Here is a 69293-nt window from a genome sequence, read left to right as displayed (position 1 = left end):
CTCTGCTAGGACATGACAGTCCCCTGGGGAGAGGACGCAGGTCCCTGTGGGGAGGGTGGCCTGGGCACCAGCTCCTCACTGTGCTGATAAGAATGCACACAAACACATTCAGATGCTGGTTGCAGAAACCGCAGTCAGGGATCCTTAAAGTCCCAAGAGGAAGCTGCAGTGACTCTTTTAGTAGCAAGTCCTATAGAAAGCAGCTCTGTCACACTGGGATAGAGAGTTGTCATGAAGAAATTCAGGTCAGTCTCCAGTGTCACATTCTCCTACAGCCACCACATGCTCAGAATGTCCCACTCTGAATCCCGAATCCCCAAAACCCAGTTGTGCCCCTCAGTCTGAATAACACCCCCACTTTCTGCCCTCAAGGTCTCACCGTTAGGAGCTGTGAGAGATACATCAACGTCTTGGACACTGCTGCTGTCTGGGTAGAACACACAGCAGAGTTACAGGGTGGGGGAGCCCCCCTCACAGACTCCAGCCCACACTCTCCCAAGGGTCCCAGACGTCACCTCCCCAACACCCAGACTTACATGCAGCCTGAGAGTAGCTCTCCCTGCCTCTGCCTGTGGGAACAAAATGTTCTGTGAGAAGTCAGGGGGAGGCTGGGTCCCGTGACCCTAAAGGAGCCCATACACACCTGAAGAACAGAGAAGTTTCCAGAACTGTGACTGAACCCCCTGGGCAGAATCAGGAAGTATGGGGAAGCCCTAGTGTGGAGACTGCACCAACCACCTGTCTAGACGTCTGTCCTTAGGAAGGACTTTCCCCTCGGACTTATGACAGCTGGGAATCAGTCCCCATCACTAGAACCATCAGGTGATAAATGTGTCCTTTACTTTCCCATGGTCCTCACTAAAGAGTCAGTGTTAGCAAACAGATAAACAAGCACCTATGTGGGGACACGATGCCCATTATCCAGGCAGAGCACACTTCCACCTGGGCCTGACCCCCAGGGGACAGGGAACTCAGCCCCACCCCTGGCCCACCTGAGCACTTCCTCCTCCACATCACAGCTCCAGCAGCCACAGCTCCAAGGAGACCCAGGGCAGCAGCAATGACCACGATGGTCATGGTGGTCTGAGGAGGGGGTTCTGTGAGGGGAAGGTGAGAGACCAACTTCAGGCCTGAGTCCTGACCCTGCTCAGGGACACCCTGAGGAGAGAGAGGCTCTGTGCCCACGCCCCCTCCTCACTCCATCTCAGGGTCAGGGACTTGGGCAGCCCCTGGTGCTGCACATGGCATGTGTATCTCTGCTCCTCTCCCGGGGGCACGACCACAGCTGCCCACTTCTGGAAGGTCCCGTCCCCTGCAGGCCTGGTCTCCACAAGCTCCATGTCCTGGGTCAGGTCCTCCCCTTCATGCTGCCAGGTCAGGGAGATGTCAGCAGGGTAGAAGCCCAGGGCCCAGCACTTCAGGGTGACCTCATGGTCTGAGATGGGGTGGTGGGTCACGTGTGTCTTTGGAGGGTCTGAGGGGAGGGTGAGAAAATTCATGGACTTTGCATGGTCATGGGACACTCCAGCAGTGCTCATGTGACCACCCTGAGAGTGGACAGGACAGTGGGGGTGGGGGAAGGGAGAGCACCACCCAGTCACCAGCCTGGACAGAGACACCTGGGATAATCTCCTTAAAAAAAAAAAATCTTATATTTCCTTGGAAAGTTCCAGAATCAGGGTGAGAACCTAGGGTAGGAGTGTCCAGGTCTCTCAGGGGAGGCACAGACTCAGGTGGAGGCTGGTGACTCAGCAAACCCGGAATCAGGCCTCCAGAGAAGGTCTCAGCCCCAGAACCAGGGGGAGTGTCCTGGTGCCCCAGGTGCTGCAGGGTGTGAGGGACCCGCTGTGGGTGTTTCAGGGAGAGGCTGGGTCTCTTACTGTCCTTCAGAGAAACCTGAGCCCGCAGCGGGTGAGTCACAGAATAAGGAAACCTGGGGGACTCTTCTCTCTCCCGAGCAGGAGGGATATTCTGACACTGCCCCATTTCCCTCCTCTCCTTGTAGGAAAATTTCCCCTGCCGACAGATTCCCTCCTCGGGGAGGCCGTGCCCCGAACCTGCTCGGAGCAGCGTGTCCTTCCCCTTCTCCAGGAGGCGGTGGAGGCGGCGCACGCAGGTGTCCTGCAGGAAGAATCTCCTGACGTCCGCGTCAGGGAGCAGCACCAACTCGCGCCAGGTGATCTGGGGCGCCATGGCCGTGGTGGTCCAGGAGCGCAGGTCCTCGTCCAGGGAGAGGAATTCGGTGCCGTCGTAGGCGAACTGACTGAACCCGTGGAGGAAGCGCCCGTCCGACCCCACGTCGCAGCCGGTCATTTCCTGGAGGGTGTGAGACCCTGACCCGGCTCCGAGGTCAGCCTCGCCCTCTTAGCCCAGCTCAGCCCACACTGGCCGCAGCCTCAGGGTGCCCCAGGCCCCTTTTTGGGGATGGGCGCCGTTCCTAGACCTGGGCGCGGTGGCTCACCATCGTCGCTCTGGTTGTAGTAGACGTGCAGCTTGTTCAGGTTCACTCGGGAAGTCTGTTCATTGTGATTCATTTCCCGCTCCTGCTCCTCCCAAAAATCTGGATCCTCCAGCTTTACCCTCCGCTCCAGCCTCGGCCTCACCGCGCCACTGTCGAATCGCAGAATCTCCGTGTCATCCACGTAGCCCACAACGATGTACCGGTTCTCCCTGTGGCCCGGTCTATGCAGGGCACTGCTGAAATATCTCAGGCTGTGGGCACCTGGGGGCGGGGAGGATGCGTGTCCTGGAGGCGCGGTGCGGCCCCTGGCAAAAGGGTTTCAGGGGACAAAACAGGGGCAGTGGTTGAGAGGAGGAGGAAGGGGGCGTGGCCAGGGGAAGCAGGAATCTAGGGTCTGGGCCTGGGGTGCTGGGATGAGCCTTCTCCAGGTCGTTGGGCCCCCGCGGGATCCCCTTTCTCCTGCCCTGCACTCACCCCGCCGAGGTCTGGGTCAGGGCCAGAGCCAGGGCCCCAGAGAGCAGCAGGAGCAGCATTTGGGGCCCCATGACCAAGACCCTGAGCTTCTGGGGAAGAGGAGTTCTGTTGAGGAAGCTAATGGCTCCTTTAGAGTTCCCAGGTCTGATGGAGTGAGTACTGGGGCAGGGGCAGGGTCCAGGCCTGGGGACCTGGGAGCTTTGTCCTGACCCCTCCTCCTTCTGGAGACTCCCTGCCCCTCCAGCAACAGCTGGCCATCTGGTACACCCAAGCTGTGTAAACAGACAAGAGGGAGTTCAGGTCAAACATTGAACTGTGTATGTTCCTCATTCCCTTAACTCTTTACTGTCCCCTCATCCCACTTAACACGACTCCGACAGTTGTTTGGCTTCTTAGGAAGTGTCATGCTCTCTGCACCTGATGTCACTTTAACTTGGTGTGACCACCTTAACCCTGCAGCTATTACCCCCTTTACAGCATGAGGACAGTTGTGTGGTGCTGACTGACCACCTACTGGTTCCCAGGAATAATTTACAGGAAACTCCTATTGATGCTGCTGCTTTAATTTGGTTACAGAGGAATCTTATCTGAGAGATGACCAGGGACATCACTGAGGGGGACATGCAGTAACTTCCATGGTGGACATACCTGAGAATGCTCATCGACTGGAAATGAAATCTGCCCAGCACGCTGAACTGACTGCTCTAACTCGGGCTTGTCACCTGGACAAAGATCCAGTCCTCAATGTTTACACGGAGAGTCATGTGCAGCTGGTGCAGCCGGGACTGTGGGATGATGGGGAAGTGGGTGAGGCCTCCTCACTTCCTCAGGGCAGTGCACAAAGACATGCAAAAGTGGTTGCAGGATTATTAGATGCCACACAGGACCGCAAACAATGGGCCATTATCAGAATTCCAGGGCATTCTAAAGCTGCCACCATGGAAGGGAAAGGAAGTTCATTTTGCCTATGCTGAATCTAGGCAGGAGGCATTGGACAAATTATCCAGATCCAAAAATGTTCCCTGCTTTTTTTTTCTTTTTTTTATTGATTATGCTGTTACAGTTGTTCTATTCCCCCTTTATTCCCCTCCACCCTACCCCCCATGCCCACCATCACCCCCCCTTTAGTTTATGACCATGTGTCTCAAGTCCTTTAGATTCTATATTTCCCATGCTATTCTTGCCCCCCCATCTATTTTCTATCTACTGTCTATGCTACTTATTTTCTGTACCTTCTCCCCCCTTCTCCTCCTCCCACTCCCCCTGTTGCTAACCCTCCTTGAGATCTTCATTTCTATGTTTCCACTCCTGATCTAGCTGTCCTTTTAGTTTGCTTTCGTTTTAGGTGTGGTTGTTAATAACTGTGAGTTTGTTGTCCTTTCACTGTTCATGTTTCTTTAACTTCTTTTTCTTAGATAAGTCCCTTTAACATTTCATATAATAAGGGCTTGGTAATGATGAACTCCTTGAATTTGATCTTATCTGAGAAGCACCTTATCTGTCCTTCCATTTTAAATGAAAGTTTTGCTGGATAGAGCAATCTTGGTTGTAAGTCTTTAGATTTCATGACTTGGAATACCTCTTTCCAGCCCCTTCTTGCCTGTAAGGTCTCTTTTGAGAAATCCGCTGACAGTCTGATGGGGACTCCTTTGTAGGTGACTGTCCCCTTAGCTCTTTCTGCTTCTAGGATTCTCTCCTTCATTTTAATCTTGGCTAATGTAATTATGATGTGCCTTGGTGTGTTCCTTCTTGGGTCCAACTTCTTTGGGACTCTCTGAGCTTCCTGGATTTCCTGGAAGTCTATTTCCTTTGCCAGATTGGGGAAATTCTCCTTTATTTAATTTGTTCAAATGCGTTTTCCACTGGTGGCTGTGCCTTTCCCCCTTCTGGTACCCCTATAATTCGGATGTTGGAGCGTTTAAAGATGTCCTGGAGGTTCCTAAGACTCTCCTCATTTCTTTGAATTCTTGCTTCTTGACTCTTTTCTGTTTGGCCATTATTTGCTTTCTTCTGGTCCACTCCATTGATTTGAGTCCCAGTTTCCTTTTCATTGCTATTGGTGTCCTGTGCAATTCCATTCATTTCAATTAGTTTCGCCTTCATATATTTGTCTAATTTGTCCGTATAATCAACCAGTTCTGTGAGGATCCTGAGGGCCAGTGTTTTAAACTGTGCGTCTGTGAGTTTTGCTATTTCTTCATCGCTTAGATTTATTGGCTTTGGGGCTCTGAGATCCTCCTGCGCCATTCTTGGTCTGTTCGGGCCCTTTAAGTGTGAGAAGCGGCGCCTTGGATTCCCAGATCACTTGGTTGTGACACTGTATGTGGGGGCGTGGCCAGAGCGGGGAAATGGCGACCCCCTCTGCCGCTTCTCACAGCTGGGTGCGGAGGAGCAGTGCCTTAGGTGGTTCCCCTGGGCCAGGCCACTCAGAGTGGCTGGGTTATGACGCTGTATGTGGAGGTGGGGTCAGAGCTGCTTGCAGTGGGGACCTGCCTGCCCGGTCCAACCGCCCACTCCCTCACCTGTCCACCCTCACACAAATGCGCGACCTCAGTCAACATGCAGCCCCGGGCCCGGCTGTCTCCCCACCGAGGTCGCTCGCCTGGTTGCTCGCTGGGTCGCTCACTAGGTCTGACCCTGCGCCTGGATTCCGCGGGCCTGAGTGTGTCTGGCCGAGTCCTCCTGTGCAACCCTGCTCCGCCAGCCGCTGGTTTCGCTCCTTACCGGTCAGGCTGAAGAATTTGTTGTTAACGGACTTCCGAAAAGTTCAATTTTCCGTGTTCTGACTGTGTTTTCTGTTGCTAATATTTAGTTTTCTCTAATCTTGGTTGTGTGAGAAGGCACGGCACATCCACCTATGCCTCCATCTTGGCGGAAGTCTCCCTGCTTTTTATTAAATCAATAAAAGATTATCTTTTACAGTTTCAACAGACAGGTAAGGAAAAAGAAAAGGGAATATGCAACAAAAAGGGGGAAAGTTTGACCCAGATGGAGAGATGTGGCTGGGACCTAATCAGAACCCATCTTACCTGAAGGGGCCCAACTCCCTGCACTTGAACCTGTACAGGAGCCACCACACTGGGGCCCTGGAAAGGTGATTTCATGGACTGAACACTGTCACTGGAGACCTTCTCCTGCTGTGGCTCATGAGTACAGCAGATGTCCTGTCTGTCTAAAGTGCAGCCCAGGGAACCACTCTGTGGATCCCAAGGGTATTTCCTGCTCCCTGTGGGTCCACGTGAGGTTTGGCTATTCATCCAAATGTCACCGTGTCAGGGACACAAATGTACATGAGTGATGACTTGTGTGTTTCCTCACTGGGTTGAGGTGTTGCCTTGAAGGAGAGTGACAGCCTTAACGTCTGTCAGTTCTCCTTAGAAAGAATAACTCCCCACTGGGGAATCCCTCTGAGTTACATAGTGACTGAGGACTAATTTCATTGCGTAGGTCACAAAATTTGTTGGAACCTTTGGCCCCTTCTGCAGCATTTTCATGTGCTCCTCACCCTCACCCTCTGGACTGGGGGATGCACCAATGGGACATCAAAATTCAACTGGAGAGAACTTCAGAAGCCTTCACTCTGCCCTGGACAGAAGCTCTCTCTAGAGTGCAACTGAACCCGAGGGCCACGCCCTTTGGTAAACATGAAACTTCCCCTTTGGGACTGGTCTCTGGCTTCCTTGTGCGTCTGGATGAAGGGGCACATGGACCAATTTTGCTTAAAGGAGATGCTCTACATCAGTGTCAGGGGCTTATTAACCAGCTCAAAGAAACTGATAAATTAGTGACTGATTCATTTCATACTGTGTTCCTGGGAGACATAGATTTAAAAAATGAAGGCTTACAACCAGGACACTCGGTCTGTTGGAAGAGACATCAAATGAAGGACTCTCTCCCACCTCGTTGGAGGGACCTTACCAGGTGCTACTAACTAACCCACGTGCAGCTGAGCTCAGAGGAGTTAACTCCTGGGTTCCCACGTCTCATTTAGAGAAGACGCCTGACAGTGCACGGAGATCTGCCCCTTCCCTGACACTTGCCTCCATGCACAGCGGAGATCAAGGACTTTTCAAGGACAAGAAGCCACCAACCAGGCAGGCAGACAGCTGTCCCAACACAGCAACGGGGCCTACAGGCTCACAAATTGATGCTGCTGTTGACTGAATGTCCATAAGATGGATTTGTATTGTTATTATCCTCCTCGTGGCTTCCTGATGGAAACAGTACCCGTCCACCCAGACCCCCTTCCTTCTTAGATGTGGAAAACGTATCTTTGGTAACTGCTCATCTTTTCCACCTACTGGACAATGGTATTCTAATTATTCATTATGATAATGAGGTCGATGCTTTGTTGGCCACATATTGGGCTTCTCCTACTATCAGTATAAGCATTGGTACATTTTTTCTCAATAAGTTTATTATAAAGAACCCATCTTGGGGAAATTCCTCCAAGAACACATTCCTGATAATTCCTCTGGTGAAATACTATAGGGAGCCACCCAGATGAGTATTGTGTAGCTACAGCAATGGGTGATGAAAAACTAAGAAAAATACCTGGTTGTGGTGGAAAGGCTTGCAGTGACCTGCCCTATCTGTCACAGTGTGTGTGGCCCTTGGACTCACCAGTCATGCTCCTGACTGGATGTCCATCAACCAAGAAAAAAATCAATGTGTTCCCATTTTTTAAATTATTGTTATTACTTGGTGGGCAGACATGTCTCTAAATACCCTGCTCTCTTGCATCCTGGGTGCTTGCAGGAAGCCCTATGGCACACTCAAACTCTAGCTCATTTGGGGGTAACCTGTACCCATTTACCTATGACATAGGAAGCTCAACATTTCCAGGGTTCATTCCGTGTATCCCTGTGTAAACTTCTGATATGAAAATTGCTAGATGGCAGAAAGACTTGATTCATCCTGGAAATGTATGTTAGGTGGTGAGAAGGACTCTACTCTATACTCTACCTGAGTGTCTTTTTCTTTTTTAATCCTCACCTGAGGACAGGTTTGTATTGGTTTTAGAAGCAGAGAGGAAAGGTGGGGTGGGAGTGAAGAGATGGAGAGAATGAGCCAGACATTGGTGGCCTCCAGAACATGCCCCCACCGGGGCTCAAGCCCTCAACCTTTAGCAGTATGGGATGGTGATCCAACGAACTAAGCCACCTGGCCTGGGCTAGGCTACGTGAGTGTCTCATCCGGCAGCCACTAGTCCCTCCTCCCATCCGGCGACCATCAATTCACGATACTTGATACAATCTTGTCTTTTTTTTCCCTTAGGCTGGTGGAAAAGAAAAAAATCCCTCTGTAATTCTAATTTGTGGCCAAGAAGTTGCTTTGGGGAAGGATAATTGGTCCTTACAGATGAGGAAAAACCAAGTTTCTCTGTTTCAAAAAAGATCGTTTAAGTTTGTATTGCTTCTTTCCATCTTTCAAAATGTGTACTAATGAACCAGTTGACAATGGTCAGGCCAGATCTGTGTCCATCCGTGTCCTTAATTCACTCCTAGTTGGGGAGTTCAGAAGGGGTTCTGTGGGGAAGTTCTGTCAGCTGCAGAAAGAGCAGCAATGCACCAGCTAAAATGAGGAAGGAGAGTCCTGCCTCACTCTCCTCCATGGCTGTGCCTTAGATGTGGCACTTCAGAAGAGAGGAGGAGGGCTAGGTGGGGGTGTGCCGTGTAGCTTCAGAGAATCACGCTGGGAGTTCATGTAGATGTGAAGTTTGAGGTTTGGCTTCTGCTGAATAGTTTCCTGATTATTTGGCCTTTGTTGTCCAAACCTAAAGAGCCTAGACGAGATTTGCTTTGCGAGTGACAACCACCTACACTCCCAACAACATTTGGTAAATGGAGTAATTAATTCTAAAACCTGTTTCTGGTCAGCTCACAGGTGTCCGACAGGTGGCTCCCTCGCCCCATTCAGAGGTGGCCTGGCGCCCTCTGACCTATTTTCTGAACACTCTGCCCGAGGTCCAGGACTTGCCTGACTCCAGGACTGAGCAGTTCAGTAATGTTTCTAAATGTATGTCTTCTTGTGCCCTAGGACCTCCTGACTCAGCCTGGATTTTTGATATTAAACAATAGCCCTGCCAATTGACTCAGCTGATTGGAGTATCCTCCCATCCCCCCAAAGGTTACAGGTTTGATTCCCCATCAGGGCACATGCCTAGGTTGAAGGCAACCGATCCACGCTTCTCCCTCTCCATGACTCTTTCTCTAAAATCAATTAAAGTAAATCATATCATTGGGTAAAGATTAAAAACAAAAATAAATATAATAGAGAACATGGCACATTCCATGGCTTTTAAACTTCTATGTCAGATCATGGGGCAGCTGCCAAAGAACAACAACAGCAAAAAAGGAAATTAAGACATTTCTAGCCCTGGCTGGTTAGCTCAGTTAGTTAGAGTGTTGTCCTGATATACAAGGTTGCAGGCTTGATCCGTGCCTGGTCAGGGCACATATAAGAATCAACCAATAAGTGCTTCAAGAAGTAGAACAACAAAACGATGTTTCTCTCTCTCCCTTCTCTCTCTCTCTCAAATCAATCAATAGAAATTTTTTAAAAGACACATTTCTCTAATATGTGTGCACTGTGGCCCAACTCAGGATGAGTAAGAAAGGCAGAATGAAGATGTCAGGTCTGAATTTTGGTGGAAGGTGTCTGAGTCAACCAATAATCAAGGTCTTGGAGAGCAAAGATCCATTGAGCCTCTCAGCCCATGCTCACCAGGTGAAATGAGGCCACACCTAGCCACTGACCCATCACAGAGCTCTTTAAGCCCCCCTGGGATTAGTGCTGCCTGGGAGTTAACATCTGAGCTGCTCAAGTGGGAATGTTCTCAACCGTAGCCTTCACCCAATGGCCTCTGCCCTGGAGGAGTCTCTTTGTGAAGGAGAGTAGCAGTACTACCAACCCCAGAGGGCTGAGGTGTCCTAGGGCTCCTCCATCATTAGCACCCAATTAATGTCAGAGAAAGTGGAGACAGTTATGACAGTGGGGGTGGTATGGTGATTAGAGTCTCCTGCTAGAGTCCTTGACCAGAGTAATGGGGTGTTCCTAGACACCTTTGAGGGACTCTTCTCCAGCCCTGATAAAAGGGAATCCTGCCACAGGCACCAGCAGGGATGAACCTGGGGGACTTTATGCTGAGTGAAGTAACCAGTCACAGGAAGACAAACACTGCAAGGTTCCACTCCAGTGATGCATGTAGAAAAAAGTCCTAGAAGCAGAGCATGGAATGGTGAAGAGCTGGGGAAGGGAGAAAGCAGGAAGTTATTATTCAACGGGTGTCAAGTTTCAGTTATGCAAGGTGAGCAAATTCTGGAGATTTCCTGAACAATATCCCATGTTTCTAGTGAACGACACCACAATGCACACTTAAAATCTTTTTTTAAATATGTTTTATTGATTATGCCATTACAGTTGTTCTATTTCCCCCCTTCATTCCCTCCACACTTAAAATCTTGATAAGAGAGTTACCCTGGCTGGGTAGCTCAGCCAGTTGGAGTGTTGTCCCAATACACCAGGGCTGTGGGTTTGATCCCCAGCCTGGGTGCATGCAGGGAGCAACCAACGAATACATAAATGAATGGAATGACAAATCAATGTTTCGCTCTCTCCCTCTGTCTAAAAATCAATAAAGCAAAAAAAAATTGTTGGTAAGAGTGTAGATCTCACATTCGGTATTCCTGTCACAATTATGAATAAAAGATAGTTGCAAATTCTAACTTCCGCCCTTTCTGCCCAGAGCTCATTGTCCAAGAAGAGCCACTGATACCCTCATGCACAAAAGGCTCCATTCTAGATGCTTCTATGAAAGTTGAGAAAATGAGCGAGATAGCTCCTCTGGGGAAGCTGAGAGTGTGGGGAAAGCGGACAATCAGATTAGGAGCAGGGTAGTCCTCACGACCAGTCTCCAACTGCCTGCCTTTGGAAGTGGGAGAAGGTTGCTTACAGAAGCCCAGAGGTTATAATACAGAGAGCGTCTATTAGTAGTGTCTTGGGGATATGCGGGAAGGAATATCATTCACACCTGAGGCAGAAGAAACACGCCTTAACACTTTCACATCACCCTCTGAGTTGCATCAATCAAGAGTCAAGCCAGCCAATGGGAGGAGAGCGATTGGCTACAGCCAATTGGAGGGCAAGAAGAGCCTTTTAGTCTCAGCGCCCGTAGACGCTTTTTGATGGGTACCAGTCTGGAGGACCAGCGGCTGGATCAGGTGAGGATGTCTTCTCTTGGATCTTTCTTTCTTCTTTCTTCTCCTCTCAGCACTTACTGTAGGTCTGGGGGACATTGGGAATGAGGAAACATGCCAAGATGTTTTAATGTGAAAAGTGCTTAAATTCTTGGAGAGGTGGTGCACGCAGCACCTCCTCTTGAAACCTCCGTGTTTCCAGCGCTAAACTGGGTGAGAGAATGGGACTGAGGATTCCGAGTTTTCTCAAATTGAATCAGCGCCCTGGCCAGGTGGTTGGAGTGTCATCCTGGTTGCATCCCTGGTCAGCATACACACAACAACCAACCAGTGAGTGCATAAATAAGTGGAACAACAAATTGATGTTCTTCTATTTCTTCTTTTCCCTCTCTCTAAAATCAATAAATAAAAGTAAAATAAGATAAGATAAAATTGAGCCCTGGCTCAGCCATATTAGTGGCTCAGTGGATTGAGAGTGCACTACAAACCAAAGGGTAGCTGGTTTGATTCCCAGTCAGGGCACATGCCTGGATTGTGGGTCAGGTCCCCAGTAGGGGGCCTGTGAGAGGCAACGACGCATTGATGTTTCTCTCCCTCCCTCCCCCTTTGAAAATAAATAAAATCTTTTTTTAAAAAAGAATAAAATAAAATGGAATCGGAAACTGAATTGGAGGACTTTGGGTATTGGAGAACTAATACCCAAAGTCCTCCAAAGTCAAAGCTTTGAACTTGGTTGATTTCTCCTCTCAGTTCTGATTGTGAGATTCCTGTAACCTGGGGAGACCAACAAAAAGCATGTTTTTGGTAAGGGGGAATTACGGGAGGGAGAGGGCAGACAGGAAACAGGGAAAATTGAGTGTGAGGCTTGTTGCTGTGGTAGTTTGGATGGATGATTGGCTTCCAGCCACTAATCCTTCGTCATCCAGAAGTTCTAGTGGGTCCTTATTGTATGCCAAATCATATGCAAATAATTTCGTCACTAATGTTGGTTTGCTACAGCCACTGGGGAGGGTGGGAGTGAATCAGGTGATGTGAGTTGCGAAGTCAGTCAGGTTGTGCCCATACTGTGAGGGCTACAACCAAAAAGGTGGTGGAACCCAATGTGCGCCTGATGAGAATTTGTGAGGTGTTAGGGTGTTGCGCTGAGGTGCCCACTGCCCATCTGGACCCTGGGGTGTGAGGGCGGGGACATTAACCAGCCAGTGTTTGGGCTTCAGGGGGCACAACTAACACGTTCAGGAGAAGGTTTAAACTAGAAAAGGAATGAGAAAGAAATGTTGAGAGAAAAACCTTATGACAAAAGAGTTTTGTGTTGTTGTGTTTTTTCATTGTGGTGAACTATTGGCCCTGTCCAGGCAGCTCAGTTGGTTAGAGATTAGAGCCTCATCCCGAAGGGACGAGCCAAAGTTGCAGGTTTAATCCCTGGTCTGGGCACATACAAGAACCAACCAATGAGTGCACAACAAATTGTTTTCTTTTTCCCTCTTTTCCCTTTTCTCTCTCTCAAATCAAAAAATTTTTAAAAAATGAAAAATGTGGCAATATATCCATACAATAAAGTCTACTATTTTAACCATTTTTTAAGATGAAATGTATTGAGGTAACATTGGTTAATGACATTATATAAGTTTCAGGTGTGTCACTCTATAATACGTCATCTGTATATTTCATTGTGTGCTGAGCATCCAAAATCTATTTCCTGTCTCCATATATTTGGCCCCTCTCCCCCTTATATTAGCCATTTAAGAGCATAGCTTAGTGGAATTAAATACATTCACATTGTTATGCAACCATCACCACCACCATCTCCAGAATTTTTTCATCCTTGTCAGCTGAAACTTTCTGCTAAACCAGTCCCATTCCCCTCTCGCCCAACATCTCTAGTCTACTTTGCCTCTATGAATTAGACTATTCTGGGCATCTCATGTAAGTGAAATCATACAAGATTTATCCCTTTGTATCTGGCTTATTTCACTTTGTCATGTTTTCAAAGCTTCTCTGGGTGGCAGCATGTGTCAGGAGTCCATTTCTTTTTTATGGCTGAGTAATATTCCACCACTCATGTAGACCACATATTGTTCATTCCTTGATGAACAGTTGGGTTGCTTCCACCTTTTGGCTTTTGTGAGTAATACTGTTAAGATCCTTGATGTACAATTTAAAACTCTTTGACACATGGGTTTTATTGACGATGGTGGCTGTTTTTTCTAGTTGTTCTTTTGAAATATTAGCTTACCATCAATCTCTAGGAACAAGAAGGCACATCTCCCAAGTGAGAGGAAAACCTGAGTTTGCTTGGATGTTCTCTCCCCACTCCTTATTTCTATCTCCTAGAATGAAATCACCTGCAATTTTCATGCCAGTTCAGTTTTCCCATTACTGACACTGGGTGAGAATTCAGGGGTGTCCAACCTGCAGCCCAGGATGGCTGTGAATGTGGCCCAAAATGAAATCGTAAATTTCCTTAAAACATTATGAGATTATTTTGTGTGTGTGATTACGTGTCGCAATGTATTTAATGTGTGGCCCAAAACAACTCTTCTTCCAGTGTGGCCCAGAGACACCAAAAGATTGGATACCCCTGTTAGATTACGTCAAGTAGGGGCAGCATGGTAACTCTCCCAGGGTGCAGCTGAAATCAGATCATTCTATTCATGAGGGAAAACTCATCAACCTGACTCATTAGGTTATAGCCTATACTTAGAAACCTAGAGAAATGCCTGCTTTATATGCACCCAAACACATGTGAGAGCTTGTTCACAGATGCATCATTCATGCTGTAAAAAAACAAAAACGAGAAAGATCTCTACATGCCAGTCACCTATAGCGTTAAGAAATTGGAATAGTGCTCTGGCCAGTGTGGTTCAGTTGGTTGGAGTGTCATCCTGTAAACAGAAAGGTTGCAGGTTCAGTCCCTGGTCAGAGCACGTGAAAGGCAGCCAACTGCTGTTTCTCTCCCCCTCTCTCTTCTCCCTTCCCTTCTAAAATCCATGAATATGTCTTTGGGTGAGGACTTAAAAAAAGGGGGGGGGAAGTGGGTTGGGATGGGAGTAAATACAGAAAACAGTACTTGAACAATAACTAAATAAAATAAAAATTTTTAAAAAGGGGGCAAAGAACGTGCGTCCAGCAACAGAGTACTTCATTCCTCCTTCAGAATGAATGGAGACCAGAAATTGTATGACCAAAAGCTGGAGCTTCATCCAGCACTTCCCTGAGATCGTCAGGGTACTGACTGAGGATGACATGGAGCACCCAGAAATAGGAGATGCTATTGCCCGTCTCAAGGAGGTCCTGGAGTACAACCTCATTGGAGGCAAGTACAATCGGGGCATGACCGTGCTGATAACCTTCCAGGATCTGGTGGAACCAAGAAAGCTGGATGCTGACAGTCTGCAGCAGGCCATGACTGTGGGCTGGTGTGTGGAACTGCTCCAGGCTTTCTTCCTGGTGGTAGATGACATTATGGATTCATCCCTCACCCGACAGGGGAAGATCTGCTGGTATCAGAAGCCAGGCATCGGTTTGGACGCCATCAATGATGCAATTCTTCTGAAAGAGTGTGTCTACCGACTGCTGAAGCTCTACTGCCGGGAGCAGCCCTTTTACCTGAACCTTAACGAGCTCTTCCTGCAGAGTTCCTATCATACTGAGATTGGACAGAGCCTGGACCTCATCACCATCCCGCAAGGCAGCGTGGACTTTGGCCAATACACTGAAAAGAGGCTCAAATCTATTGCCAAGTATAAGACTGCTTTCTACTCTTTCTACCTTCCTGTAGCTGCTGCCATGTATATGGCGGGCATTGACGGGGAGAAGGAACATGCCAATGCCAAGAATATCCTGCTGGAGATGGGGGAGTTCTTTCAGGCTCAGGATGATTACCTTGACGTATTTGGGGACTCCAGTGTAACAGGCAAGATTGGCACTGATATCCAGGATGGTAAATGCACCTGGCTCGTGATTCAGTGTCTGCAACGGGCCTCTCCAGAACAACGCCAGATCTTGCAGGAGAATTACGGAGAGAAGGAGGCTGAGAAGGTGGCCCTGGTGAAGGCGCTGTACGAGGAGCTGAATCTGCAGGCCGCGTTTGAGCAATATGAAGAAGACAGTTACAGCCACCTTATGGGTCTCATTGAGCAACACTCGCCACCCCTGCCCCCAGCCATCTTCCTGAGGCTGGTGCACAAGATCTACAAGCGGAAAAAGTGACCCTAGAGACTACCAGGGCAGGGAGGGCAAGTTCTCAATAAATTACAGTAAAACCTCTCAACGCTATCTATAGGTGCTGGATATTGCAACAAAAGTTTGCCATAGGCTAATTTATACGGACAAGAGTTAAGTTTCTGGTTCCTGTGGCCTATTTCTGGTTACAAAAATGTAACCCAACACTTATGATATTAAACACTGAAATAAATGTGAGCCACACACATTTAAGGAATGAAAAAAAAATTTTTTTAAAGGGAATTGGAATAGTAACAGTGGAATAGTATATAGCAATACAAAGGGACCACAGGCAACAATATGGGTGAGCCTTACCAAAAAAAATGCCAACAAAAGCAGGCATTTGCTAAAATTGTATGACACCAAGCTACACTGCTTAGAATGCATATCTCAGTTAAAATATTATACTTAATATCATTTTATTTTTTAAGTAATAATGTACTAGTAAATCAATTTTACTGTATTCTAATTGCCTTTAAATTTTTTTTTATTGATTGACTTTACAGAGAGAAAGAAACATCAATTTGTTGTTTCACTTATTCATGCTTTGATTGGATGATTCTTGCATGTGCTCTGACCAGGGATTGAACCCACAACCTTCACATTTGAGGATGATTCTCTAACCAATGGAGCTATCCAACCAAGGCCTTATTACCTTTTTAATGTGTTTGTAAGAAAATTTTATTTCTGTTAAAGTATAAGTTTTACTTTCTAAATTTTACTTTTTAAAATTTACTTTTTAATTACAGTTGGCACTCAATATTACATTAGTTTCAGATGTACAACATAATGGTTTGACATTTTTTAAGAAGATTTTACTTATGTTTACAGAGGGAAAGGGAGGGATGAGGGAGAGAAATATCAGTATGTGGTTGGCTCTCATGGGCCCCTCCTGGGGACCTGACTGGGAATTGAACTGTGGACCCTTTGGTTCACAGGCTGCTACTCACTCCACTGAGCCACACCAGCCAGGGCTAATAGCCCAACATTTATACAATGTACAAAGTGTTCATTCATTAAGCTTAGTACCCACCTGGCACCATGCATAGTTATAATAATTTTTTGACTATGCTGTACTTCATATCCCTGGGACTATTCTGTAACTACCAATTTCTACTTTTCAATCTGTTCACCTTTTCACCCAGCCCTCAACCCTCCTCCCCTCTGGCAACCATCAGCCTGTTCTCTCCGAGTCTGTTCTCTGTATCTGTGAGTCTGTTTCTATTTTGTTTTATTTTCTTCTTTAAATTCCACACATAAGTGAAGTCATATGGTATTTTGTCTTTTCCTATGTGATTTATTTCACTGAGCATAACACCCTCTAGGTCCATCCATGTTGTTGCAAATGGCAGGATTTCATTTTCTCTGGCTGAGTAATATTCCACTGTGTACATGTATGACATCTTCATCCACTCATCTATCTATCCACAGGCACTGGGCTGGTTCCATATCTTGACTCTTGTAAGCAATGCATTGCTGCCACTTTTGACTGCAGAGATTTAACTCTGTGATCCCATCCCTCTTCCCCAGGAATCACCTATTTCTTGTTTTTGAAGATTTTTTTTTCCTTTACAGAGGTCCGAGCTCACCATCCCTGGGACAAGATGGCTGAATCTTCCTTTTCTGACTCTGGCTTGTTGCGGTACATCAAGGAGCTCAGAGAGGAAGAGTTCTGGAAGTTTAAGGAGCTCCTTGTACAAGAGCCTCTGAAACTCAATCTCAAACCCATCCCATGGCCCACGCTGAAGAAGGCCTTGAGAGAAGATGTAGCAGCATTGCTGGACAAGCATTACCCAGGAAAGCAGGCGTGGGAAGTCATGCTGAGTCTCTTCCTACAGGTCAATCGGAGAGACCTCTGGACCACGGCTCAGAATGAGATCAGAAGTAAGTGTGTGTTTCAGGGGTGCACCCCATAGGGGAGGGTGGGTCGACTAGGAACTTACAATAATGAAGGGGATGTAGTCATTAAAATCATGGTGACCCCTCCATCTGTTATTGAGGGTGTGTTATAGGTCAAGGGGACACTTGAAGGTGGTAGAAAAATTACAAGCCAACTCCACACATAGATGAGCCAGGGATGGATGGGAGGGGGGGAGTAGCTCTGGGGCAGACTGTTGATCTCAGTGGTGTCCCCTTTTCTCTGTCCTGAAGTGAGTCCATGCCACTAGGGTGACCTGGGACTTAGCATCCACTGAGATGGTAGTTGTCTCCTTTTTTTTGCTTTTAATCCTGAGGATATGCTTATTGATTTGAGCAAGAGAAAGAGAGGGAGAGACAAAGAGAGACATACATACACAGAAATACACAAAAGGAGACAGAGATATTGCTAAAATTCTCATGTTTTATGAATTTTTTAGAGAGAGATAGAGATGAATACTGATTGGTTGTTCTACTTATTTACATGTTCATTGGTTGGTTCTTGTATGTGTCCTGACCAGGGATTGAACCCACAGCCTTGGGTTATGGGGACAGTGCTCTAACCAACTGAGCTTTAACCAACAAGTTCTCCTGTTTTTATAAACAAAACTTCTCTGCACCAGAGAAAGACCATCTCTCAGTCCTAGGCTGTTTTCCAGTCACACGTCCTTTAACAAAGCTATCCCTGCTCTTTGCTCGGAAGATACACAGAGGTGCCTGGCCTACAGTGGTGTTCATTTCTGCAGTGCAGAGTGTGGTCCTGGTTCATATTTGCAGCTTTGTTTACCTCCTCTAATGTGTTTCCTTGGTCATGCCAGGGCCAGGGGAAAGAATGATGGTTCCAGGGTATATTTCTGAAATTAGCTCCCCTCAGCACAGTGCAGTAGAAATCGTCTAGACCTTATGGCTTCAGGTCAAGCAAATGTAGCACAGACCCTGAACCGTAATATTTATTCACAATCCAAATCAGCCAAATAGTATAAACTCCCTCAATGATTTTTTGTGAAGTGGGAGTGGAGTGAATGCTAATGGTCTCTTGAGCAATAACATCTTCCTACTGATTCCTGGCAAACCCTCCATACATGGTGGCTCTTACAGATTCTTTACCTGGGGGAGACAACCCCCTCTTCCAGTTTTTAATGTGATTTCCAAGTGTCCACACTTTGTGTAGCCTACTTGGAGGTGAGCTTCCACTTTTGATCGGGTTCTTCTATGGACAGGGTTTCAGATAGGTTCTGGTCCTAACAATGCTGAGTTTATAACCTGGATCATCCATGGACATACATTAGCCTCCACAGGTGTGTTCAGGTAAACTTGTAAGGATTATTCCACATAACAAAGAATGAATGCATTTTTTAAAAATGTAAGCCCTGGCTGGTGTGGCTCAGTGGATCGAGGGCGGGTCTGCTGACCAAAGGGCTGCAGGTTCAATTCCCAGTCAGGGCACATGCCTGGATTGTGGGCCAGGTTCCCAGTAGGGGGCACGTGAGAGGCAACCGGACATTGGTGTTTCTCTTCCTCTCTTTCTCCCTCCCTTTCCTTCTGTCTATAAATAAATAAATAACAACGTTTTTAAAATTTAAATTTATTGCAGTGGCATTTGTTAATAGCATGTTTCATTTGTACATAATAAATGTACAAATAACATGATACATTTCTATGCGGCATCATCTGGCTATTGCATTGTGTTTACCTCCCAAAGTCTAGTCTTCTTCTGTTGCCGTATACTTGACTCCCCCCCACCTTCATCTTACCCTCACCTCATTCCCCTGTGGTCTGGGTTTGTTGCTTTCTGCTTTGTATTCCACGTATGAGTGAAATCATACAGTTCTCATCCTTTTCTGTATGACTTACTTCCTTTAGTATGATACTCCCAAGATTCATCCATGTTGTTGCAAATGGCAATCTTTCATTTTTTTTTTAATTCCTGAAAGTGTAGCACTAGAACTTTCGTTACTATCATCTTTGGGATTACAACTGAGTATTTTTAATTTAAGTATAGTCAGTATATAATCATGTTGGTTATATTAGTTTCAGGTGTACAATATAGTGAGTTAATATTTCTATATTTTATCATGTGATCACCCCACTAATTCCAGTAATCATTTGTCACCATATAAACATATCACAATAGTATTGACTATATTTCCCTTCCTCCTTTCACCCAGTCTACCCCCTTTTTTCTGGTCACTATCCCTTTTGTTTCTCTTTCTAGGACTATATGTTTTTGTTTCATTTGTATGTTTGTTTTATATATGACCCAGAAATTCCATTTCTGGATGTTTATAAAAAAACAAACACTAATTTGAAAAGATACATGCACCCCTATATCCATTGCAGCATTACTTACAATAGCCAAGATACGGAAGCTGCCCAAGTGTCCAGTGAAAGATGAATGGATAAAGAAGTGGTACATATATATAATGGAATATGACTAAGCTGTAAAAATATAGTCTTGCCATTTTCAGTGTTATGGATGGATGTAGTGGGTATTAGGCTAAGTGAAATAAGTAAGACAGAGAAAGACAAATACCATATGGTTTCACTTATATACTCCCTCATTGTTGATGGCTGGGGAGTATTCCCTCTATATACGTGACCCATCTGCTCTATCCTGTCATTCCTTCTCTTGGCTCTTGTGAATGAGTGGATTTTTGAATTGTCTTGTATTCTGTCTTCGTTAACTCAGATAAGCTCAACCCATATAAAAGTCATATGAAGGAAAAATTCCGTCGCGTGTGGGAAAGGGAAACCTGCCTTGAAGTGCCCGATGAGTTCTTCCAAGAATCCATAAAGGAGCAATATGAGCAGCTGAGTGGTGCCTACGGGGACCCCGAGGCCGAGGAGACCCCAGCCACAGTGGTTCTGTGTGGCACGGGAGGGGTCGGAAAAACGGCCTTTCTGAGAAAAGTGATGTTGGAATGGGCGGAGGGAAACTTATGGAAGGAAAGGTTTGCCTTTGTCTTCTTCCTCAATGTTCATGAAATGAACAATATCCTAGAGGCGAGCTTGGTGCAACTCATCTCCAGGGACTGGCCCGAGTCTTCAGAGCCCATCGAAGAGGTGTTATCCCAGCCTCAGAGAATCCTGTTCATAATGAATGGCTTCGAGGAGCTGAAGTTTCACCTGGACCTTGACGACCCATGCAGCGACTGGGGGCAGCAGCAGCCAGTGCCAGTTCTCCTGGGCAGTCTGCTGCACAGAAAGATGCTTCCAGAGTCTTCCCTTCTCCTGGCCTTGGGGTCATTGAGTATGAAAAAATATTTTTACACGTTGCAGTATCCGCAATGCATAAGCCTACCAGGACTCTCTGAAAGTGCAAGGGAACTGTATTTCTGCCACTTCTTCCGGGAGGAACATCAAGCGGCCACAGCCTTCAGTTTTGCGAAGAACCAATCCAGTCTGTTTCGGATATGCAAGTACCCCCTCGGGTGCTGGATGGTGTGTTCGTGTCTGAAGTGGCAGATGGAGAGAGGAGAAGGCATCAGCATCAGCATCAACAGCAGCACTGCGTTGTACGCATCCTATGTGACCAGTGTGCTCAAATCAGGGCTGGAGAACATAACGCTGAGGCAGAGCACAGCCAAGCTCAAAGCCTTGTGCACCTTGGCTGCTGAAGGCATCTGGATGGACACATTTGTGTTTCAACTTGAGGATCTCCAGAGGAATGGGGTCTCGGAAACTGACATCTCGATGTGGGTGGGCATGCAATTTCTGCGAAGGAATGAGGACCGGGTCACCTTCACCCACATATGCCTTCAGGGGTTCTTCGCTGCCCTGTGGTATTTGGTGAGAGGGCCCCACAGCCAGTATCACCCGGCCATCGGAAGTGTGGCCCAGGTTGTGGAAGGGACGGTGACCCCCTCCCCAACCTACCTGATGCAAACGGGGTTCTTCCTGTTTGGGTTATCTGCAAAAAAAATGACCTCCGAGTTGCAGATGTTCTTTGATGTCCCACTGTCCAGGGATATCCAGTGGGAAATAGTCGAGGGTTTTCGGAGTTTGAGTCAGTGCTCGGACAGTCAGTCCTTGGTGAGATCTAAGGAACTGTTCAGCAGTATATTTGAGAACAAGGAAGAAGAATTTATAACACAAGTGATGAGTGTCTTCCAAAACCTTGATATTTATATCAGCCACATAAATGATTTTGTAGTATCTGCCTTCTGCCTCAAACATACCCACAATTTGCAGCAAGTTCACATGACTATAGAACATGTGTTCGCAGATGACCGTGAACACATCTTCAGGTAAGTCCACCTGAGTGTGCCCTCCCCTGCCCCCACCGTGGCTGCAGCCTGCTCCATTCCCCTCTGGGTATTGCATGGATCCTTATATTTGTCTGCTTGTAAAATACGGCTTTGTGCCCTAGGCTGGTGTGGCTCAGTGGATTGAGCACTGACCTGCAAACCAAAGGGTTGCCAGTTCAATTCCCAGTCAGGGCACATGCCTGGCTTGTAGGCTAGGTCCCCAGTTGGGGGCACACAAGAGGCAACCACACATTAACGTTTCTCTCCTCTTTCTCCCTCCCTTCCTCTCTGTCTAAAAATAAATAAATAAAATCTTTAAAAAATAAAATAAAACACAGCTTCGTAATTGAATTTGCTAGATGTGTGACTGAAAAGTGAGTGACTTATGAACGTTTTCCATCTGTATAAACATGGATAAATGTTTCAACTACTATATGGGGCCAAGGTGAAGTTGAAAGGAAGGTAGTTCTTTTGTTTGTTTGATTTTTTTTTCTAGTCTTTACCCAAGGACAAGCTTATTGATTTTTAATCTGGGAGAGAGGAAGGGCAGGAGGAAGAGATGGAAAGAAATATTGATCGGTTGCCTCTTGTACATTCCCTGACCAGGCCCAAACCTGCATCCCAGGCATGTTGCCCTGACCAGGAATTGAACCTGCAACCTATTGATTTATTGGGTGATGCTCCAACCAACTGAGCCACCTGGGCCAGGCAGGAAGGTAGTAGTTTTTACTGTTGCCATGACTATATTTTTTTCCTCCCTCTCACAGCATTTTAGCATATCCTGAGGATCCACTGGGAGGTGACTCTTGGGAGATTGTGCCTGGTTTCCTCTGGATTTCTTCTGTGAGCTTTTTCTCTTCGCTGATTTTGAACTTTGTACCCTTTCATCAGGTTTAGATAACCAGCTCACCCTTCAGCTCTCCAAGAATTCCACCCTGCACGTTCACACTTTAAAAAGTGTTTAAATTTTATTTTATTTTTAAAAGATTTTGTTTGTTTATTTTTAGGCACAGGGGAAAGAAAGGACAAAGAGAGGAAGAGAAATATCAATGTGTGGCTGCCTCTCAGTGTCTCCCTACTGGGGACCTGGCCCACAACCCAGGCATGTGCCCTGACTGGGAATCTAACAGGTGACCCTTTGCTTCACAGGCTCGCGCTCAGTCCACTGAGCCACACCAGCCAGGGCAAAAAAATTTTTTTTTAATTTTAATTGAGGTATAATAGACATATAACATTATGTTGGCTTCACGTCTGCAACATAATGATTCACTATTTCTGTGTGTTGCAAAGTGATCACAAATGTAGCTTACAGCCATCACCACATGGACTGTGTTTTGTCATATGCAATGCGCACTTTTTTGCCCAAATTTTTGAGGGAAAAATAAGGAAGCGCATTACGCTTGGGTATAATGATTATATACCATGGGTGTAATGATGAGTATAATAATTGCACACAAAAACATGGGTGTGTATTATATACAGCAAAGTACAGTAGTTACAGTTTTGTTTGTTGGTTTTGGGTTTTTTTAAATATTGTGATGAGGACATTTAAGATTTACTCTCTTAGCAACTTTAAATATACAATACTATTATTATTATTTTAAATTTTATTTATTGATTTGTGTGAGAGAGATCAACTTTGTTGTTCCACTTATTTCTGCACTGATTGGTTGACTTGTTTTTTGAGATTTTATTTATCTTTAGAGGGGAAGGGAAGGAGAAAGGGAGAGAAATATCAATGTATGGTTGCCTCTTGTGTGTCTCCCACTGGGAACTGCCCTGCAACCCAGTCATGTGGCCTGACTGGGAATCGAACCACAATTCCTTAGTTGGCAGGCCTGCACTCCATCCACTGAGCTACACCAGCCAAGGCAACCTCTTTTATGTGCCCTGGCATGAGACGGGACCTGCAACTTTGACATATCAGGATGATGCTCTAACCCACTGAGTTACCCAGCTGAGTCCACAGTATTATTAACTACAATCATCACGCTGTACATGACATCCCCAGGGCTTATTTATCTTATACCTGTATGTTCATGTTTTGGGATACAATTTCTGTTCACTGATGGACTGCCCAATACCAGCCTTTGTTCATAATCATCAAATATTGTCATGAAGGCAGAATAAGATGTACTAAGCTGGCTCAGGTCACATGGCTAACAAGTGGTTGAAATGAGGTTTGATCCCATTGCTGTGGCTTTGGGAGTCCCTTTCTCAACCATCATGCCATGCTGACTCAGTGTACCTGGCTGCACCACTTCCTGTTCAGGTCTGGGTGTCTGTCAGCTTGGAGGGGCTGTGGGAACAGCACTCTGAGAATGTCTTGAGTTGAATGCAGCCACTGGAGCCTCACAGGGTTTGTCCCCTCACAGTACCACCCAGAAAATCTTCTGCTGGAAGGACTTCTGCTCAGCGTTCAGCACCAGCAAGGACTTTCAGGTGCTGGACATGGACGGCTGTGTTTTCGACGATGCCTCCCATGAGGTCCTCTGGAAATCACTCATTCATTCCACTTGCAAACTTCAAAAGTTGACGTGAGTTGGATGCGTAAAAATATTAAAAATATAGAGATGTACAAACATACAAAAATTATATGTAGATATGTAGAAATGTAACATAACATAACATAACGTTCAAAACAATCAATTCCAATCCGCACTGACCATGTTCCAAGCACTACAATAAATGTTGATTTCTTAACCATCATGACACCATCCATGGCTTTCATGAAGAAATTAATTTGCCAAACCCTGCAGAAGTATCCAGGGGGGAAAAAGCAATAATTTACACATATTATCTCTTTTTTTATTGCATAATTTAAATTTATTTTTAAAAATTATCTCCTTGTAAAAAAAAATCTTAGTTTTTAAAGCAAGATGGACCCATTCCTTGGGAACGCAGTCTTGCCTGGAGTGTCAGTTCAGCAGTGGGCACTTGTCCTGGGAGCGAGGTGCCGTTCTAAGCCTAGGAATGTACACAGAGGCACAGACGCAGTGTCTCTGTCCTCCTGGTGCTGAGGACTCACTGTGGAGCGGTCCCCTCCCTCCTACTGTGGGTGGTGACATGTGGGTGAGGAGGGACTGGGAGGAAACAGGAAACATCTAAGCAGCCGAGCCTCGATGCTTGTCTGCCATCTGAAGATCCCAAGAGAAAAAGTTTATAGGAGAGAGTAACCAGATTTCTCAGGGCAGGGCCATGAAGCATACAGTGGGAAGAATTGGGTAAGCGGTATCTTGCTTGGTGCTGAGACTTCATGCCATTGGTTCTAATACCTTATCTTTTGTAGGTATAATTATGCTTTTGACCTTGGAAATGGTGTCGACTTCTTTAGGGTCATTCTGCACAATGCTCACCTGACATATCTGAGTCTGCATGGCACCAACTTGTCCCGTGAACAAGTCAAGAAGCTGTGTGAGATACTGGCACACCCCTTCTGCAACATAGAACAGCTGATGTGAGTCTGTGTTTTCTGTGGTGAAGGACATATTTCTTTCCATGTGGTCTTGGCAGTTCAAATGTGCCCACTTCCTTTTCTGCATTGGCCTTTGCTTCTCACATGCTTCTTCACTCCCATCTTGGTGTCTGAAGACGTCCTGGCAAGGGGAGGGAGACTCTAGCGAGCAAGCCATCCTCTCAGAAGGGTTGTCTCACCCTTGTCTTCCATTTTACTTGCGTGACTTAATGGCTTATGGACAACTTACGTGACTCTTCTTGCTCCTGTCTTCAACAAACCATGCCAAAGCCAGAACCCCAAACATTTTTCCCTGAAGCTATTGGTAGAAATGTAAAATGAGAAAGAATATAATGGCCACAAAGCATGATCATCTAATTTGGCTGATGGCAATATTGAGTCCAGAGGGAAAGTGACTGATTTGCCTAAAACCATTTCTTCCATTTAAAAATGATCTGGGCCTGGCTGGGTTCCTCAGTTGGCTGGGGTGTTATCCCATACTAAAAGTTTGTGGATTCAATCCCCAGTCAGGGCACATACTTAGGTTGCAGGTTTGATCCCTGTTCAGGCTCTGTACAAGAGGCAAATGATTGATCTTTTTCTCTCATACTGATGTTTCTCTCCCTCTCTAAAATCAGTAAACATATCCTCAGGTGAAGACTAAGAAAATTATATAAAAATGAGCTGGGATAAATCTGCCCTGGTTGGGTGACTTCTAGACAGGCTCAACCCATTTTTTTTTTCAGCAGAAAGAACAAAGAAGTGTAGTAGAGGTAGCAGTAAACAAAACCAGCTAATTAAACCCACCAAGAAAGCATGTTCTCTCCCAGTTCAGCACCCCTTCTTTGCAGTAACAATAGCAAATACAGTGGATTCACACAAAGTCAGTTAATTGTGCTGTCAAGCTTCAACAGGAGAAGAAGGCAGATGATGCGGACCCCAATTCATGGGGCCTGCTACAGAGCCGGTGTCCGCCACACTGTGGATGAGGCATGAGAAATTCACACAGACTACCGAGTCCTGTGGAGGAAAAGAGAGACTGTGGCTTTTCTCTCAAGGGGAACAAAAGCCTTGGCGCTTGCCTAGGTAGGCCTTGGGCACATTACATGATGGTCTTCATTTACTATGCACAGGTTCGCTTTAGGTGGTTACCTTTTACCAAAAACAAAGGAGATGATGCCTCTAATCACATCAGAGAAGGAGGATATTTGCAAATGCAAAGGGAAAAGTGGTTGAACCTGTTACACTCATACTTGGGAGGGTTAGCACAGACTTTAGGAAGTTATAGTAGGCACTTTCTGCCTCAATTCAGGGTGAGGGAGTTTTAGCAAAAGCAAGTCTCAAAGCGGTCTAGGTACATTGCAGGCCTGATTCCCCATGGGAGCACCTATCCATGGGCGTGGATCCTGTGCATCGGACCTTGCTTTCCACTGGGAGCTGGGCCCATGCCACATAGAACCGTCTCTTTACAGGTACGTTCCGTGCAGGAGAGTTGTTTGAACATTTAGGCTTTACTGTAGGTCCTAGTCATCACTTGAGGTGTTTCCATATTATAACAATTTTTTTAACTCTAGCATTCTTTACTCAATGGTGACTTACAGAATTCTTGAGTATTTTGCCCTGTTTTATGTTATGCCATTTACATAGGGTTTAACATGTTTATTTTTACATTGTTGGCACTAATATGCATAGGGTTTTATGTATTACCTGTTAACCTAAGTATTGGGCATAGGATATAGGAAACTAGGGGTGAGTTGTACAGGTATTTTAGCCAGAAACTTTGCCTCTTTGGGGTAGACCAACCGTTGTCTTCACTTCTGTTTGGTAATGGGAATGAGAGGTCCTCAGTATCCAGTTTCTCTAGCCCAGTAGTTCTCAACAGAGGGCAGTTTTGTCCCTGTGAAAATGTCAGTTTCTGGGAACACTTTTTTTTAATCCTCACCCAAGGATATATTTATTGATTTTAGCGAGAGAGGAAGGGAGAAAGAAAGAGAAACATCAGTGTTGGAGAGAAATATTGATCGGTTGCCTCCCATACATGCCCCAACCGGGGATCAAACCCACAACCGAGGTATGTGCCCTGACTGGGGATCAAACTTGTTACCCTTTGGTGTACCAGACAATGGCTCCAAGCAGCTGAACCACCCAGCTAGGGCAGGAGACATTGTTGCTGGTCACAACTGCATGGGAGGGTGCTACTGTCATCTAGTGGCGGGAGGCCAGAGATGCTGTTTAACTTCCTACAATGCTTAGGTCAGTCTCCACAACAAAGCAGGTGGTGAAGTACCTGCTGTCACCATGAGATGCTTTTGCGAAGATGCATTACAGCTCAAACTAGGGGTTACTCAACCTCAGAACTACTGACAAATAATCAGGTAATCAGACTGAGTCCCAGGTAATCCTCTGTTGTGGGGGCTACCCACAACAGTGGATGTCCAGCAGTGTCCCTGACCTCCACCCACTACATGGCAATAATGTCCCTTGCCCCAGAAGCAACAACCACAACCATCTCCAGACACCCAGAAATGTTCCCTGGAAGTCAACAGTCACCCCTGCTGAGCACCACTGGCTCAGACTGTCTTAACTTCAGTGGGAAGCAGTCAAAGGTTAATAAGGAGAGTCGTGGGATTACATTTGTTCTCTCTCTTTTTAAAGATTTTATTTATTTAGTTTTAGAGAGAGGGGAAAGGAGGGAGAGGGAGAGAAACATCAATGTGTGGTTGCCTCTTGCACACCCCCTACTGGGCTCCTGACCTGCAATCCAGGCATGTGCCCTGTCTGGGAATGGAACTGGAGACTCTTTGGTTTGCAGGCTGGCACTCAATCCACTGAGCCACACCACCCCAGGCCAATTTGCTCTTTTTTTTAATATTTTATTATTTATTTATCTTTAGAGGGGAAGGGGGGGGAAGGAGAGGAGAGAGGGAGGGAGGGTCCAATTTGCTTAAAGAGTCTGGAATTGGCAGGTGTGAGACCAGAAGCCAGGGTGTGGTCCATGACCATTTTTTTTCTTTTAATACTCACCCAAGAATGTGCTCATTGATTTTTAGAGACAGGGGCATGGAGGGAGGGAGGGAAGAAGGGAGAGAGAGAGGGGGAAGGAGAGAACCATCTTTGCCAGAGAGAAACATCAATAGGTTGCCTTACATATGCATCCAACCAAGGATGGAACCCACAACCCAGGCACCTGCCCTGATCAGTCTAATCCACACGACCTTTCCATTCACAAGACAATGCTCCAACCAATGGAGCCACACTGGCCAAGGCCATGGCTGATGAAAAAATTATTTTTTCAATTGCACTTGGTGTACAATAATATTACATTAGTTTCAGGTGTGCAGCATAGTGATTAGACATTTATGTAACTTATGAAATGATCCCCCTGATAATTCTAGTGCCCATCTAACACCTTATGTAGTTATTACAACGTTATTGACTATATTCCCTGTGCTGGACTTTACATCCCTGTGAATGTTTTGGAAATATCAATATGTACTTTTTTTTTTCAGTTTCAAGAGGTTTTTTTTTAACTTTATTTTTATTGTTGACATTATCACAGATGTCCCCATTTTCCCCACTTTAGCCACCTCCACTCAACCCCGGGCCCCTCTGGCCATCACCATGCTGTTATCTGTGTCTACAGGTCACGCATGTATGTTCTCTGGCTAATCCCTTCCCCTTTTTTCCATCCAGCCCCCAATCCCCTCCCATCTGGTGACCACTAGTCTGTCCTCCACACTGTGAGTGTATGTCTGTTTGCCAGTAGGCCCTACCGGCCCCTGCTCCCATCCCTGACACGTGTCTCCCACGCAGGTTAGGGAAGTGCGACATCACCGAGGAGAGCTGCACAGATATTGCCTCTGTCCTACAGCGCAACCAGAAGCTGAAGCTGCTCTCCTTGATAGAGAACCCCTTGATGCACGAGGGTGCCCTGAACCTGTGCAATGCCCTGAGGCAACCAGCCTGCTCCCTGGAGAAGCTGCTGTGAGTCCATCTGGGGCAGTGTGCTCTTGAACCCCTCAGTTGGCAAAGCCGCAGAAGGCTGGTAGAGGGATTGAGAAATGGGGCTGTGGGCCCACCTGAGCTGCTGGCACCCCAGAGGCGCCATGAGGCTGAATTTAACAGAGGCGTGGCTCTCAGGGGGCCTGGCGTTGAATTTGCAACCCAGTAAATCCTCCTGGTCACTGCGGAGGATGCTATGTCTGTAGGTGTCCTGGGTCCTGGGGAGGGGAGAGTGTCAATCAGTCTGAAAACGGGATTCACTTGACTTCTTCCAGGTACAGTAGGGTGCATGGCTGATTTACCCGTGAGGCGGCACCAGGAAATCAGTGTTAAATCCCGCAAAATGCTGTGGTGCCTTGAAGTGGGGGGCAGGGGCAGAACAGCCCTGTCTGTGGAAGCCGATGAGTCATTCGGAAGCAAAATTTCTATCTGTGTGTGTGCTCAGGTGTGCATGGGTGTAAAGACACATACATTGCACACCACACACAGAGTCGCATTCAAAATAGAGGTGGGTCAGAATAGTATTACTGAGATGACTTTTTAGGCCGTAAAAGAAACTCAACAGTAAGTTAAATGTCAGGAATGGTAAACATTAAAGCCAAACTGTTTATTATTTTTAAGGACTTTTTTATTGATTGATTTTAGAAAAACAGACATCAATTTTTGTCATTCCACTTATGTAGGCATTCACTGGTTGCTTCTTGCATGTGCCCTGACCTGGGATCAAACCCACAACCTTGGGCATATCAGGACACCACTCCAATCAACTGAGCCACCCAGCCAGGGCAACTGCTAATTTTTTTTTAATGTTAAACAGTATATCAATTAAACCAACTGCACCCATGTTGTCCTATTGAGTTCTGAGCTACCAGGCAGTGACTTCTATCTTACGCATCCTGTTATATTCCACGTTTTGAATGGTGTATAAACAGGAACCCATAATCACAGTATTAAGTTTTAGATAATATTTTTGAAAGAAAAATCATGTTAAATAGTGGGTGATCCAGCACATTCTACTAAGTAAGTCAACACACTACATTACAAACGAGGGGCGACTTTGTTTGAGGTCCTCCCAGCTGGGGGTATGATCTGCCCTGGAGCTGGAATCTGAGATTCCCCAGTTTGGGATGCCATTTTCATATTCTTGCCTCTGTATTTTTGCAGCTGCTACACTTCTTAATCCTCTCATCTTTCTCAAATGACCACCGAGTACGAGGAACAATGAAGTTTTCGCACGTGGCTTCAGGGAAATATTACCACATAGAGCGCAAGCAGGCTGACAAATTGAGTGTGTGTGTCTCTCTGCAGATTGAAGTTCTGTTGCCTCACCTCTGCCACCTGTGCCTACATCTCTCAAGCCCTTTACTGCAGCAAATCCCTGTCCGTTCTTGACCTGGGGTCCAATGCCCTGAAAGACGAGGGAGTGGCATATTTCTGTAACTCACTGCGGTACCCAGGCTGGAGCTTACAGGAGTTGTGGTAGGTGTGGCTATGATTTACTCAGGTCTTTCTCTTCCTTCCTTCCTTCTTTCCCTCCCCTTCCCTTTCCTTCCTTCCTTTTCTTTTTTCTTTTCTTTTCTTTTCTTTTCTTTTCTTTTCTTTTCTTTTCTTTTCTTTTCTTTCTTTTCTTTTCTTTTCTTTTCTTTTCTTTCTTTCTTTCTTTCTTTCTTTCTTTCTTTCTTTCTTTCTTTCTTTCTTTCTTTCTTTCTTTCTTTCTTTCTTTCTTTCTTTCTTTCTCTCTCCCTCCCTCCCTTCCTTTCTCCCTTTCTTTCTTTTTTCCTTCCTTCCTTCCTTCCTTCCTTCCTTCCTTCCTTCCTTCCTTCCTTCCTTCCTTCCTTCCTTCTTTTCTTTCTTTTTTTCTTGATACTGGTACCCTGCAAAGAAACAAGGAGGGGGAAAGCACGGGGTCTACTGAGAACAAGCGAGGCTGCATAACTCCCCACCTGTTACACCTAGGAGTGGCCAGTGCTGCACTGACACACATGTGTCTTAATTAAAGGATGGATCAGGACTTTGGGGCCTTGCTGCTCTGCAGTCAGGTCTCTGGTCTCAGGAAGACCAGAAATGGAGCCCTCCGTGCCCTTGACTGGCTGGGTGGACTTGCGAGGGTGCCTCACCTCACCCCAAGTGCGACACGAGGGTCATCCATTTCTCCTGTATGTGCTGGAGCCTCTCCTGAGCCAATGAGGAAAGTGGCAAATGAAACTCTCTAACATCCCTGTTTCCATAGAAGTTGATTTCATGGAGTTTCATATGCACACACAGCTGCATGCACACACATGTGAGTGTGAGGCTATGAATGTATGTTCAGCCCAGATCAATCCCTGTTGGGAGGTGATGTCCTGCACCTGGTAGGATGTTTAACAGCATCCCTGGCTTCTACCCACTAGGTGTTGGTAGCTCATCCTGTCTCCTAGTGTGGCAACCAAAAATGTCTCCAGGCATTGCCAATGTCCCCTAGGAGGGGGATGGACAAATATCATCTCTGCCTAAGAATCACAGATATGCATACACACAGCGCACACACAGAGAGACACACATGTGTATATGTCTGTATAAATGTGTGCTTATATACATGTGTGCCCCTATACATGCATATACCCACATATATGTGAGACGTGTGTGTGTCTATATTATATGTGTGCATGTGTATACAGATACATAGCAGATAGTGGGTGATACATTCTGTGGGGAACCATGAACTTAAATGCAGCAGAGAGATTGGGGACATGATATTATATAAAATATTCAGGGAAGTCCTCACCAAAATGTGACAATTGTGTAGAGAAATGAAGGCTATGTGGGCAGTAGCCTTCCTGGTATTTGAGTCAAGAGCATTCCAACTGTCAAGAACAATAGGATAGACAGACCACCAGAGCAGGAGAATTATAGGGAGCCTTAAGTGTTGGGCTGAAAAGGACTTGAGAAGTTGTTGGATCTTCACCATTAGTACAGTCATCATCACCATCACCAACATCACCATCATCATCTTCACCATCATCACCTCTGTCATCACAATCATCTTTACCATCATCACCACCATCACCATTATTACTATCATCTTCACCATCATCGTCATCATTGTCGTCACTATGACCATCATCACCATTATCATCACCACCATCTCAGAAGGACTTGAGCATTTCATCCTTCATATCAATAACTGAAAAATAAGCTGAGGCATTAAAGATTGGATCTCATGACTGTATTTGTGTGTGTGTGTGTGTGTGCGTATTTTCCCCCAGGTTGACAAATTGTTACCTCACCCCTTTTTGCTGTAAGGACCTCTCTACTCTTATTGTTAGCAATGCTAAGCTGAAAACACTGAAACTGAGAGACAATAAAATAGAAGATGCTGGTGTCAAAGAGTTATGCACAGCTTTGAAACACCCTAACTGTAAACTGGAGAATCTTGGGTGAGTGTTTCCTGATGGTCTTTATGGGAAGGCTTCCCTATTTCCAGACCGGGACCAGCTGGAGGATTAATGGGACAGAGGGGAAGCAGGGTCCAAAACAAGTGTGTCTAGAATCATCTAAGTAAAATGCTGTCCTATGAACCTGGGGTTTTTCAAGCTTGGCACTCTTGACTTTGGGACAGCATAGCCCTTTGCTGTGCTAGGGAGGTGGAGACTATCCTGTGCATTGTAGGGTGTGTAGCTGTATCCCTGGCCTCATTCTACCCACAAGATGCCAGTAGCATCCCCAGCTGTGTCGGGTATCTCCAGACATTGCCACATGTCCCCCAGGGGACGTAATGACCCTAGCAGAGAACCACTGATTTAGACCGTCAAGTCTGCTCAGAGGCATGGAATTGGCATCTCACGATGGTGTGCCTTCCAGGCCACCCAAAACCATGGCAGTCTCTTTGGGCATGTCCCTGTTACAGGCTGGACTTGTGCGAGCTCACCATGGCCTGTTGTGAGGACCTGGCTTCAGTGCTCACTTTCAGGAAATCACTGAAGAGCCTGAACCTGGACGGAAATAACCTGGGCCACGAGGGGGTGGTGATACTCTGTGAAGCCTTGAACCATCCAGAGTGTGCCTTGGAGCTTCTCGGGTGAGTGGACATTTCCCTTGGTGGTGAGTGATCTCGGGATGATGTGTGGGTACCGGGGCGGGTGTGTTCAGCCTCAGCATGATTGACATTTGGGCTGCAGAGTTCCTCACTGCAGTGCAGTGTGTTGAGCACCATACCTGGTCTCCATCTGCACATTACGTGCCTGTAGCCACCCCCACCCCCAGCCCTAATGATCAAACATGGAATATTCAAAGCAGCTAAGAGACTCGATCTTAATTGTTCTCACCACGAGAAAGAAATTACAATTATGTGATGTGACAAAGGCCATCATACTGCATTTTACAGATGGAGCGAACTAGCATGCATTTCGTACCTCAAATTTTTATATGTTATATGTCAATTCCATGTCAACAAAAATTAATGAATTTTTAAAAGACTGGCTATCCCACTCATTCTCTGAAATTAAAAACAATGTCTCCAGACATCATCAAATGTCCCCTAAGAGGCACAATTGTCCCTGGCAAGAACCACTTCCTTACTATTGTAGAAATACTGTCTTCTACTTACATTGCCCAGAAAGATATAATCCCAGCTCAGACTTGGGAGGAGTTCTAGAAACAGACGAGCTGAGTCTTGAACAGATGTCCATTCCTGAAGCAAGAGTTGTGGTTAGGATTGTTCCAAACATTACATTTGCACGTAGAGCGTGGAGAGTGGACGCTTGAGAGTGAATATTTGAAACTCTTCCAGAGACCAGCTCCCTGGATGAACGAGATGGTTCACCACTCTGACCATCACATTCCTGCTCTACAGGGAGAAGATCTGGGCTTTCCCTCCCCATCTACGCCATCCTCCCCGTCATTTCCAGGGGAGAATGGCATAGGGATGTGGAGCATCCAAATATTTCTGTCTTCCCAGGCTGGACAGATTCATGTTTGAGGAGGAAACTCAGGTTCTGCTGGAAGCCGTGGAGGAGAAAAACCCCCAACTGAGAATTTTACCTCAACCTTGGGAGACCGAGGAGAACAGGATGCGAGGTGTGCTCATCTGACAGGGGACCCCCCTGCAGGAGGCTCCCCACAGGCCCTTCTTGGTCACATCCAGTCCCGGAAACCATCTGTCATAACAGCAGGGGCTGTGAATTCACAGCAGCTCCCCCACAGCATTCTAGCAAACAAGATAACCGGGGTGTGCGGGTCATTGTGTACACACTGCCTGTGCCCGAGATGTTCATTCCCCCATTGCCCCAGACTCCCATCCTACCTTGTGATATTTAGAACAAACACATTAAAGGGATACACACTTTGGAAAGCACACCTTTGCTGTCTCCATCGATGTCTTGGGGTGCAGGAGCCTGGGCCTGAGGTAGCCACTGTCCTGTCACACTTCTGATTTACAAGTGACGCTGGCATGTGTCTGTAGATTTTAGGGTTTATTGTTATCACTACATCTAACATCCACCCAAACGTTCCATTTTTGGTTTGACTATCTAAAGTTAGATTTTTAAAACATCTTCACCCAAGGATGTTTACTGATTTGAGACAGAAAGAAAGAGAGAGAGAGGGAGAGAGAGAGAGAGAGAGATCAATTGGTTGCCTCCCATATGCACATCAAGGATCAAACCCATAACCTAGACATGTGCCCTGACTGGGGATTGATCATGCAACCTTTTGTGTCTGGGACAATGCTCCTACCACCTGAGCCACCCAGCCAGGGCAAGTAAAATTTTTAGAAATTAAATGTATTGAGGCAACATTGGTTAATAACATTAAATACATTTCAGGTGTACAACATTATAATTTGATATCTGTATATTCTACAGTGTACTCAGCACCCAAAGCCTAATTCCCTTCTGTTACCATATATTGGAACCCCTGTACCAAGTTTTCCCTCCCCAACTCCTTTTCTCCTTCATTCTCTGTACCTATGAGTTTGTTTTGTTCTTTTTTTTTATTTTATATCTCACACATGAGTGAATAATCTGGTTTTTTCTTCTTTTCCATCTGACTTATTGGACTTAACATGATATTCTCAAGGTCCACCTGTGCTGTTAAAGACAACACTTTCTTTTCTATGTCCAAATATTACACACACACGCACACACAAATACATATACATATACATATACATACAGAGTGGGGCAAAAGTAGGTTTACACTTGTTCATATAGAAAATATGATAATTAACCATTATAAGAGTAAATTCTGTTTCATGTACTCACAACTGTAAGCCTACTTTTGCCCCACCCTGTACTCACGTACATAACACATCATCTTTATTCTTCCACTGATGGACCCTTACATTGCTTCCACATCTTGGCTATTGTAAATAATTTGGTAATGAGCATAAGGGTACATATCTTTTTTAAAAAAACATATTGAATTTTGGGGCGTGACATTGCTTAACAAAATTAATACAGTTTTCAGGGGGGCAACTCTATAATACATCATTTGTATATTGCATTGTGCCTTCACCAACCCAAGTCAAGTCTCTTCCCATCAGTTTTATACCTGCTTTACTCTCATCTACCTGTCCCCACCACCCCTTTTCCTCTGGTCATCACCACGCTGTTGTCTGCATCTGATTTGTTTTTCCTTTGCTTAATCCCTTCACCTTTTCCACCCAGTCCCCAACCTCCTCCCCTCTGACAGCTGTCAGTCTGTTCTCTGTGCCTATGAGTCTGTTTCTATTTTGTCTGTCAGTGTATTTTGTTCATTAGATTCCACACAAATGAGATTATATGGTATTTGTCTCTCTCTGACTGGCTTATTTCACTCAGCACAATACTCTCCAGGTCCATCCCCGCTGTCACAAAAGGTAAGAGTGCCTTCTCTTCTACAGCTGTGTAGTATTGCACCATGTACGTGTACCATAGCATTTTTATCCACTGGTCTCTTGGCAGGCGAATTTTTGCTTTTTCTTACCTGCTCTGCTTGCTCCTTGGGCTGTGGTGGGGGAGGCTGTCTTTGTGATCATGCAGCTTGATGTCTGGGTGACCAGGCCGGTGGGTATGTCTGGGTCACCTCAGTCTCAGTATACCATCGCCATGGTGAGGGGGGTGACTGAGGGGGAGGAGCCACATTTGCAAGCTTGCAGTATTGCTCCTTCATTCCTGGACTGCCGTGCCATCTAGGGGTGCCCAGGGGTGTCCAACCTATGACCCGTGGGCTGCTTGAGGCTCAGGATGGCTAAAAATATGCCCCCCCAAATTTACAAAAATGTAAATCTACTTAAAACATTATGAGATTTTTTTTTATGATTATGTGTCGCAGTGTATTTAATGTGTGTCCCAAGACAACGCTTCTTTTTGCACTGTGGCCCAGAGATGCCAAAAGGTTGGACACCCCTGCTAGACACATTTCTACTGTTGCTCCAAGTTCTAAAGCGATGGTGGGGAGGGGAGGGAGCCGGGGTCTCGGGCAATGACGTACTCCTGCCCCTCTGGCCCTGCCTGCAACACAGTGAGGGGCCGCACCCTGACTCTTCCACACCTAATGCATTAGCCAGGTTGGCACCAGCCACCACCCGCATCTGTGGGCACTGTCCCTGGCTTTCCCTCATCCCACCTCCACATATTCTGATGTGCGGACCTCTCAGGCATGTTTGTGTGCTGAGAAGAGGAAGCTTTGCTCAATTACACATGTTCAACGTTTAAATTGAAGGGGAGGTGTAAAGAGGCCTTTCATTCTGATGTGAGGCTGATTTAACCCTCCAATATTTAGATTTGATCAGTTTCTCATCTAATAAACATTGCATTTCCAAATCTCCACTCATCCTTTCAGGTATGACACTGTAATAGCATTTTAAAAATCCAGTGTTATTGCCCTGGCCTGGTAGCTCAGTTGGTTAGAGTGCTGTCCTGAGGCGCCAAGGTTGTGGGTTCAATCCCCAGTCAGGGCACATACAAGAATCAACCAATGAATGCAGAAATAAGTGTAACAACAAATCAATTTCTTTCTCTCTCTCATTCAATCAATAAATAATTTTTAAAAATTCAGTATTATTTTTCAAACATATCTACCTAGCTCTAATGTTTTCTTTTTCAATCTCACATAAATACCTCACCGTCATACTTAAACATCATCTCTTTCTCCTTTGCCTCTACAAATAATATTTGTACCTTATTGACCCTATCTGAATTTATTTTTTTATTGCAATTAAAAAGTTTTTAATAAAATTTGTTTTTTTTAAAGATTTTATGTATTTTTAGACATGGGTGAAAGGAGGGAGAGAAAGACGCAAAGAAACATCAATGTGTGGCTGCCTCTTGTGCACCTCCTACTGGGGACCTGGCCCACAACTCAGGCATGTGCCCCAACCCAGATTCAAACTGGTAACCCTTTTGTTTATAGGCCAGAACTCAACCCACTGAGCCACACCAGCCAGGGCAATAAAGTTTATTTTTAAAGCACTTTTAGGTTGATAGTGAAAATTGAGAGGAAGATACAGAGATCTCCCCTATAGTCTCTGCTTGTACTCATGCCCCTCACTGATCTAAACAGTCGACAAATGGTAATAATAATCATCCCATCCTGTTGATATTATCGTTGCCATTGGTGAAACTGGAAAGCTTATTCTAAAAATACGGTGAAAATTTAAAAGAGAGAGAGAAAGACACGGGCCTGCGAACCAGACAATCGCGGTTCGATTCCCAGTCAGGGCACATACCTGGGTTGCAGACCGGTTCCCTGCAGGCCACTTCCCAGCAGGGGACACATGAAAGGCAACCATACATTGATGTGTCTCTCCCTCTCTCCTTCCCTTCCCCTCTAAAGATAAAATATTTAAAAAAAAAAAAAAAAGAGAGAGAGAGAGACTATTTCAACCAATCTTGATAAATAACAGATGGAAAGACTTGCCATACTTAACATCGCTGTGATTCGGGGTCATCTCTTCATTTATTTTTGTGAATTTTCTCTTTATTCTTTTACCCAATTTTCTAACTGTTCTTTCACTGTTTTCTCAGTGTTAGAGTTTTGATGGTATCTGTCTGTTCTGTGCATTTCTTTCCCCTGAATTCCCTTGAATTCTGTCTATATCAAGAATATACCTCCAGGGCAAATTCACGGAAAAAGGAAGGACATCTGGCTCATTGTCTGTGGAGTTTTCTATGGGTGACTTTGTCATGGTCTCCTGTGGAGACAGTAGGAACACCTAGGGATTCTGAAGTGGGTTATAGTAGCTTCAAATGGAAATTCTTGAGGTTTAAAAGACCCAGGGCCATTGTAGTGAGCCGCGTGGCATTTAGGTCAAGGGAGAGACCAGATTCCAGATCAAATGCGGATGCTCACATTATGGGCCAATCTTGGGTGTCAACCAGAGTTTTGAAACATGAGAGCGTTGAGAGAAATGCCCATTTCTGTATAATTGTGTAATACATAGAGTAAAAGGAAGTTTGGGCCCGGCCTTGACTCTCAGTTCCAACCACAGAGTACAACTTTGACTCTGAACTTAGTTTCATCCACAGAGAGCAAAGGAAACTCTTCCTCCCCATGGTTCAGCTGCTCATTAGGGTCATCTTGTTAATTGCCAAAATTACCAGTGATCACCAGTGGTGGCTGGCAGTGATTTGCAATGGGGACAAAACTTGCTCCTCCTTGGAGACACCCAGATGCTCTATGCAGACAGTGTCACTGATACCACAGATGTGTCAATGGCATCTCTGTGGAGGGGGGGAATCAGGTCCAGGAACCCCATCCCTGCAACTATAGCCTCAGGTACCCCACTAATCCTGCCTGGCATGTCCCTGTGCAGAGCTCAGGAGAAAGACCAGCCAGGTGAGGTCTTCCTTATGTCCCATCTCAAGAACAGAAAGGGTGGTTTCAGGAGAGGAAATAGAAATAAGTTTGGGGGACACCATTGGGCAGGACAGGTGCTGACCCACCTGTATCTAAGCAGTTTCAGCCTGCTCTTCCAGGCTGGGGGGCAGTGGGCCTGTGCTGGGAAGAGTCATGCTAATGGTGAGGTCCACTGTGGCTCTGGGTGCCAGAGTCCCTGACAATGTGAGAAAAAACATGAGTGCCCTTGGAGTCTGAGCCAAGCCTTGGAGGACTAGAGCCACTGACAGAGCTGCTCAGCCCTATACCAGAGGGTCATCTTACTGTCTCACACCTACAGATTTTCAGGCTTGGATGTGAATACAATTGGAAAACTCGTGGGCAAAGTTTGAGTGTGTAACTCCAAAATTCAGACATAAAATAATGCCCATTGACACAAGTGCACATGTAGACAGATATTCCCTGAGAATAATCCATGGTATAATGCTGTGATGGTATAAACACCATTTTTTTTTCTGTTCGAAATCATGCCCTGGAATGCAATTGTCTTGTGCCCTCTGAAGATTTTTGTGTCATTTTTCTTTGTGTGTTCTGTGTTGCATGTAAGAGTTGCTTTGTGCATGTAAGGCTGCAAGGGGAGACAGAAAATTTGCTAGTGAGATCATCTCTGTCAAGTCTCAGAAGCAGTTTGACTGGTGGGACATGCCTGGTCTCTTCTTCCCATTCTACAGTTTCATAATATCATGTTCTCACCATCATCACCATAGATCATCAAACAAAGAAATAATATCTACCCTAACCATAGTCTCTACTACTGTACCTACTATTTCCATAAACACTATAATAGAACTAACTTCATTCCAGTCCTTGTGATTGGCAAAGCACATGAAAAGCACATTGTTTTTGCAACAGCCTTTGACCTATGTTCTGTATCAATGTCTAATTAATTTTTTAAACAAACAGAGGCACAGCCTGGTAAGCAAAATTCTCCAGATTGAACTATGCAAATTATGTGGACACAAAGTAGGAGCTGTCTGGTCCAGAGCCTGGAATCTAACAGCTTACCTCAAGGATTCTACCCACAGTCCTATCACCCTCCCATCTTCCAAATGAGGAAACAGGGTTTTGAGAACTCACTGAGGAGGTAGGGTTTGTAATACCCTGCACCAGTGAGTAGAAAGTTAGAAAAAGATCAAGAACTGCTTATTTTCAAGCTGAGGTTACAACAATTCACAGTTCTACTGCCTCTGTTATTTGCAGAATGGTTTTATAAGATGGCCCGATTTTCCTGAACAGAAAGGAATTTTGGTAACTCTGGAATATTTGTTTAAAATCAATATTTCCTCATCTGCATCTTGTGGTCATGTCCTGATGTCACATTGTCCCCATGGTGTTGCCCAGCATCTCCCTGGTGCTTCACCTGCACAGACACCACCAGAGGCTGCAGCACATTCACACCCTGCAGCCGCCACCAATGCCCTCCAGTGACCAGAGCCACCCACACCATCCTGATGCTGGTGGACACCTGTGTTACCTCCTATGTGCTCAATTCCATTTTTGCATTTTACATCATTGTGTGAGAGGGCACCCATCTCTGGTGGGTGCAGACCTCCCCTAGTTGGCTTCCTGTTCTCCTGCTCTTCACCCCTCACTGTGGGTGCTCAGGGATCCTAGAGCTTCTGGGGTCATGGACTGTTGGCAGTGACTCTTGACAATATATGTGTACATGAGTGTTATAGTATTCTTAATTACACTATTTAGTAACCCTTCTCTGAATGCCAGTGTTGTACATAATAAACTTTATTTTTAAATTAAAATAAAATTGACCCAAAACCTTGTGTAAGTGTAAGGTGCCCAGCTTGTTTATTTGATGCACTTACATTCATTCATGTGCCACCTAATGGTGGTGATCCACCCTGAGACATGTGTGGTTGTGTGATGTTGTGGTTGTGCAAACAGCACAGAGTCACTCACACCTGGACAGTCTCCCTACTGCTCACCCAGACTGCAGGGCTCAGCCTGTTGCTTCTGGGCTGCAAGTCTGCACAGCACCTTACTGTACAAAATAACTTGTACAATAAATGAACACAGGAGAAAATGACACCATCAAGAGACCCAGTAAACATGGATATGAGGCTGCTGCAGCCATAACAAAGCATACTGATCTCCTGCAAGCCTTTAAAAAAAGACTGTCACCCAAGGCTATGTTAATTCAGTTGAGAGAAAGAGCATGTGTTAGAGAGAGAGAGAGAGAGTCATTGATCAGTTGCCTCCCATAGAAAACCTGATCAGGGATCAAACCCACATTCTGGTTCTCATGATGACCCTCTAAGCAACTGAACCACCTGGTCAAAGCAGTCATAAATTCTTTGGTGGGGTGTCTGGTTGGAAGTTTGATCCATTTTTATTGAGTTATTGCTATCTTATTGTTGAATCTGAGGCTTCTTATGTATATTCCAAAAGAATTAAATTGCAAATATTTTGTCCCAGCCCATGGCCTGAGCTCTTTTTACAGCCATAAGAGCAACATTAGAGTACAGGTAGATTTTCCTGGGAAGAGAAATCAGAAGTGACTCACTGCGATGGTTTCCTGGTAGAGGATTTAGGTGACTGAGGGAGCAGGGGGACAACGTGACTCATTTATTTTGTGTATTCCTGAGTGTCTTTTTAATTCTCTTACATGTGCATGAATTATGTTTTCAAAGACCAAGTTACATAAAATTTCTTCACTTATCAAACTCATGACAGACCATCCTCACATCACAATTTAAGATTCAAACTCTGATCCTCTTCTCTAGGACCAACCATTTGCCTTAGAAATCTCATTCCTGAAAAACTTGGCTGGACTCTATGGACAAATCCTCCCACTTCAGAAAATAGCTAAAAATGCCACATGTAATACAAAAACCAGCTTCTTAAAAGCAACAGAGTTAATGAGATATGAGTGACCACGCCCCAGAAGAAGGGGGAAGACCCTGCTTGGCCTCCACAGAGGGCAGCGCCCTGAGTGAGCAGTGGGGGAAGGTGTGCAAGTTCATTGCCTAGAGCCCAGACATGGAGCCCAGCACTGTCAGCCCTGGGCTGAGCTCTTGACTTTCCTCCACATCTGCCTCCCTTTTATACATGTCAACAAAGCTTTTTAAATCAATTATGTGTAGATAGATAATATGTGATTTCTATGATGAATGTATATTCACTATAAAAATTATAAAATGTTAAGAGCTATAAATGACAGATATTACTAAACTAAACAGGTTCAACCCGGCTGGTGTAGCTCAGTGGATTGAGTGCAGGCCTGTGAACCAGAGGATCGAGGTTCAATTCCCAGTTGGGGCACATGCCTGGGTTGCAAACGAGTTCCCTGCAGTCCAGTTCCCAGCAGGGGATGCACTAGAGGCAACTATACATTGTTGTTTCTCTCCCTCTCTCCTTCCCCTCCAAAGATAAATAAATAAATTAATTAATTAAAAAAATAAACTAAACAGGTTCATTCGCCTGTGCACATTCAAGCCCAATCAAATGCAAACAGCAGTTTTCAGCAAAGAAAGTAAAGGTTTAGCCCTGGCAGGTGTGACTCTGTTGGTTAGGGCATCATCCCATAAGTGAAAGGTTGCATGTTGCATTCCCAGCCAGGGCACATACCTCAGTTGTGCGTAACATCCTTGGTCCAGTTGCCTGTGGAAGGAAATCAGCCAATGTTTCTCTCTCACATCAGGTTTTTTCTCTCTCCCTGCCTCTCTCTCTGTAAGCAATGAAAAAATAATGTCCTCAGGCAAGTATTAAAAAAATAAAAAGAGGACTTCCGGCGAAGATGGAGGTGTAGGTGGAAATACTGTACCTCCTCATGCAACCAAATTTAAGGACAACAAAGATTTAGAAACAAAGACACAACCAGAACAGCCAGAAAATTGTACCGAAGTCCTACAACAACAAACCATTCATCCAGACCAATAAGAAGGGAGGAGTCGGCGGCCATTGGAGAGGGGTCCAGGCAAGAAAAGGAGGCAGCTGGCAGACCCAGGCATGGGGAGGAAACGAGCAAACCCAGTGAGACAAGTAAGGCGACTGGCTGACCAAGGTCACACATTCACACAAAGATAAACCAGGCAAAAAATGGGCAGTGAGACAAACCACACAACCCAGGGCCCCAGCCATAGGAAATAAAGTCTAAAAGCATCGATTGAAAATACTTGCAAGACTTGCGCCAAGATGGAGGCATAGGTGGAAACGCTGTGCCTTCTCTCACAACCAAGTTTAAAGACAACTAAATACTAGCAACAGAAAACACAGCCAGAACACAGAAAATTGAACTTCCAGAAGTCTGATAACAACAAATTTTTCAGCCTGACTGGTAAGAGGGGCAAAACCAGCAGCTGTCGGAGCGGGCTCGCACAGAAAAACTCGGTCAGACGGACTCTGGCGGTCAGACGGACTCGGGCGTGCGGAAGCCAGGCGCATGGTTGGACCTAGTAAGCAACTCATCGAGCGACTATGGGGGAACAGCGAGGGAGCAGGGCTGCCGGTTGACTGTGGTCGCGCTTTCCTGCACAGATAGACAAGCAAGGGAGTGGGCGATGAGACTACAAGACTGAGCAGGCCCCACGGCTAGTGACGCACAGGGTGCCGCTATTTCCCCGCTCTGACCCCGCCTCCACATACAGCATCATAGCCCAGCCATCTGAGTGGCCCCACCCTGGTGAACCACCTAGGGTTCTGCTCCTCACCCAGCGGCGTTAAACAGCAGAGGAGGTCGCCATTTCCCCGCTCTGACCACACCCCCACATACTGCGTCACAACCCAGCGACCTGAGAGTCCAAGGCTCCGCTACTCATACTTAACGGGTGAGAACAGACCAAAAATGGCTCAAGAAGATCTCAAAGCCCCAGAGCCTATAAATCTAAGTGATGAAGAAATAGCAAAACTCAGACACACAGTTTAAAACACTGGTGATCAGGATCCTCACAGAACTGGTTGATTATAGCCACAAATTAGACAAACATATGAAGGCGAAACTAATTGAAATGAATGGAATTGCACAGGAAACCAATAGTGATGAAAAGGAAACTGGGACTCAAATCAATGGAGTGGACCAGAAGAAAGCAAATAATGGCCAAACAGGAAAACATGAAGAAACAAGAATTCAAAAAAATGAGGAGAGGCTTAGGAACCTCCAGGACATCTTTAAACGCTCCAACATCCAAATTATAGGGGTACCAGAAGGGGGAAAGGAACAGCCACCAGTTGAAAACTTATTTGAACAAATAATAAAGGAGAATTTCCACAATCTGGCAAAGGAAATAGACTTCCAGGAAATCCAGGAAGCTCAGAGAATCCCAAAGAAGTTGGACCCAAGAAGGAACACACCAAGGCACATCATCATTACATTAGCCAAGATTAAAATGAAGGAGAGAATCCTAGAAGCAGCGAGAGCTAAGGGGACAGTCACCTACAAAGGAGTGCCCATCAGACTGTCAGCAGATTTCTCAAAAGAGACCTTATAGGCAAGAAGGGGCTGGAAAGAGGTATTCCAAGTCATGAAATCCAAAGACCTACAACCAAGATTGCTCTATCCAGCAAAACTTTCATTTAGAATGGAAGGACAGATAAGGTGCTCTCAGATAAGGTCAAATTCAAGGAGTTCATCATCACCAAGCCCTTATCATATGAAATGTTAAAGGGACTTATCTAAGAAAAAGAAGTTAAAAAAACATGAACAGTGAAAGGACAGCAAACTCACAGTTATTAACAACCACACCTAAAACAAAAACAAACTAAAAGGACAGCTAGATCAGGAGTGGAAAGATAGAAATGAAGATCTCAAGGAGGGTTAGCAACAGAGGAGTGGGAGGAGGAGAAGGGGGGAGAAGGTACAAAAAATAGGTGGCATAGACAGTAGAAAATTGATGGGGGGGGCAAGAATAGTATGGGAAATATAGACTCTAAAGAACTTGAGACACATGGTCATAAACTAAAGGGGAGGTAATGGTGTGGCCGGGGGGGTAGGGTGGAGGGGAATGAAGGGGGGAATAGAACAACTGTAACAGCATAATCAATAAAAAATAAATTTAAAAAAAGGTCAGCACATTTAAATTGCTGAGACCTTTTACAAAAGCATCCTTCAGAACTGTTGTCCCAGTTTTCAATCCCTTCAACCTTTAAAACAGAATGTGGTCCCCACCCTCAGGTTGATATGCTCATCATGTTCCTTCATCTTTGCCAAACAGATGGTTAGAATTTCTGCTCTCACAGATCATCAGCATCAGGCAAGGACATCTGACACCATAGCGACGTGAGACAGACCAACACCACACTGCGTGTTGTCTCAGCACAGACAGAAACAAGACCCAGTGCAGCTCACAAGCTACCAAGCAGCTCCCAGGCCTGCAAACAAAAGGGAAGGTTGCGTCTTTCCTATCACCCCTCACCCTCGCTCCCTTATGCCATGTCCTGAGGTGTTTCCTGAGGTGTCCAGTCACAGACTTGCACCCATGTCTCAAGAACACAGTCTAGAGGGGCCCCTGCGCCCACAAACAGATCCTCCTGAGACTGCCGTCCAAAGGCCCTGTTCTGGTCATGTCTTGTCTCACTCCATCCCTCCAAGTTCCCCACGCCCTGGGGTGTGCCCCCCCCGCAGCAGTGATGCACACAGCCCCAGGCGCTCCTTGGGGTCTTTGGTGGAAGAACAGGGACACACGTTACCTTCCTCTGTCAACATTTTTATGTGTCTTTGAGTTTGGTTGTGGGCTTGAATTTGTATCTATGAAGTGTGTGGTTCATGTAGGAAAGTTTTATGTTCTGCTTTACAGCTTTTCATCTTTTGGTCTTAGAGAATTTTTCATTCCACAATTGTAAAAACTTCATACATATTTTGATCTAGGGAAAAGGCATCCAAGCGTTAAGGGAACAGAATTGCTTGAATTCTGGGGAAAAGAGGGAGGAGACAAATTGGAAAGAAATCTACCTTGGAACTCCAAAGTTCACATCTCCCTCTTTACATCTTTTTAATCACATACGGGGCCTGCGGGAATGTGGTGTGTGTTGTGCTCACACATATTTATTTCTTGAGTTAATACATACGTGTGTGTCTGCTGATGTCTCCAGGTTCACAGAAATAACACCAAGGGTCCCAATGTGATGTGCACAAGGACCAACTCCAGTGAGGAGCATTTTTTATCATTTACAACCTTAAGGCCTTACATCACATTGTTCAGTTGATATTAACTAATCTTTTGTGGGTCTGCTGTGTTTTGAGAATGTATGCAAGACCCTCACAGACAAATGAAGGCAGAAGAGTTGTATAGAAACTAATATTGATCATCAATTGTAATTGAAAAATAAAAGACATTTAAAAAGAAGATAAGTATGTCTTGAATTCATGATACAAATGGATTAATTTCTTAACTGCCCTTAATGAAAACGGGGAACAAAAAGCAAAATATCTCACAAGATGACCAGGAAAGTGCACAAATACACTCCTGCTACATTCCCAAGTAGCATCAGCCCAGGAAAGTGACCTGTGAGGACTGAGTCAGCCTCTTCTTTAAGGAACAGCAAGTTCACTTCAGAGAATGAGAGACACAGAACCTGTGATGACTGAGGTGTGGTGAACTGGCGAACACTCTCAAATGAACATGAGCTTCTCCCTCAAGGAAAGTCAACAATCAGTGGACACCTGACAGCACTTGTTGTCTGGATGGAGTGGAAGCTCTCAGAGGAAACCCAGGATTTTGGCAAACGTGTGTCTCCCCAGGGCAGCCAGACAGCTTCCCAGAGCTGATGACTGTTGCCAGTGGGGTCTGCGGTAACATTAACAAGTGAGATTTTTGATGATGTCTCAGTAAATGCACAAACACTGGGAGATCTCTATTATTAGTGAAGCAATGCATCACTTTCCAATAATCCTGCATCAGTACAAGAGCCACTGAAGTCATGTAACAGAATAGGAAACACTCAATGGTGTAGTTTCAGGTTCCTCTTTGCAAAGAGCTTTTCAGGAACTACCACTTGTGTGGCTTTAGTGAACGGTCAAAGCTGAATACCCACACTTCTCTGAAAAGGTTATTAAAAATGCTCCCCCAGAATATTTGTGTGAGGCTGTATACTTCTTCATATACTGCAACCAAAATAACAGATTAAACACAGAAGCAAATATGAAATTCCAGCCAACTTCTAATTATACAGACAAGAACTGAGACTTGCAAAAATCAAATGTAAGGCGATCCACACTTTGTACTACCTCATTCATTTCTGGAATAGTTATTTTTCATAAAAATATTGTTTCTCTTAACATATCATTGGTTATTAATATTTTCCAAATAAAGAAATGTTTGCAAACTGTTTTATTTCTTCCATGGTAAATATTGATAGTTATAACCCACACAAAGTTATTTGGGGGAATTCAGTGTAGTTTGTAAGACTGTATGAAGTTCTGACACCAAAATGTTTGAGGGTCGCTGACTAGAACAGCCCATAGGCGGGGACTCAGGGAGACAGCTGGACAGAGTTCTCAGTGCAGGAGGAGGAGGGGTCGGGGCCGAGTCCTGGGTCCCCAAGCCTGGTTCCCAGGGTCTCAGCCCGAGGACCGAGTCTGGGGCGGGAACTCTCAGGGTTGGGGTGCGCCCTTCTCTCTCGGGTTTCCCTTCTCCTTCTCAGAGGGTCCTTCTGCCTGGATACTTCTGACTTTCTGCTGCGATTCTGGTTTGTGTGTCCCAACTCGACACGAGCCAATCAGCGTCACCGTGGTTGGGAGTATACAGTCCTTCCTTACTACGCGAGTTCTTTCTCCTTAGACTCAGGGTCTGGGCAATGGGGCCCGGACCCCTACTCCTCCTGCTCTCCGGGGCCCTGGCCCTGACGGAGACATGGGCAGGTGAGTGTGGGGTCGGGAGGGAAGGGCCTCTGTGGGGCAGGAGGGAGGGGACCCGGCGGGGGCGCAGAACCCTGGGATAAACATGCTCTTCCCCGGACGCCGGACCCCGGACCCCAGCCTGTATCCTCCCCTCCTCCCGCCCTCACCCCTCTTCTCAACCACCGAATCCTTAGCTGTGTCCCGGGCGGTCAGGTGCTGCCCCGCCACCTCATGCTCAAGATACGCTACCACCCCCACCTCACACTCAAGACGCGCGTCCTCCGTGTCCCCAGGCCCACACACCCTGAGATATTTCGGCACCTTAATGTCCAGACTTGGGAAGTCCCAGTACATCAAGGTCGCCTACTTGGACGACACGGAGGTCATGCGGTTCGACAGCGACCTCCCGCACCCAAGGGCGAAGCCGGGGTTGCTGTGGAAGGAGCAGCCGTGGGTGCAGCAGGAGGATCCGGAGTTTTGGGAGGAGCAGACGCGGCTCTGCCACTACTGCGGACAGCTTTCCGGAGCAAAAATGAACAACCTGCGCTCCTACTACAACCAGAGCGAGGACGGTGAGCCCCGTGCGCCCGGATCCGGGCACAGACCCCATCCCCACTGAGAGGCAGGAGTCTTCCGGAGTCTCTGGGTCTGAACGTCCCCCCAGGGCTGCGGGATCCGCCCTGCGCCCAACCCGGGAGGAGCCCGCGGTCATCCTAACCCAGTCTTACTTTCACTCAGTTTGCATTTAATCCCCGCGGGACGGGTCGGGTCTCCACTGGCCTGTTGCAGGGCACGTCTGTCCTTCAGCAGGACTAAATTAGCAGGGCTGACTTTAGGGCACGGTCAGGGTCTCACACCTTCCAGGTTCTTTCTGCCTGCGTGGTGGGGTCTGGCGGGCGCTTCCTACGTGGGTACGGTCACTACGCCTACGATGGCACTGAAACCTTCACCCTGAACTTGGAACTGAGTCCCAGAACCAAAGCCAACAAGACCGCCCAGATCACCATACTGCGCAATTTGTTGCACCAAGAGGATGTGGAGGGTTGGAGGGACTATCTGGAGCACAGGTGCGCAAGGCGGCTCCGCCTGTTCCTGGAGAAGGGGAAAGAGACTCTGCTCCGAGCAGGTACCAGGGCGCGGGCCTCCCCAGGAGGGGATCTGTGGGCTGGGGCGGCTTCCTACAAGGAGAGGAGGGAAATGGGGCAGTGTCAGAATGTCCCTCCTGCTCGGGAGGGGGTGGAGGCTTCCCCCTTTCCTCATTCTGTGACTCACTCCAGGGCCCAGCTTCCTCTAAAGGACAGTAAGGGGCCCAGCCTCTCCCTGAAACACCCACAGCTGTTCCCTCACACCCCCCAGCAGCTGGGGCACCAGGATGCTCTTTCTGGTTATGGGGCTGAGACCTTCTCTGGAGACCTGACTCCAGGTTTGCTGAGTCATCAGCCTCCACCTGAGTCTGTGTCTCCCCTTAGAGACCTGGACACTCCTACCCTAGGTTCTCACTCTGAGTTTAGAACTTTCCAAGGAAATAGAACATTATCCCAGATGCCTTTGTCCAGGCTGGTGTCTGGGTGGTACACTTCCTTCCCCCACCGAGGATGTCTTGTCCACTCTCAGGGTGGTCACATGAGCACTGCTGGAGTGTCCCATGACCATGCAAAGCCCCTGAATTTTCTCACCTTCCCCTCAGACCCTCCAAAGACACACGTGACCCACCACCCCATCTCTCACCATGAGGTCACCCTGAGGTGCTGGGCCCTGGGCTTCTACCCTGCTGACATCACCCTGACCTGGCAGCATGAAGGGGAGGACCTAACCCAGGACATGGAGCTGGTGGAGACCAGGCCTTCGGGGGATGGAACCTTCCAGAAGTGGGCAGCTGTGGTCGTGCCCCCTGGAGAGGAGCAGAGATACACATGCCATGTGCAGCACCAGGGGCTGCCTGAGCCCCTGACCCTGAGATGGGGTGAGGAGGGGGCGTGGGCACAGAGCCTCTCTCTCCTCAAGGTGTCCCTGAGCAGGGTCAGGACTCAGGCCTCAGGTTGACCTCTCACCTTCCCCTTGCAGACCCCCCTCCTCAGACCACCATGACCATAGTGGGCATCACTGCTGCCCTAGGTCTCATTGGAGCTGTGGCTGCTGGAGCTGTGATGTGGAGGAGGAAGTGCTCAGGTGGGCAAGGGGTGGGGCTGAGTTCCCTGTCCCCTGGGGGTCAAGCCCAGGTGGAAGTGTGCTCTGCCTGGTTAATGGTCATGGTGTCCCCACACAGGTGCTTGTCCATCTGGGGCCTGTTTCCTAACACTGACTCTTTAGTGAGGCCCATGGGAAAGTGAGAGACAGATTTATCACCTGATGGTTCTAACAATGGGCACTGATGCCTAGCTGTCACAGGACAAAGGGAAAGGTCCCTGCTGAGGACAGATGTGCAGAGTGGTGGCAGGTCAGGTCCGCACACATGTACTTCCCTCATGTTTCCAGATCCTAATGTGAGTGTTGAGTAGCACTTCTGGAACCTTCCGTGTACTTCAGAATATGGGGCTCCTTTAGGGTCTCAAGACACAGCCTCCCCCCTGACTTCTCACAGAACAATTTCTTCCCACAGGCAGAGGCAGGAAGAGCTACTCTCAGGCTGCCTGTAAGTCTGGGTGTTGGGGAGGTGACGTCTGGGACCCTTGGGAGAGTGTGGGCTGGAGTCTGTGAGCGGGGCTCCCCCACCCTGTAACTGCTGTTGTGTCTTCCCCAGGCAGCGACAGTGCCCAGGGCTCTGATGTGTCTCTCACAGCTCCTAAGGGTGAGACCCTGAGGGCCAGGAGTGGGGGACATTGGGACTGAGGGACACAGCTGTGTTTTGGGGATGCTCACATTGGGACATTCTGAGCATGTCATGGGCTGTGGGAGAATGTGACACTTCTGAGACTGACCTGAATTTGTTCACAATAACTTTCTTCCAGCGTGACAGAGCTGCTTTCTACAGGAGTTGGTGCTAAAATAGTCACTGCAGCCTCCCCTTCAGACTTTAAGGATCTCTGCTGTTTCTATACTTAGCACTGGAACATCATATGTATATAAATAAATAAAAAATGATGTAGAGTAAAAGCTCCAAGGTGTATTGTTTCTGGTAGGTGTCATTCTGTGTACACCTTCACCCTGTTTCTTAAGCTGCTCTAAGTCACTTTACATTCACAAACTTACCAGGAGGCGTGGAGACAACCCGGGAGGGACAGACTGTGTGCCATGGGACAGGAAGACCGCACGGCTCCCCAGTGATGTCCCTTGTGACCACCTGTGCTCCATGAGCAGTTAAGGGTTTCTTCCCATGTAATCGAATGTGAATTTTGGAACCTCTGCCTATGGCTGGTTGAATTCCTTCATTCTAACCAAGTGCTGCTTTGTTGCCTAGGAGTCACCCCAAGCTTCCAGGTCCCCCTCATGTAGACCTCAGGGGTGTCTGTGTGGGGTGCAGAGAGCTGACCAATCAGAAGGTGAGAACACCTGCTTAAAGCAGAAACTGTTCCAGCGTCCACTGTCTTTAATCTACTTCAGACACTGTCCTCATTCTACAGATGCTGAGTCTTGGAAGGTCATGGTCAAGGAGCCCATGTCCTAAGTGGCTTCCTCTGAGAGTTACTCCTCAAGAGAGAGCCCTCGGGCCACAGGGTCAGTCTTGCTGCTGGACTAAGAACAGATCAGGAGACCAGGGACCAGGGAGGCAGGAGGGAAAGGTGTGGGGAAGCTCCCAGGGTTCCGGGCTGCAGGTGCTGGGTGTTCTGACGGGGCTGTGAGTGGTGGAAAGAGTGGGAAGGGACTGGACACTGAATGCATTTGCAAGATGGATTTCACAGCATTTCCTAGTGATTCAATCTGGGTGTGGGAAAGGAGTCAAGGAGGGCACCCCACATTTGTAATGTGTTAGCAGAAAGATGGGGTTATATCAGCAGAGACGGGGAAGACTCTGTCAGGAGTATGTGTGGGGGAGGGATGGACATTTCAAGCATTCAGCTGAAGAGAAGGTCAAGGTGAGACGTGTGTTAGAAATGCCAGTGAGGAGTCAGGTTGGACAGATGAGTGTGGGGACCTTGAGGAGAAATGTCTGAGTTGGAGAATACATGGAGGTGATACTACAAAAATGACCTTTAAATCCATGAGTGTGGATGAGGCCACCAAGGGACCCAGGACTGTGGAAGAGGAAGGATCAAGTCCTGGACACTGCACCCACCTGTCTGAATAGTGGGGACGTTCATCCTGGTGACTCACCCAGGTTGGTGTTGGCCATGTTTCCCCATCATACATTCACCATTTAGTGATTGTCATTAATGAGTAATTTATGGAGAGATGTTCTGAGATTGCCCTGCTATGCCCATCACCACTTCTACACTCACCCTCCTTAGTCCCTCTCATAACTTCAGCCTAAGTCACCGAAAATATGATGGTTGTCCTGTGTCAGCCCCGGACATTTCTTAGTTGATGTAGAGTACTGCACAGGGACAGGAGGCTGATATTGTGTGACTACAAATGGTGTCAGATGGGTACTATATTTATCAGGGAGATTATGTAATAAGACATATATACATATATGTTTAATCCCTCCGTTTTACAGCTGAAACCCATGATGGAGGACAATCCATAATGAAGGAGAACTTTTTCAGTCTGGCAAAGAAAATACACTTCCAGGAAGTCCAGGATGCACAGAAAGTCCCCAAAGAGTTGGACCCAAGAAAGCACACACAGAGGCACATCATAATTACATTACCCAAGATTAAAGGGAAGGAGAGAATCTTAAAAGCATCAAGAAGAAAAGGAGACAGTAGCCTACAAAGGAGTTCCCATAAGACTATCAGCTGATTTCTCAAAAGAAATCTTGCAATCAAGAAGGGGCTGGAAAGATGTATTTCAGGTCATGAAAGGCAAGAACCCACACCCAAGAATACTCTATGCAGGAAAGCTTTCATTTAGAATGGAAGGACGAATACAGTGCTTCCCAGATAAGGTCAAGTTAAAGGAGTTCATCGTTACTAAGTCCTTATTATATGAAATGTCAAAGGGACTAATCTTAGAAAAAGAAAATGTTAAAATTATGAATAGTAAAATGACAACAAACTCACAACTATTAACAACGAAACTTAAAAACAAAAACAAACTAAACAAACAACTAGAACAGGAACAGAATCACAGAAAGGGAGATCCCATGGAAAGTTATCAGTGGGAAGTAGAGGGAAGAGAACAGGGGAAAAGGTACAGGAAATAAGAAACATAAACGGTAGGTACAAAATAAACGGGGGGGAGGTTAAGAATAGTATGGGAAATGGAGAAGCCAAAAACTTACATGTATGATCCATGAACAGGAACTAAGAATGGGATGGGCAGGTGCAGGGCAGAGGGGAATAAAGGGGGGCAAATGGGATGACTGTAAGAGTATAATCAATAAAAATATTTTTATAAAAAGAACATTAAAGTTGGCCAAAGTGTCTGAACAACTTAAACACTGTCCAGTGAGTTGGAAGACCTTCTCTCTCCTGACCAAGGACAGTTGAGAACAAATGGTTTCACCTGTCTTCCTCTCTAGAGACTGAATAGATTAAATCACCCTGATGGGGGTGAAACTAAACAACAGAGACCAAATTAGTGGCATTTGTGCCAGAATAACACAAGAACAGATGAAGTCAGGGGAAAAAATAACAATACAAAACACAAAAGACAAAAAGCCTTGCAGCTGGACAGATCAAAGACAAAAGTAAAACACTAATTGACTAGAGAATGATCCCAAACCCCCCATGCACTGATTTTGATGCAGCAACATATTAAAAACATCCCTGAAAGCTGATGAATATTCTGCTGACACCCTCCCCTAAATTCCTCACCCTGAGAAGAGAGATAAAAACCCTCCAGACAGAGACCTGGGGCAGCTCGCTCTAGAGCCCACCCACATACCCATGTCAGACATGAACTTCCTTCTGTCCTTCTGAGCTCTAAGGCACTCTTGGTATTTTCAGCCAGGGGATCAGAGGGCAGAGGCAGCTGACCTCAGGCTTATCCCCCATCCTGACTTTAAGGCCCCTTTTTCCCTGACTCTCCAGTGAGCTGACAGCAGCCCCACCTTGGCTCAGTCCTTTCCTGTAACGTTCCCAGGACCCAGAGCAGACCCACCTAGGCTCTCCCCAGTTACTTCTTCTACCCCAAGTCCTTCTTTAGAGTCACTGTCCCAACTTTAATGAGTGTACTTTCAAAATCCCCTGGACTTGGGTTCTGGAATATTTTCCAGAGGACGTGAAGCACCCACACACCACACACCACATACCACAGACTGTCCTGAGGCAGAACTGCTCAGGCCCAGGCCTGTCTGGTGACAACAGCTGGGAAGGAACCCAGTGAAAGTGGATCATCAAGGATCTGAGGGAAAACCCCCTGTGTTCATGGAAGCTCCACCACCCGGAACCTCTGTGAGTCTCCTCTCCCCTGTCCCCCACAAGGATCCTATACCAAGTGTCCCTGGGTTTGCTCTGAAGATTACACTTGACCCTCTATGTAGATCCCATGGTATCACTGCCTGAGACATGCTAAGCGATCCTCTGTCCATAGTTACCATCATTCTACGACTGGAACATTTAGAGACATTCCATCCTTTTGCTTTTACAAAACCGCAATACAAGAAACATCCTTGAATAAATATTTCTGAAGACATGCACCATTATCTTCTTAGGATAAATTCCTAAAGGAGAAATTTTTGTGTCAATATGTAAATTGCTGAGACCTTTTACAAAAGCATCCTTCAGGAGTTTTGTCCTGGTTTTCAGTTCCTTCAACCTCCACAACAGAATGTGGTCCCCACCCTTGGACTGAAATGCTCATCACATTCTTTCATCTTTGCCAAACTGATAGATTTTAATTTTTATTCCTATTTTTCTTAATCCACATTCTCATTTTTGTTTACATGTACTTATTACAAATATAGTTGTTTGATATTTGCATTTCTTCTTTTCCAAATTGTTTCTTAATATTCCTTATGTTTTGATTGAGTAGTAAATATTTTTAAATATTGAATTTCAGAAGGAATGAAAAGCAGCCGGAACATCAGGAGGGGTCTGGAGCTTACAGCGAAGCCCCCTGTTGCCCAAAGCAGACTGGCTGCTCACTCCTAGGCCGGGTTATTCTCTGGTTGGACACACGTGCTCTCACAGAACATCAGCATCAGACAAGGACATCCCTGAGACCACAGCCGCGTGAGACAGACCAACACCACACTGCGTGTAGTCTCAGCACAGACAGAAAAGAGACCCGGTACAGCTCACACACTTCCAAGCAGCTCCTGGGCCGGGAACAGAAGAGAAGGCAGCATCTTTCCTATCACCCCTCACCCTTGCTCCCTTCTGCTGCATCCCGTGGTATTTCCTGAGATGTCCAGTCAGAGACTTGTCCCCACGTCTTCAGGACACCAATCTAGAGAGGCCTCTGCACCCACTGATCCTCCTGAAATCGCCATCCAGAGCCCAGGTCCTGGGCACACCGTGTCTCACCATGGCCCTCAAAGGTGCCTATGACCTGCGGGTGCGCTCCCCCTGCAGCAGCCACCCACACAGCCCGCTGTCTGCCCCAGGCGCTGCTCAGGGTCTTTGGTGGAAGAACACGGACACATGTTTCCTTCCTCTGTCAACATTTTTATGTCTCTTTGTGTTTGGCTGTGGGCATGAGTTTCTATTTATGGAGGCTGTGGTTGACACAGAGGAGTTCTGGGTTTTCCCTCATAATTTTTCATCTTTTGATCTTAAAGAATTTTTCATTCCGCAATTGTAAAATTCTCATATATATTTTCATCTAGTGCACAGGCATCCAAGGATGAAGGGAAACAGAACTGCTTGAATTCTGGGGGAAAATAGAAGGAAGACAAATTGGTAAGGAATCTAAGTTGGAACTCCAAAGTTTACACCTTCTTCTTTACGACTTTTTAATTATGTACGAGGCCTACAGATATTTGGTATATGTTGTGCTTAATACATATTTATTTCTTGAATTAATAAAGATTTACGTGCCTGCTGATGCCTCCAGGTTAACAAAAACGACACCAAGGGTTCCAATGTGATGTGCAGAAGGACCGACTCCAGTGAGGAGCATTTTTGATCATTCACAACCTTAAGGCCTTACATCACATTGTTGTTGATGTCTACACCCTCTAGTTGTTCAGTGGATGTTAACTAATCTTTCTTGGGTATGCTGTATTTTAAGGATGTATCTAAGACCCTCATAGACACATGAAGGCAGCACAGTTGTATAGAAACTAATATAATATGAGTCATCAACTGTAACTGAAAAATAAAAAATTTAACAAAATAAGTATGTCTTGAATTCATGATGCAAATGGATTAATTTCTTAACTGTCCTTAATGAAAATGGAGAGTTAAAAAATAAAATATCTGCTGTGATGACCAGGAAAGTGAACAAACACTTCTGCTACATTCCCAAGTGTCATGAGCCCAGGAAAGTGACCTGTGAGGGCTGAGTTGGCCTCTTCTTTAAGGAACAGCAAGTTCACTTAAGAGAATGAGAGACACAGAATCTGTGATGACTGAGGTGTGGTGAACTGGTGAACACTCTCTCAAATGAACATGAGCTTCCCCCTCAAGGAAAGTCAATGGGCAGTGGACACCTGACAGCACTTGCTGTCTGGATGGAATGGAAGCTTTCAGAGGAAACCCAGGGTTTTGCAAACGGGTGTCTCCCCACAGCAGCCAGACAGCTTCCCAGAGCTGATGACCATTTCCAGTGTGGTCTGCGGTGACATTAACAAGTGTGCTTTTTAATGATGTGTCATTAAATGCACCAACACTGGGAGATCTCTATCATTAGTGAAACAAGGCATCACTTTCAAACAGCCCTGTATCAGTACAAGAGTCACTGAAGTAACGTAACAGAGTAGGAAACACTCAATGGTGTAGTTTCAGGTTCCCCTTTGCAAAGAGCTTTTTGGAATCTACCACTTGTGTAGCTTTAGTCAACAATCAACGATGAATACCCACACTTATCTGAAAAGGTTTTTAAAATGTTCTTCCTCCATATTTCTGTGAGGCTGTATGTTTATTCATATACTGAAACCAGTATACCAGATTAAACACAGAAGCAAATATGAAATTTCAGCCAACTTCTACTTACACAGACAGGCACTGAGACTTGTAAAAAAGTAAAACTTAAGCAGTTCTGCTCCTCTCACTACCTCACTTATTTTCGGAATACTTACTTTTCATAAAAACATTATTTGCCTTAACATACCATTGGTTATTAATATTATTCCAAATAAATTAATCATTTCAAACTGTTTTATTTCTTCCATGGTAAATATTGATAGCTATAACTCACATAAGCAAAATTATTTTTGGGACCTGCCATTTTTGTAAAACTGTATAGATGTTCTGACACCAAATTGTTTGAGAGTCGCTGAATAGAACAGCCAGAGGGATGCAGGGAGACGGGGGTGGGGCAGAGCTCTCCGTGCAGGAGGAGGGGTCTGAGCACAGTCCTGGGTCCCCAGGCCTGGCTCCCAGGGTCTCAGCCAGAGGACCGAGTCTGGGGCGGGGACTCTCAGGGATGGGGTGCGCCCTTCTCTCCCGGGTTTCCCTTCTCGTCACGGGTCCTTCTGCCTGGATACTCCTGACGTTCTGCTGCGATTTTGGTTTGTGTGCCCCAACTCGACACGAGCCAATCAGCGTCACCGTGGTTTGAAGTATAAAGTCCTTCCGTAGTACGCGGGTCCTTCACCCCAAACGATCAGGGTTTGGGTCATGGGGCTCCGACTTCTGCTCCTGCTGCTCTCAGGGGCCCTGGCCCTGACCGAGACCTGGGCCGGTGAGTGCGGGGTCGGGAGGGAACTGCCTGTGCGGGGCGGGAGGGAGGGAACCCGGCGGGGGTGCAGAACCCGGGGACGTGGATGCTCGTCCCCAAACCCCAGACCCCGGACCCCGGACCCAGGACCCCCACCTGTACCCTCCCCTCCTCCAGCCCCCACCCACATTCTCAACCACCGAATTCTTAGCTGTTTCCCGGTAGCTCAGCCGCTACCGCCCCCACCTCAAACTCAAGACGTCGGTCCTCCCTGTCCCCAGGCCCACACACGCTGAGACATTTCGGCACCTTAATGTCCAGACCTGGGAAGTCCCAGTACATCAAGGTCGGCTACGTTGACGACACGGAGGTCATGTGGTTCGATAGCGAAGACCCGAACCCGACGAACCCGACGAACCCGACGGCGCAGCCGCGGGTGCCTTGGATGGAGCAGCCGTGGGTGCAGCAGGAGGATCCAGAGTTTTGGGAGGAGCAGACGCGGACCTGCAAGCAGTGCGCACAGCTTTCCCGAGCAAAACTGAACAACCTGCGAGCCTACTACAACCAGAGCGAGGACGGTGAGCCACGCGCGCCGGGATCCGGGCACAACCCCCATCCCCACTGAGGGGCAGGAGTCTCCCGGAATCTGTGGGTCAGAACGTCCCCCCAGGGCTGCGGGATCCGCCCTGCGCCCAACCCGGGGGGATCCTAACCCAGTCTTATTTTCACTCAGTTTGCGTTTAATCCCCGCAGGACAGGTCGGGTCTCCACTGGCCGGGTGCAGGGCTGACTTTAGGGCTCCGTCAGGGTCTCACACCTTTCAGGTTACTTACGGCTGTGTTGTGGGGTTGGACCTGGGCTTCTTCAGCGCATACAGTCACACCGCATACGATGGCACCGAAACCTTCGCCATGAACTTGGAGCTGAGTTCCACCAACGAAGCCAACAAGACCTCCCAGATCACCATTCCGCGTGATTTGTTGCATCAAGATAATGTGGAGCACTGGAGGGCCCACCTGGAGCTCAAGTGTGTGCGCTGGCTCCGCCTGTACCTGGAGATGGGGAAGGACAAGCTGCAAACAGCAGGTACCAGGGCCACGGTGTCCCCGAGGAGGGGATCTGTGGGTTGAGGCAGATTCCTACAAGAGGAGGAAGATGGGGCAGTGATAGAATCCTGCTCCTGGTCAGGAGAGGGGAGGGTCCCCCAGGTTTCCTTATTTTGTGACTCACCCGCGGGCCCACCTTTCTCTAAAGGACAGTAAGGGACTCAGCCTCTCCCTGAAACACCCACAGCGGGTCCCTCACACCCTGCAGCACCTGGGGCACCAGGACTCTCTCCCTGGGTCTGGGGCTGAGACCTTCTCTGGAGACCTGACTCCAGGTTTGCTGAGTCATCAGCCTCCTCCTGAGTCTGTGTCTCCCCTTAGAGACCTGGACACTCCTACCCTAGGTTCTCAATCTGATTCTGGAACTTTCCAATAAATAGGAAATTATCCCAGGTGTCTCTTTCCAGGCTGGTGACTGGATATTGCTCTCCCCCACCCTGCTATCCTGTCTACTCTCAGGGTGGTCACATGGGCACTACTGGAGTGTCCCATGAACATGCAAAGTTCCCGAATTTTCTCACCCTACCCTCAGACCCTCCAAAGACACACGTGACCCACCACCCCATCTCTGACCATGAGGCCACCCTGAAGTGCTGGGCCCTGGGCTTCTACCCTGCTGACATCACCCTGACCTGGCAGCGTGAAGGGGAGGACCTGACCCAGGACATGGAGCTTGTGGAGACCAGGCCTGCAGGGGACGGGACCTTCCAGAAGTGGGCAGCTGTGGCCGTGCCCCCTGGAGAGGAGCAGAGATACACATGCCATGTGCAGCACCAGGGGCTGCCTGAGCCCCTGACCCTGAGATGGGGTGAGGAGGGGGCGTGGGCGCAGAGCCTCTCTCTCCTGAGGGTGTCCCTGAGCAGGGTCAGGACTCAGGCCTCAGGATGACCTCTCACCTTCCCTTTGCAGACCCCCCTTCTCAGACCACCATCACCATTGTGGGCATTGCTGCTGCCCTGGGTCTCCTTGGAGCTGTGGCTGCTGGAGCTGTGATGTGGAGGAGGAAGTGCTCAGGTGGGCAAGGGGTGGGGCTGAGTTCCCTGTCCCCCTGGGGGTCAAGCCCAGGTGGAACTGTGTTCTGCCTGGTTAATGGTCATGGTGTTCCCACACGGGTGCTTGTCCATCTGGGGCCTATTTCCTAACACTGAGTCTTTAGTGAGGCTCATGGGAAAGACAGTTTTATCACCCAATGACTCTAGTGATTGAGACTGATTCCCAGCTGTCACAGGTCAGAGGCGAAGGTCCCTGCTAAGGACAGACATCACAGGGGTGTACATCCAGTCCCAGTAACATGCACTGTCTCTGAATTTCCTGATCCTACCCTAGTGTTCAGTCACAGTTCTGGAACCCTCCCTGTGCTTCAGGAGTGTGAGGCTCCTTTAGGGTCACAGGACCCAGCCTCCCCCTGACTTCTCACAGAACATTTTCTTCCCACAGGTAGAGGCAGGAAGAGCTACTCTCAGGCTGCCTGTAAGTCTGGGTGTTGGGAAGGTGACATCTGGGACCCTTGGGAGAGTGTTGCCTGGAGTCTGTGAGGGGGGCTCCCCCACCCCTTAACTCTGTTGTGTGTCTTCCCCAGACAGTGACAGTGCCCAGGGCTCTGGGGTGGCTCTCACAGCTCCTAACTATGAAACCCTGAGGGGAGGAAGTGGGGGACATTGGAACCAAGGTTGTAGCTGGGTTTTGGGGATTCTCAGAGTGGAACATTCTGAGCATGTGGTGGCTGTGGGAGAATGTGACACTTCTGAGACTAACCTGAATTTGTTCACATTAACTTTCTTTCCCAGTGTGACAAAGCTGCCATGTAGGAGACTTGGCACTAAAATAATCACTGCAGCCTCCCCTTGGGACTTTAAGAATTCCATGACTGCTGTTTCTGCAACCTGCACAGAATGTGTCTGCATCCTTATCAGCTTTATTGGAGGAGCTGGCCACAAGGTCCCCTCCCCTCCTAAAGGGACATGTGTCCTCTCCCCTGGGGACTGACCTGTTGTAGCATTGCTGTGGTTTTGCCAACCCATCCTGGTCTTTTCTCAGTGGGGTCTCCTTGTTGCTCCTTTGTTGTTTTTTGCTTCAGGGGAACCTTGTCCCACCAGGACCTGGTTTCACAGGGACGTGAGTGTCACCCGGGCCTTGTCGTGGCTCCAGGACTGTGCTCAGTGAGGGCTTCCTGTGGACACATGAGCCTGGGCCCAACCTGGGTCTGGCCCACAGCCCCTGTGTTTTGGGTATTTGTTGTTTCTTTGTTTTTGTAGATATTGTACCTACTTTTCTTTTCTTAATTAACTTATTAGAGGTTTTTTTTTACTAAGTGTATTAGGCTGGCATTGGTTACTGGGATCATGTAGGTTTCCCTTGTATATTTCTATGATATTGTACAATGAGGAGTCACTCAACCAGTGGTGTTTGAGTCCTGGGTAAATGACGCTCCATTTTTACATCTGGGATCCAGACATTCCTTGGAGGTATTTTGGTTTTGCGTCCAGATGAACTCAGTAAAGCAACTATCGCAATAAAGCAAGTCACACAGATGTTTTGGTTTCCCTGAGCTAATCGTGTTAGGCTTATGATACATGTAGTCTACTAAATCTTAAATAGTATTATGTCTAAAAATTAATGTACATGCCTTTATTAAAATATACTTTGTTAATCAAAATGCAATCATCTGACCCTTTAGTGAGGTGTAATGCTTTTGCTGGTGGGAAATCTTACCTTCAGTTGTAAAACAAACACAGCCTGGGTGGGGGGTTCGGTTGGAGAGTCACCCCACACACCACAAGGTTACGGGTTGGATCTCCATTAAGGGCACATACCCAGCTGGGGTTGAATTTCCGCTCAGGCCTGATACAGGAGACAACCAGTGAATGTTTGTCTCTCTCACTCTCTGCTTTCTCCTCTGTAAAATCAGTAGCAACAATCCTGGGTGAGAACTAAAATTAAAAGTGCAGTCTCTGTGACGGCAGTAGCAGCTGCTTACCTGTACGTCAGTGAACCGAGCACAGGCCAAGCACAGGCCAGCCTTATGGAGCACCTGTTGTGTGGCAAAGGGACACACCATGCCCTGTGACCACAGTCAGTGAGGAAAGAGTTCCTGTGAGAATGTGGGAGGTGCTGTGGAGAAGGGGACGCACTGGGTGTGTTAGGAGAGGCAGGAGGCCTGTTAGAATTCGGGGGGCCAGCGTGGGCCTCAGGAGAAGGTGGCCTTGGAGGAGAGAGGAGAAGGACTTGAGCCATTACCCAAGAACATGTCTGGGCCAGACTCCTTCCAGTCAGCGAGCCTCCCACGCAGACACCCTGGGGAGGGAGCCTCTGTGTGGTTTGGGAACATCCAGGAGGCCAGTGTGGCTGCAGCAGAGTCATTGGGAGGGGTCAGGTTCTGGCCCCAACGTGCAGACCTGGGGGAGGTTGGAAGAGACAGTTCCAAGGAAAGACAGATGACAGATGGAGTAGGACTGCCCTTTCATTTAATTTTATTTGTTACAGAAATGTTTATTTTAAAATTACACACACAATATATATATATATATATATATATATATATATATATATATATCAGAAGTGATTTAGATTAAAAGCTCCAAGGAAAGCAGTTACCAGTAAGTGTTACTCTATCTACACCTTCACTATATATTAAGCCATTTCAAGTCATTTTAACTTAATAAACTTACCTTGAAAAATGGAGACAACCAAGGTGGGACAGATTCTGTGTCACATGACAAGGGGACCTCACAGCTCCCCGGTGATGTTCCCTGTGACCACCTGTGCTCCATGCACTATTCAGGGTCTTCCTGCACATCTGATGTGACCTTTTAGAGCCTCTGGCTGTGGCTGGTGGAGTCCCCTGATTCTAACACTGTGTTGCTTTGTTGCCTAGGACTCACCCCAAACTTCCAGGCCTCCCTCATGTAGACCTCAGGGGTGTCCATGTGGGGATTCAGAGAGCTGACCAATCAGAAGCTGAGAACACCTACTTAAAGCAGGAGCTATTCTAGCGTCCACTGTCCTTAATCCACTGCATACCCAGCTCTCAATCTGTGGATGCTGAGTCCTGGAAGGTCATGGCCAAGGAGCCCATGTCCTTAGTGTCATCTCTGAGAGTTTGTCCTCCAGAGAGAGAGCTCTCAGGCCACAGGGTCAGTCTGGCTGCTGGACTGAGAACAGAATCAGGAGTCCAGGGACCAGTGAGGCAGGAGGGAAAGGTGTGGGAAGCTCCCAGGGTTCCAGGCTGCAGGTGCTGGGTGTTCTGATGGGGCTGTGAGTGGTGGAAACAGTGGGAAGGGACTGGACACTGAATGCATTTGGAAGATGGATTTCCCAGCATTTCCTAGTGATTCAATCTGGGGTGTGGGAAAGAAGTCAAGGAGGACACCCCACATTTGTACTGTGCCAGCAGAAAGATGGGGTTATATCAGCAGAGATGGGGAAGACTCTGGCAGGAGTATGTGTTGGGGAGGGGTGGGCATTTCAAGGGTTCAGCTGAAGAGAAGGTCAAGGTTAGATGTGTGTTAGAAACACCAGTGAGGAGTCAGGTTGGACAGATGAGTGTGGGGACCTCGAGGAGAAATGTTGGGGCAGGAGACATAGACTTGGAGGTGATGCTACGAGAATGACATTTAAATCTGTGAGTGTGGATGAGGCCACCAAGAAAACAATGACTGTGTAAGAAGAAGGAACAAAGACTGGATACTATATCTCCCTGTTCCACAGTGGGGACATTCATCTTGGCGACTCACCCAGGTTGGTGACAGTCAGATCTCCCCATCATACATTCACCATTTAGTGACTGTCATTCATTAGTAATTTACAGAGAGATGTTCTGAGATTGTCCTGCTGTGCCCTTCACCACTTCTACAGTCACCCTCCTTAGTCCCTCTCATAACTTCTACCCAAGTCAGCAAAAATATGGTGCTTGTCCCATGTCAGCCCTGGACACTTATGAGTAGGGTGTAGAGTACAGCAGGGGGACAGTAATATTGTCGTGACTATGTATGGTGTGAAATGGGTACTAAATATAATGGGGAGATTATTTAATAAGATATATATGTTTAATCTTTCTGTTTTACAGCTGAAAGCAATACAATATTGTATGTTAAGTGTAGTTGAAAAAACTTTTAAAATTAACTCATGGACACAGACAACAGTGTGGAAATTGCATGAGGCATGGGGTAAGATGTGGGATGTGGGGAGAAGATAAATGGTGATGGAAAGAAATAAAGCAAAAATGAAATAATTGTTTTAAGTAAAAAAAAGTGCTAAGTTAACCAATGTGAGGAACCTGGGGACAGAGTTTGGACAAGAGAAGGAGCTGAAGGAACAGGCCCAGCGAGAAACACTGTGAAGAGAGCTCCTGCCACAGATGTCCCTGCATTCCAGTGACATGTGACTCTAAGCTCAGCTTGTCCCCCGGAACAGGGGATACTTTCTCTGCCTCCTCCTGCTGCTCCTGAGGGCATCTCAGTAATGGCCACCACTGTCCCTAGTCACCAGGTGTGTCTGAGGGTGATCTGCATGGGACAATTTTGCTCTAACTTAGAGACACCCCAGGTTCCCCACACAGATGGTGTCACTGACAGGAGAGGTGACATGACAGTGGCATCTCTGTGGGGAGGTCAGAACCAGTCACTCTGTCCCTGTGACTGGGGTCAGGAGCCACCCTGCCTGAACTGTCCCTGCACAGAGCTGTGGAGCTCAGACCAGCCAGGTGAGGGATCCCTCAGGTCCACTCTCAGGGCAGAACCAGGAGGGGTCAGCCCAGGAGGGACTGGGAGTAAGGGTGTGCAGTGCCCTGGGTGGGACTGTGCTGAGCCTGCCTGGTCCTGAGCTGCCCCTCCTGCCTGGGCTGGGCAGGGGGGAGATGGGAATGTGCTGGGGTGTTTCAGATGGGGCCAGACTCAGGAGGGTTCCTGCATGACCCTGTGCCCTGGATTCCCAGTCAGTTGGTCCCTTGGGAACCTAGGCACAGCCTTTTATGGCAGGAGCCACAGAGCACCTCCACCCTGTACAGAATTTCTCTTTTCTGAGAACTCCTGGGTTTAGGGTTGGGTGTGAGGACAAGAATGTGAATTGACATGTACTATTTAGTTGTTACTTAAAAATCTCGGATCATGGACTTCCAGCCAAGATGGAAGGGTAGATGGAAACACTGTACCTCCTTGCACAACCAAGTTTAAGGACAACAAAGATTTAAAAACAAAAAGACAATGAAAACAGAAAACTGAACTGTACCAAAGTCCAACAAAAATGAACCATTCATCCAGATTAATAAACCAGGCAAAAAAACGAGCTGTGAAACAGACCACATAACCCAGGGCCCTAGTGACGGGAATTAAAGTCTAAAAGCACGAACTGGAAAACCTTTCAGTGGATGAGGTTATGAGAGAGGCTCCCAGCCTCACAGGAGAGTTTGCTGGAGAGACCCACAGGGTCCTAGACAGTACAGAAGCCCACACACCCAGGAACCAGCACCAGGAGGGCCCAATTTGCTTGGAGGAATTGGCAGAGGGGACCGAAATCCAAGAGACAGCAGAACAAATGCCACTGCTCCCCTCTGACCCTGCCGCCGGTCACAACCCGGCGACTGGGCTGACCTGCCCCCATGAACACATAAGCTTTCTCCCCTCATACGTAACAGGCACAAACAGACCAACACATTATGGCTCAAGCAGAAGAACAGTTCAAAGCCCCAGAGCCAATACTTCTAAGTGACCAAGAGATACCAACCTATCAGATGTACAGTTCAAAAGACTGGTGATAAGAATGCTCACAGAACTGGTTGATTTTGGTCACAAATTAGATGAAAAAATGAAGGCTATATTAAGTGAAATGAAGCAAATTGCACAGGGAACCAAGAGTGATGGAAACAAAACTGGGACTAAAATCAATGGAGTGGACCAGAAGGAAGAAAGAAATTACCAAATAGAAAAGAATGAAGAAACTAGAATTTAAAAAAAAATGAGGAGAGCCTTAGGAACCTCCAGGACATCTTCAAACCTTCCAACATCCAAATTATAGGGGCACCAGAAGAGGAAGAGGAAGAGCAACAAGTGGAAAACTTATCTGAACAAATAATGAAGCAGAACTTCTCCAATCTGGCCAAGAAAATAGACTTCCAGGAAGTCCAGGAAGCCCAGAGAGTCCCAAAGAAGTTGGACTCAAGAAGAAACACAGCAAGGCACATCATCATTAACATTACCCAAGATTAAAATGAAGGAGAGAATCCTAGAAGCAGCAAGAGCTAAGGGGACAGTCACCTACAAAGGAGTCCCTATCAGACTGTCAGCGGATTTCTCAAAAGAGACCTTACAGGCAAGAAGGGGCTGGAAAAGTACTCCAGTCATGAAATCCAAAGACCTACATCCAAGATTGATCTATCCAGGAAAGCTTTCATTTAGAATGGAAGAGCAGATAAAGTGCTTCTCAGATAAGGTCAAGTTCAAGGAGTTCATCATCACCAAGCCTTTATTATATGAAATGTTAAAGAGACTTATCTAAGAAAAAGAAGATAAAAAATATGAACAGTGAAAGGACAGCAAACTCACATTTATTAAGAACCACACCTAAAACAAAAGCAAACTAAAAGGATAGCTTTATCAGCAGCAGAACCACAGAAATGGAGATCACATGGAGAGTTAGCAACAGGGGAGTGGGAGGAGGAGAAGGGGGGAGAAGGTACAGAGAATAAGTAGCATAGATGGTAGGTAGAAAATAAACAGGGGGAGAGCAAGAATAGTATGGGAAATATAGAATCTAAAGAACTTGAGACATGTGGTCATAAACTAAAGGGGGGAATGGTGGGGGAGGGGTGTGCAGTGTAGAGGGGAATGAAGGAGGGAAATGGAAAAGCTGTAATAGCATAATCAATAAATTTTTTTAAAAACGAGATGTTAAAGAGTATTTCAGGAGAAGAAGGAGGAGGAGGAGAAGGGAGACAGGAAAGAGGGAGAGAAGGAGAGGAAAAAAATAAAAAACATGAGTCATAAAATGACTATAAGTACATATCATTCCAAAGTTACTTTATTTATTTATTTATTTATTTATTTATTTATTTTATTGATTATGCCATTACAGTTGTTCTATTCCCCCCTTCATTTCCCTCCACCCTACCCCCCATCCCCACCACTACCCCCCTTTAGTTTATGACCATGTGTCTTAAGTTCTTTAAATTCTATATTTCCCATACTATTCTTGCCCCGCCATCTATTTTCTATCTACTGTTATGCTACTTATTTTCTGTACCTTCTCCCCCTTCTCCTCCTCCCACTCCCCTGTTGCTAACCCTCCTTGAGATCTTCATTTCTATGTTTCCACTCCTGATCTAGCTGTCCTCTTAGTTTGCTTTTGTTTTAGGTGTGGTTCTTAATAAATGTGAGTTTACTATCCTTTCACTGTTCATCTTTTTTATCTCCTTTTTCTTAGGTAAATCCCTTTAACATTTCATATAATAAGGGCTTGGTGATGATGAACTCCTTGAATTTGATCTTATCTGAGAAGCACTTTATCTGTCCTTCCATTTTAAATGAAAGTTTTGCTGGATAGAGCAATCTTGGTTGTAGGTCTTTGGATTTCATGACTTGGAATACCTCTTTTCAGCCCCTTCTTGCCTGTAAGGTCTCTTTTGAGAAGTCAGCTGACAGTCTGATGGGGACTCCTTTGTAGGTGACTGTCCCCTTAGCTCTTGCTGTTTCTAGGATTCTCTCCATTTTAATCTTGGCTAATGTAATTATGATGTGCCTTGGTGTGTGTCTTCTTGGGTCCAACTTCTTTGGGACTCTCTGAGCTTCCTGGATTTCCTGGAAGTCTATTTTCTTTGCCAGATTGGGGAAATTCCCCTTTATTATTTGTTCAAATAAGTTTTCCACTGGTGGCTGTTCCTCTTCCTCTTCTGGTGCCCCTATGATTTGGATGTTGGAGCATTTAAAGATGTCCTGGAGGTTCCTAAGACTCTCCGCATTTTTTTAAATTCTTGCTTCTTGACTCTTTTCTGTTTGGCCATTATTTGCTTTCTTCTGGTCCACTCCATTGATTTGAGTCCCAGTTTCCTTTCCATCGCTATTGGTTTCCTGTGCAATCCCATTCATTTCAATTAGTTTCACCTTCATATGTTTCTCTAATTTGTGGCTATAATCAACCAGTTCTGCGAGGATCCTGATCACCAGTGTTTTAAACTGTGCATCTGAGAGTTTTGCTATTTCTTCATCACTTAGATTTATAGGCTCTGGGGCTTTGAGATCTTCTTGAGCCATTTTTGGTCTGTTCGCGCCCGTTAAATGTGAGGAGCGGAGCTTTGGACTCCCAGGTCACTGTGGGGGCGTGGTCAGAGCGGGGAAATGGCGGCCCCCTCCGCTGTTACAAGCTGCTGAGTGAGGAGCAGAGCCTTAGGTAGTTCACCAGGGCCAGGCCATTCAGAGTCGCTGGGTTATGACGCTGTATGTGGAGGCGGGGTCAGAGCAGGGAAATGGCGGTGCCCTCTGCTGCTGCTTGCCACGGGGACCTGCTGTGTCCCGGTTCAATTGCCCACTCCCTCACTTGTCTATCCGAGCACCAATGCACGACCACAGTCAACCTGCAGTCCTGCTCCCTCACTGTTTCCCCGCGGTCACTGGGTCTCTTACTAGGTCCAACCCTGCACCTGGATTCCGCGCGCCTGAGTCCATCTGACCGAGTTTTCCCCTGCTGCCCTGCTCTTCCAGCTGCTGGTTTCACCCCTTACTGGTCAGGCTGAAGAATCTGTTGTTAACAGACTTCCAAAAAGTTCAATTTTCTGTGTTCTGACTGTGTTTTCTGTTGCTAATATTTAATTGTCTCTAAACTTGGTTGTGTGAGAAGGTACAGCGTCTCCACCTATGCCTCCATCTTGGCGGAAGTCCCAAAGTTGCTTTAAATAAAAATAAATTAACTGCTCCAATCAAAAGACCTAGAGTGGCTCCGTGAGTAACAACACAACCCTCTTATATGCTATCTATATGAGGATTAATTCAGATCGAAAGACAAACACAGAATGAAAGTAAAGGAATGAAAAAAACATATTTCATGAAAATGGAAATGAACAAATAAAAAAGCTGGAGTAACAATACTTACACCAGACAACAGACTTAAAAGGAAGGCGATGTAACAAGAGAGAAAGAAGGGCCCATCATTTCCACTTTTGGGTATTTATTTGAAGAAACCCAAAACACTTCACCAAAAACACATACTCATTCGTATGTTCATTGCAGCATTATTTACAAAGGCCAAGACATGGAGCCGACCTAAGTGTCCATTGATAGATGATTAGTTAGAGGTGGTGCATATATACAACAAAATATGGTTAAGCCACACACAGAAAAATAAAATTTTGCCATTGGCAGCAACATTGATGGAGGGTATGATTCTGAGTGAAATATATCAGACAAAGACAAATGCCAGGTAATTGCACTTACAAGTAGAATCTAAAAAATAAGGTAATCGAGCAGAACAGAAGCAAACTCATAAATACAGAGAACAGACTAGTGGTTGTCAGAATGGAGGGGATTTAGTGGGACGGGTGAAAAGTTAAAGGGATTGAGAAGTATGGGGATATAAAGTGCAGCACAGAGAATATACTCATTAATATTGTAATAACTACAATGGTATGAGGCGGGTACTAGATTTATTTGGGGATGACTTTGTAAGGTAAATATATGTCTGATCACAGAATTGTACACATTAACCCAATATTGTACATCAACTGTAACTAAACAATAAAAATAAATAAAAAGAAGTATGTCTTGAGTTCATTATACATA

The 69293-nt window shown here is 46.5% G+C and overlaps 5 protein-coding genes across 10 annotated transcripts; 4 read left to right on the top strand and 1 right to left on the bottom strand.

The window, feature by feature from the left end:
* Positions 1 to 436: 436 nt before the first annotated feature.
* On the bottom strand, positions 437 to 3161 carry LOC119048072 (patr class I histocompatibility antigen, A-126 alpha chain-like). Its single transcript, XM_053662867.1, has 6 exons — positions 2936 to 3161; positions 2462 to 2766; positions 2058 to 2333; positions 1199 to 1474; positions 993 to 1097; positions 437 to 569 (listed from the first exon to the last, which is right to left on the bottom strand). Exons 1-6 carry the CDS (start codon positions 3004 to 3006, stop codon positions 472 to 474), a joined length of 1131 nt encoding a protein of 376 aa, XP_053518842.1. The 5' UTR covers positions 3007 to 3161; the 3' UTR covers positions 437 to 471.
* Positions 3162 to 14261: 11100 nt separating this feature from the next.
* LOC128627023 (farnesyl pyrophosphate synthase-like) lies at positions 14262 to 15469 on the top strand. Its single transcript, XM_053662859.1, is given in 2 exon segments — positions 14262 to 14329; positions 14331 to 15469. Coding segments are annotated over 2 exon segments (1053 nt in total). The 5' UTR covers positions 14262 to 14291; the 3' UTR covers positions 15346 to 15469.
* Positions 15470 to 16961: 1492 nt separating this feature from the next.
* On the top strand, positions 16962 to 34266 carry NLRP9 (NLR family pyrin domain containing 9). The gene is made up of 9 exons (XM_037143620.2): positions 16962 to 17241; positions 19964 to 21521; positions 23897 to 24058; positions 24811 to 24978; positions 28789 to 28959; positions 30286 to 30456; positions 32223 to 32393; positions 32864 to 33034; positions 33914 to 34266. Exons 1-9 carry the CDS (start codon positions 16962 to 16964, stop codon positions 34044 to 34046), a joined length of 2985 nt encoding a protein of 994 aa, XP_036999515.2. The 3' UTR covers positions 34047 to 34266.
* Positions 34267 to 47536: 13270 nt separating this feature from the next.
* LOC119045526 (patr class I histocompatibility antigen, A-126 alpha chain-like) lies at positions 47537 to 50700 on the top strand. Of its 4 annotated transcripts, XM_053662865.1 has the most exons (8): positions 47537 to 47641; positions 47914 to 48192; positions 48468 to 48746; positions 49308 to 49583; positions 49685 to 49789; positions 50220 to 50252; positions 50361 to 50408; positions 50569 to 50700. In XM_053662865.1, exons 1-8 carry the CDS (start codon positions 47578 to 47580, stop codon positions 50571 to 50573), a joined length of 1089 nt encoding a protein of 362 aa, XP_053518840.1. In that variant the 5' UTR covers positions 47537 to 47577; the 3' UTR covers positions 50574 to 50700. The 4 variants fall into 4 exon arrangements, with proteins under 4 accessions (XP_053518840.1, XP_053518838.1, XP_053518839.1 ...); XM_053662863.1 differs by lacking the exon at positions 50569 to 50700 and having other exon boundaries at positions 50361 to 50464; XM_053662864.1 differs by lacking the exons at positions 50361 to 50408; positions 50569 to 50700 and having other exon boundaries at positions 50220 to 50354.
* A 6653-nt stretch (positions 50701 to 57353) lies between these two features.
* LOC119037805 (patr class I histocompatibility antigen, A-2 alpha chain-like) lies at positions 57354 to 61150 on the top strand. 3 transcript variants are annotated; one of them, XM_053662862.1, is made up of 7 exons: positions 57354 to 57448; positions 57706 to 58002; positions 58232 to 58510; positions 59063 to 59338; positions 59440 to 59544; positions 59968 to 60000; positions 60318 to 61150. In XM_053662862.1, the coding sequence occupies exons 1-7, from the start codon at positions 57385 to 57387 to the stop codon at positions 60320 to 60322; spliced, it is 1059 nt and encodes a 352-aa protein (XP_053518837.1). In that variant the 5' UTR covers positions 57354 to 57384; the 3' UTR covers positions 60323 to 61150. The 3 variants fall into 3 exon arrangements, with proteins under 3 accessions (XP_053518837.1, XP_053518836.1, XP_053518835.1); XM_053662861.1 differs by lacking the exon at positions 60318 to 61150 and having other exon boundaries at positions 59968 to 60080; XM_053662860.1 differs by lacking the exons at positions 59968 to 60000; positions 60318 to 61150 and having other exon boundaries at positions 59440 to 59672.
* Positions 61151 to 69293: the final 8143 nt, after the last annotated feature.

This window comes from Artibeus jamaicensis, unplaced genomic scaffold (assembly GCF_021234435.1).
Source record: "Artibeus jamaicensis isolate MK-2021 breed Jamaican fruit bat unplaced genomic scaffold, CSHL_Jam_final contig_3067, whole genome shotgun sequence".
In the NCBI taxonomy this organism is placed as follows: Eukaryota; Metazoa; Chordata; class Mammalia; order Chiroptera; family Phyllostomidae; genus Artibeus; species Artibeus jamaicensis.
Note: the sequence above shows the minus strand (reverse complement) of the source record. Positions and strands in the feature narration are given on the sequence as shown.

What these genes read in the sequence shown, in the direction of transcription:
- LOC119048072 (XM_053662867.1), bottom strand. Translation starts at nt 3,006, where the DNA reads ATGGGGCCCCAAATGCTGCTCCTGCTGCTCTCTGGGGCCCTGGCTCTG. An exon ending in CTACAACCAGAGCGACGATG is followed by an intron (nt 2,334 to 2,461) that starts GTGAGCCACCGC and finishes GAGCCGGGTCAG; the next exon opens with GGTCTCACACCCTCCAGGAA. An exon ending in GTCCCTGACCCTGAGATGGA is followed by an intron (nt 1,098 to 1,198) that starts GTGAGGAGGGGG and finishes TTCCCCTCACAG; the next exon opens with AACCCCCTCCTCAGACCACC.
- NLRP9 (XM_037143620.2), top strand. Translation starts at nt 16,962, where the DNA reads ATGGCTGAATCTTCCTTTTCTGACTCTGGCTTGTTGCGGTACATCAAG. An exon ending in GGCTCAGAATGAGATCAGAA is followed by an intron (nt 17,242 to 19,963) that starts GTAAGTGTGTGT and finishes TCGTTAACTCAG; the next exon opens with ATAAGCTCAACCCATATAAA. An exon ending in TGTGCCTTGGAGCTTCTCGG is followed by an intron (nt 33,035 to 33,913) that starts GTGAGTGGACAT and finishes CTGTCTTCCCAG; the next exon opens with GCTGGACAGATTCATGTTTG.
- LOC119045526 (XM_053662863.1), top strand. Translation starts at nt 47,578, where the DNA reads ATGGGGCCCGGACCCCTACTCCTCCTGCTCTCCGGGGCCCTGGCCCTG. An exon ending in CTACAACCAGAGCGAGGACG is followed by an intron (nt 48,193 to 48,467) that starts GTGAGCCCCGTG and finishes GGGCACGGTCAG; the next exon opens with GGTCTCACACCTTCCAGGTT. An exon ending in GTGGAGGAGGAAGTGCTCAG is followed by an intron (nt 49,790 to 50,219) that starts GTGGGCAAGGGG and finishes TTCTTCCCACAG; the next exon opens with GCAGAGGCAGGAAGAGCTAC.
- LOC119037805 (XM_053662860.1), top strand. Translation starts at nt 57,385, where the DNA reads ATGGGGCTCCGACTTCTGCTCCTGCTGCTCTCAGGGGCCCTGGCCCTG. An exon ending in CCTGACCGAGACCTGGGCCG is followed by an intron (nt 57,449 to 57,705) that starts GTGAGTGCGGGG and finishes CCCTGTCCCCAG; the next exon opens with GCCCACACACGCTGAGACAT. An exon ending in GCCCCTGACCCTGAGATGGG is followed by an intron (nt 59,339 to 59,439) that starts GTGAGGAGGGGG and finishes TTCCCTTTGCAG; the next exon opens with ACCCCCCTTCTCAGACCACC.